This window comes from Psammomys obesus, unplaced genomic scaffold, assembly GCF_907164565.1.
Source record: "Psammomys obesus unplaced genomic scaffold, mPsaObe1.curated_primary_1811, whole genome shotgun sequence".
In the NCBI taxonomy this organism is placed as follows: domain Eukaryota; kingdom Metazoa; phylum Chordata; class Mammalia; order Rodentia; family Muridae; genus Psammomys; species Psammomys obesus.
In genome coordinates this window covers 42,717,351-42,789,439 of record NW_026592118.1, presented here as the reverse complement: position 1 = coordinate 42,789,439, position 72,089 = coordinate 42,717,351, and the positions used below count along the sequence as shown (strand labels likewise).

General features: G+C 40.7%; 2 protein-coding genes across 2 annotated transcripts in view; both read left to right on the top strand.

Moving 5' to 3' along the window:
* The window catches only part of Asz1 (ankyrin repeat, SAM and basic leucine zipper domain containing 1), a 48,230-nt gene extending 47,339 nt beyond the window's left edge, over window positions 1–891 (top strand). The window contains exon 13 of the mRNA XM_055612870.1: window positions 590–891. Within this exon, the coding sequence (XP_055468845.1) occupies window positions 590–742 (153 nt within the window). The 3' untranslated portion in view covers window positions 743–891. The remainder of the gene's footprint in view (window positions 1–589) is intronic.
* Window positions 892–18,855: 17,964 nt separating this feature from the next.
* On the top strand, window positions 18,856–59,033 carry Wnt2 (Wnt family member 2). Its single transcript, XM_055612806.1, has 5 exons — window positions 18,856–18,938; window positions 21,044–21,270; window positions 26,293–26,570; window positions 41,827–42,091; window positions 58,211–59,033. The coding sequence occupies exons 1-5, from the start codon at window positions 18,856–18,858 to the stop codon at window positions 58,438–58,440; spliced, it is 1,083 nt and encodes a 360-aa protein (XP_055468781.1). The 3' UTR covers window positions 58,441–59,033.
* The last annotated feature ends 13,056 nt before the right edge of the window (window positions 59,034–72,089 follow it).

Sequence of the window (72,089 nt, the reverse complement as noted above, 5' to 3'; positions counted from 1 at the left end):
CTCTCTCTTAATCCACTCCAACAGCTATCTCTCACCCCTTCCTCCCCACACCCACTCAGCACCCCCATCCGCGCCAGCACACACACTGAGGCTTCTTCCCTGTGGGAGTTGAGCAGAAGTGTAGGAGATTGCTGAGCTGCTGGATGTGGCGCTTACGCTCTGAGACACATTTGTTCCTGCAGTTACAATGCAGCGCCTTCTGACCTTTACTAAACTTTGCCACAGACTTGCTATAAGAATGGCTCAGCCCTTAATGGGATACTAATTGAATTTAATACAAAAGAAAATAAATTCCCCTTGTTATTCCCTATAGATAAAATAGAAGCTTTAAGTTGACATGAAAGAAACTTTCATAAAACACCATTTTTAAGTGAGATCATCTATAAAATTATGTATTATTAATGTAAAAGTAATAATCATCTATGAAAGATACTGGTAAATGATATATATGTTCACTTTAAACCTGTCATGAGGTATTCGGTTACCTCAATCTAAGTCCTGTGAATTAATAGGAACTTTTTTTGCAGAACAAATGTTTTCATTTTCAGTATGTTGCTTACTAACTCTTGTTTTCCTCACTAAACATTAGATGCAGAATGAACGGGAAAATGATCCAACTCATATCCCATTAGTTGAAGAAGTGTCGACATGGAAGAGTCGAATTTTGAAGAGGTCAGCAGTTACAGTATGTGGATTTGGGCTACTGTTTTTCATCTGCAAGCTAACTTTTCAGAGAAAATAATACTAGTATTTTTTTAAGTTATGTATGTACATGTTATTCAAGTGTACTAGCATTGCTTTCAATCATTTGTGATACAACATAGCTTTATTTCCTTGCCCATATGCCATAGGAAAATTATGATAACATAGAGTTTTTCTTTAGAAAGTGACTTCAGTTTGAATTATATAGTTTATTATATTTTTATGTTAATTTCAATCAAGAAATAAATTATGGATAATTCTTTCATTTAAATCTGACTAAATCACATGCAAAATAAATGTTTGCTATTCTTTACATTCAGAGAACGTGTGTTTATTTGTCATAAAAAAGCTTAGAGTATTTGTGAAGAGTTCGTAAGTTGATATTCCTTTTAGTCCTATTTCCTTCCTTTATTATATAATAAGGGTCATCTTGCTGATTTTTATTTATATGATTTTGATAGGAAATTGTTAATTAGCAGTTATGAAATTGTCAGAGAAAACAAAAGACAACAGTATAAAACATGAAAATCTTTATAAATACTTTGAAAAAGTTGGGGAATTTTTTGATTGGTTTGGTTTTTTTGTTTGTTTATTTTGTTTTGTTTCTTTTGGGTTTTGTTGTTTTGTTTTGTTTTGTTTTTTGTTTTTGTGGCAGGGATTGTCCATATGGCATTGACTCTCCTGGACTATCTTTGTAGATCAAGCTGGCCTCAAACTCATAGAGATGTGCCTGCCTTTGCCTCCTTGAGTGCTGGGATTACAGGCATCTGCCACAATGCCTGGCTTAAAAGGTATTTTAAATGCAGAATAAAAAGGAAAATTAAGAAATAGTATGTAAGACACAAAATATATTAGCATTTTATGTATTTTTGCTAAATATTCTATATACAACATTTTGGGGATATTTTGAAACTGAATGACATTTGGTAGGTTATTTCTCACCTCTAAGAACGTAAGATTTTATTTTTCAATTTGAAATATTGATATTCAAATTCTGAAAGTAAAATTAAAAGCAGGCAGATTACATTTATCAGATAATATGGTCTTCAAGTCTTGGTTCACTTAGTGCCATACTGAAATGGTGACGGTCTGTAGTTAAGAGCTAACAGCAAACAGAGGGGAAGAATTTTGGGATGAGAGACGAGCATGAGGACTGTTCTGCCTATTCATAATACCAAAGCTGCAAGACTTAAACCAGCATTCTGCACACGTGCTCAGTTGTGTACTGTTGGAAGGAATGACACAATGAAGGGTGTCTAACACATCAGCAGCTGTTACAGCAAGTTGTGATGTCTCCTGTTGAAGCAATTTCAAGACATAGATAAAAACATAGCGGTTTTGTTTTTGTTTTTTGTTTTTTTTTTTTTTTTTGCCCATGGTGTATCAGTCCCAGCGCATACGTGGACAACACTTAATACATGTTACTTTTATTTTCCTTGTAAAAAACAAACTGAAAACATGATAGGCATCCCACCTGATTAACTGCTTGGTGTGGTCTTTTACTTCAGTGCACTTTGAAAAGATGTTCGCTCTTATTCTAAATGGATGGCTTACTATTGTTTTAATGCATAGAGTTCTTTATAATACTGAAGTACTCTGCCCCAGTGTTCTCCAAGTATGAGGAAATTAATACTATACATTTACATAGCTATGTCTTCTGAAAGCATTATTCCTGCCTTGATACTGCCTTGCAGTGTGATTTACAGATTACAGATTAAAAATAATTAGGCATCATTTTGTATTTATTTAAATTATTTCTCTGGGTAAAGTATCAATAGAATTAATAAGGATTTCCTTATTATTTATAATCAGTTGATATGTAATTAGTTCACCTTATTATGGGCTTGAGGGAGTGGAAACCATTACTGCTCCAGGAATGGGTAACTCAGTGTTGCCTTCAGTATAGGGACAGATATTGTCATTGAAAGTTATTTTAATTAGTCTGAATCAGAAAGTACTCCTGTCTTTGGAACCAACTTTGGAATTATAGCCTCTTGCTGAAATCCAGAGTCTGAAAAGGAAGTATTCTTCCCTCAGTTTGGATTTCTGCTGTTGTGATAAAACACCATGACCAAAGCAACTTAAAAAACAAAGAGTTTGTGTCCAATTAAAACTCTCAGGCCTTGGGACCAGGAACTGAAGCAGAGGCCATGGAGGAGTGTTGCTTGCTGGCTTGCTCCCCATGGCTTTCTTGGCTGCTTTCTTATAGCACCCAGGACCACCAACCCTGGAGTTGTTCCACACAAGGTGAGCCGGGCCCTCCAACATCAATCAATCAAGAACAAACAAACAAAAAAATGCGCCAGAGGCTTGTCCACAGGCGGAATCTGATGGGGATGTTTTCGCAATTAAGGTTTCTTACAGAATGTCTCTGGCTGTGTCAAGTTGACATAAAACTAGCCAACATACTTGTTTCTACCATATTACTACCATCAGGAGGGATATTTTGTCCTCAGCACATTTGTTACTGTTTCTTTCTGCTCTCTGGCTGCCACAAATCAAGCAACTTCACTCTGCACTCTCAGCCTTGGTGCTTGAAGCCTTGGAGGCAGACCTCTGAAACTTTTGGCCAAAAATATGTTACCCTTTAATTGCTCTGCTCAATATTTTGTCATAGTCATGGGAAATTTAATGCAGGAGAAAAAAAAGTACTGGGTATTATACATATACTGTATCTGACTATGAAATTCAGAGGCATTGGAGGTGATTTAGGGAATTTTAGAGAAGACAGCTAAAGAACGCTTAGAGTGCTATATGCAGAGCCGAGCTGACAGTTGGGTGGTAGCCCTAAGGCCAGATGTGCCGGTAAACATGCAGACAGTAAAGGTTTTACCTCCAAGGCTTCACGTAGAATGAGACTGCTGTCGTGGACTTCCGTTTGCATTAATTTTGGCAAAGAACTTATATTTTACCCATATCCTCAAGGCTTTGTGTGAAGCTTAATGTAAACATGGACTAGTCAGTCTGCTTGAAGAAATTTCAAGGTCACAGTTTACAAGCTGTGGTATGGTACAGCTAGTTGCCTTTAAATAAGTTTACTATAAGAACTGTGAGCAGGAAGCAGAGGAGGAAGAGTATTAAAGTTGTAGGTTGGCCAGATAGGGGCCAAAGAAGGTATAGTTGCCAAGAGATTAATGTCACCACAGAGAAACCAGGACAACAGAAAAGTGGAAGCATTACAGGTTTCTCGGGAATTGTCCAGACCCACCCATCATAGACTCACGGGGGAGAGAGTATCTAAAACCTCATTTGAGTTTGCTTTGAGAATGCAGCACGTGGGTTCTGCTCACACACAACTGCCTAGGCAATTCTTTCCCTCAATTTCAGCCCTCTCCACCCTCAAAGACACCTGCAGAGATGGCCCAAGTGTGCCCAGCTCACATGGGTTGATAGGAGGCAGAGCTGGGTCTCATCCCCGTGAAGCTGGGTTTATCAGCATGAAGAATGCAGGAGCTATAGGAGCTGCCCTCAGATTTCAAGACAAAGTCACAAGAGGCTAAGCAGTGTGTTACAGGATCAGAGTGTCTGCAGGAAACATGAGGGAATTGTATGTGAAGTTATCTGTGAAGCCAAGCCTGCAAGGCAGACACCACAAAGTCAGAAACCCAAGCACAATCTGTCTACAGTATCTACCAAGAGAAACTGTAGACACTAAGCAGAGTTAGCCCAAGAGAGGTGCCATATGGGCTACGGTACACAAAGCAAAGTACAGCCTGGTCATTGGGAGCATGTGCGTTTTTTCAGAAGGTTGCCAAGGTTCTCATTGCCCCAAATTTTTCTTAGAGTTCCTCTTCAGAAAGCTGATAGACATCCTCTTTCCTTTCGGATCTTAACAGCAAGTTTTCTCCCTGTTCTGAGTATAACAGTATTTCTACTGTTAACGATTTCAAAGAGCCAACTTTGGGTCATTTCATTTTTTTTTTTCTCTTGTTCTTATATGTTTTCTCATCTCCTTGATTCTCCTTTTGCCCCCTTTTTTTAATTCTTTATTAATTATACATTATTCACTTTATATGCCCCCTGTGGTTCCTCCCTCCTCCCCTCCCAAACCCTTCCTTCCTCCACTCTCTGCATGCATGCCCCTCCCCAAGTCCACTGATAGGGGAGGTCTTCTTTTCCTTCCTTCTGATACTGTTCTGTTAGGTCTCATCAGGAGTGGCTGCATTGTCTTCCTCTGTGGCCTGGTAAGGCTGCTCCCCCCTCAGGGGGAGGTGATCAAAGAGCAGGCCCATCAGTTCATGTCAGAGACAGTCCCTGTTCCTATTACAATGGAGCCATTCTTCTGCTTGGTTTGGGTTTAATTTGCTCTTCTTTTTCCAATGTATTTCAGTGGAAACTTGATGTTGGTTTGGAGCAACCAGTATCATTTAACATTGGTGATTTTGGCTACAAGTCTCCAAGCACTTATTTAAATGCATGTTAGGTAGTCACATGATATAGCTTCATTTTTTATCATTGAAAGCACTTTCTAAATATCAGCTGAATATTCTTTTTTTAAAAAACATTTTCTATTTTATTCCATAGACTTGAACAACCAAAATGAAAACCGTAAGAAACTAACACAAGAGCCAATCAAAGAGCTTTCTAACCAGAACTGTTTACAATAAAATAAGGTCCCTGCCACTGGTATGTGTCAATTAGAAGATATGTACCCCTGCCACACTGCAGGAAATAATCACTGTACCCACATGTCATAGAAGTTTCACTCTCCTTGCAGCCTTTTAAGACATGCTAACTTTAATTCTCCCAGCTTGAGAAGCTAAGCCTTGTTAGAATGTGTACAGCTGGACATCTTTCCAACTCGGCATCCATATTCTAATACATCTGCCTCCTCGTTTTCAAATTTAAGCTAGGCTTATCGTTACCTGGACCCCACACAACAACACTGACCAGAAAACTCCACCTTCGAGATCCAGCTGGAACATAAACTGAACACATACACTTGTTTCTGCTCCTCTAAAACTTCACTTGAAAGACTAGAAATAGAAGAGTAGACACAAAATAAACAAAAACAAAGATAATATACACATGCTATTGGTGTGAGAGTCTATGGACAACAATGAGAGACAGATTTCTGCTGCTTCGCTCTGTTAGTAGCCTACAAGGAAGCAGGTGAGACTTCTAGCTGAATATTCTTCCCTAAGGTTGTGTCAATCTGATAAGACAGTGAATATTCTAAGACTGCCTACAAAAGAGTCAACCAGTTTTAGCATGTGTTTGTGTGTGGATGTGTGTGTTTAGCATATATGTGTTTAAAAATAATATATTAGGCTTAGATAAGTAATTGTCAAAGTAGAACTCAATTCTAAAAGCTTCCCTGTGGAAAACATTTCAACTAAATTCTGATTTAAATGAGTTAAATCAATTCAGTGTGATAAATAAGGCATTTAAAGTTGAAAAGGGTATTGCCTCAAAACAAAGCCAGCCACACATTCAAGTACCAAAATTAAAACTGAAGGGTTTTTTAATGGGAAATTTTATACTGCCAGAATTTATTTGATCTTAACAGTATGATGACAGTTAATCTTTAAGAACCTAGATAACCACAATGACTTCTGTTTTGCACTCCAACTTTCTCTGTCACTGCTTAATAAATAATAATTTGTGGCTCTGAGGGGGTGGAAATAGGGTGGGGATTTTCTTGTTGGCACATCCACTGGTGAGTAACGCATTCACTGCAAGTGCCAACAAAAATGTTATACTGGACTTATGTGACACATTTGTTAGTGATTAAAGAAACCAATTCCAAACTGTTTAAGCAATGCCCTTTTTTCTCTACCTGTAAATGCAGATTGACTTATCAGTATCCTAAACAAAATGAACCTGTTTTTGCCTCTGGGGGATATTTCTATGAAGAAATTTTAAAAGGGGCACCATCTCTGGGCTCAGCCCACTAGCTAATGTTTTCATCATTTTCTTTTAAATGGACCTTTCACGATTATTACGTGGATTTTCTTCAGGTTTTTTCTTTCTAACATTTTAGTCTTCTCTTTTTTTTTTTCAGCCCATGTCTGTTGGATGCTCTTCCACAAGCTCTAATGGGCTGCCAGCCTCTGTATTAAACAGGGAGACAATCAGAAGGATCCTAGGTCTCAACCCTGTTGCCACTACCTTATACATTTTCTGGACCTCGGATTCCTTGTCTTTAAGATAGATTACCTCTCAAATGAAATTATCCAAAGGAAGGTCATCCTAATAACCAGATTCAATTTGGAATTCTGAAATTAGAATAGACCCATTAGATTTAATGCGTCAGTTGAACCTTTGGCAACTGATTGTTGTTGTTGCTGCTGCTGCTGCTGCTGCTGTTCTTGCCTCGGAGATAATACACTGTGAGATTTATTGTTAACACTTGGTTGTTGCCAGTATTTTACAACCTATAATAGTATTTCAACTTGTTAAAACAATTACTGTTTAGTATATGTACTATAGCTACATACATCATGTACTTCACAAACTATCAGAAGATCTAACTACCATTGCTATTAAGAGAAACAGATTAAATGTTAAGAATATAAACTTAAGAAAACAATTTATAAGACTTATAAAAGAGAATTGTTCTATTTTTTTTTTGTCTTGTTGTACTAATTTTCCAATGTGGCAATAAATTTGCTTATCTTTCCTCCTGGCGTAGGGTTGAAGCTCAGCCTACAGCTCTCCTACAGAACTCTTCTACAAAAACAGCTTCAACAAAGGGGAAGTTGGCTAAGGTCCCTACGTGTGAATTTTTTTAGAAGAGATGTAGGCCAAAAGTAAAATTCTCATCACAGATTCAAGATTTATTCAATTAAACTAAGTTATTGAACTGTGTATGCACAACTTTCCCTACTGCCAATATAGGGATAATTAAGTTAAGAAAGCAAGATTTGTCAGTGGTAAGATACATTAATTGCCATGCAAAGAACAATGTTTACAATGAACTGCTACGCTAGTGCTAATAATACTCTTAACACTCATAGGCTTTTCTGTAGCAACCCTGAACATAAAACACAAACAGAAAAATTCAGAGTTATATAAAGACTTTAAATCACTTTCTAGAGAAAATAGAAATAATAGCATAGAAAAAAATAGAGTGCATTTGCTGTTCTTGTTAAAGCATGCTGAATTTTATTGGTAATGTGCCCTCCAAATCATCCTTGAGGAATAAAGGACAGTCCTTACCCATCAGCCAATACTCTGACAGTTTCCTCTGCTAAAGGGAGAAGGCATGTTTCCAAAGCATGTTATATTTTCAGGAATGACTAAACAACATAGAGATAGAAAATCTGTGTGAAGAGAATAAGGGCTAAGGACGTGGCTCAGAAGGCACATACTGGCCAAGCATGAATACTTGAGTCCACATGCCCAGGTGCAGTAGTATGTGCTTGCAATCCCAGTATTAGGGAAGCAAACACAAGAGGACTCGAGGGAATTACTTCGCCAGGTAAAATTGGAGAGCTCCAGATGCAGTAACAGACACTATCGCAGTGAATTAGATGGAGCCCCTACTTTCCAGCATTTATAGTGCTGGATGGTGCTATTATATGCTACCAGAGGAGAAAAGTAATCATCAATCTCTCCCAACTGTGAGCCCTGAGAGCTACAACAATGGTTTGCCCGCAACGTGCCAACTGGTGTAATATTGGTAAAAATGCTGTTGGAGTAACCAACCACTTTTTTAAATGGAGTATAAGGCCCTCTTCATGGGATGAAACCCTTATCTGACACTGTTAATTAGGCCAAGAACCTGAGACTAGAAAGACAATGGCCCTTGGAGAAGAACTACTATGATTATTTTCCTAACTGAACTTAGCAATAAGATGACTCGCCCAGCTTTCATCAGAGAAGCCTCTTGTAGTAGACTGCAGTTACCACACAAAACTGGGCAGTGTACAGAGAATGAGACCTTGAAGTTGTCAGCCTGGATAGGTTGTGTGCATTCTATCTCTTCCCTCAGTGACCAGGGATCTACACAGAACAGGGGAAAAAAAGGTTTTCAGAGCCAGAGTTGTTGAACAACTTCAGGGAAACGGCATTTTCCAAACACAAATGGAAATTTTTAAATTAAAAATAAGGTGGAGAAGCAGTTGAGGAAGACTTCTAATGTCAAACTTTGTTCTTCACATACAGACTTCTGCATCGCACACACAGACACACATGAAGAATATCAATCAATAAAAAAATAAAAAGCATTGCCTTTAATTGAGCAATTAGATTATATCAGTCCTTTATTTAATAAAGGACTATTATAAATAGTTTAATAACTATTATAAATAATTTAATAAAACCTACAATTAAAAAACACATTTAAGGAAACCAGTATGATTATAAGAATTTAATAGTTAAGAATGTTTTTGCAATACTTGCTATATGGCAATGTAATAAACTGAACAAATAAATGGCAAATAAATAGGTTTAATTTCTATCACTATTAATTATAATAAAACATATTACAATGCTTTATGTGAAAAAACTATATTCGACATGAGAAGCCAAAATTGTCAAATTGCCAGGACCAATATTTTCTATAACACAATGCTATATGATAAAAATAAAGACTCTTCTCCTTTTTCTCCCTCTGCCTCTTCTTTTTCTTTCTCCTCTCCCCCATCAAACCCAAGGCCAGTTATATGCCAGGTGGAATCTCTACCTCTGAGTTGCAAGCCTTAAAAATACCAAAATGCTCTAAAGTGACACAAATATATCAGAATCCACAAGACGGCATTCAAAGGTCAAGTGAAGACTGAATTATCTGATAAGGTGTTTTCTGTCCCTCCTCTCCCTTTCAGACAGTTGTGTGAACTCGGAGGCAGAGAACTGCCTTGAATTGCGGATCAGAAGCAGAAAACAAGTCTGCAAAATCTAAGCCGTCCGTGATTTCGGAGCCAGCAGGACGTACTTTTGGTCCTCACATATCCACCCGGTCCATCTCACCTGCCTCTTCCCCCTTAGTAAAACTGTGGTACATTTTCTCTAGTCATCTCAGCAGACCTGTACTCTACACCTTGCATATATCTGCACGACCACGTGACAGTTTCTTTTCTGTACAAATAACAAGCTTTTGTTACCAGGTGTCATACTGTTCCCTCCAAAGCCTTTGTCCACGCCCCTCCCTGAGGGGTCACACCCGTGGACTAGCCTTCACCTGTTGAACCCCAGCAAAGTAGCTGGTGGACATGTGATGTAGCCCTTTATTTGTTCGCCTGGCTTCCTCCCTAGAAGATTTTTGTGCTGTCTGTGTCCCTTCGCTGACAGGCACAGCTCTTCTCCTGACAGGGTCTGTAAGATTTGCTTCTTCTGGCTCCCAGGACCTTCCCTTTACCCCTTTGGGTCTGGGAGTGGTAACAGCTCCTTGGCTCACACCTTCTTAAAATGTCTTTGTAAATCAAACCTTGAATTATCCTGCCATCTGTTTCCAGGTGAGAGCTTGACAGCATCCCTGCTATGTGGCTCTTAGGGCGTTTCACAGTCATTTACAGGCTTACTTGCAGTATGTGTGTTCGTTACCCTCACAGCATGCCAACTGTTGATATCAATGGACTTAAATTCCATCCTGTCCTCTGTAGTCCATGAAGGTGGCTTTGTGTTTTTCTGCTTACTCGTGAGATGAAGCCTCTCTCTGTCCACATTTCCCCGTACACATTGCATATTTACTTTCTCCCACTTGGGCTTCTTCTGAACTGTCTTCCAGTATCTGAAGGGCGTATTCTTTAACGGTTACACTTAGAGAATCTTATCTACTGCCTGTGTGTGTGAGAAGACACCTCACTATAATCCCGAGCTGCTCTCAGACCTCTCAGACTTCTGCCTGGACCACCATAGCTGGCGCTCCGGTGTCTACCACACCCACTCACTGCTTTTCTTTTGTCTATGATAGCCTTTGTCGTCCACACCTTTAAAATATCTACCTATGTTGTTTCTAAGTTATACTTTCCATAGTTGTGTTCTTAATATGTTTTACTATTTTAATATGGCATGAAATGCTAACTTAAGTGCATTTATTTCCCCATCCTGAGCCACTTTTCACATCAGATATGCAATGCTTTTGTCTGTTAATACTTGAAGGTTTTCTATGTAGATGTTTGCTGTGGAAAATAAAAAGTTTTACCTCTTCCCCTTTCTTATACTTATTTTCTTAGTTTGTCAGCAAATTTTAGCATTTCTGTCCCATAGTTAGTAATAGTGGTGCTATTGATGTCCTTGTTTGATTTCTTTGAACGCTACATTTATATTTCATCGTTGACATGATGTTCTTTTTAACTAGTCAAAATAGTTTTTTTCTATTGGATGCATGTAAGGTATTTTATATTAATATACATGCGTAGTTTATATAAATGCTAAGTATAATGAAGTATTTATTCTGTTTATTTTGAAGTAATCAAATTTTCTTTTTCTTGTTTATATATCGAATTGCATTTACTTTTTTAGATATTGAGGTATTCTTGACTTTCTGATTAAGATTTATACATACTTTTAAATAATTTTTGCCTATTGTCTATTTGTAATAAAAGTTATTGCATATACTTTTCCAGTTTTATTGTTACAGTAACAGTACTTCAGAAAAATTAATTGGGTTTTCTAGTTTCTAAACCTTATAGAATCTGCAGTTATTTTCTCTTTTCCTAATCGTCAATGCTTTTGTCTTTTTAGTTGATTTTCTCTAGTTTTTTTCTTATAGAAACTTGTAAAACTTGCCAACATTTTAAAGAGCATTTGTTTTGTTGACCTTCCTAATGCAGCTATGGTTTCCATGAATATAATATTTCCAAAGAATATAAATTTTATTAATGTATATTCTTTTTTTGCTTTCTGGTGTCCTGGAGTTATTCTGTTATTCTTTTTCTAACTTGAGGGCAGGTTTACAACTCACTATTTAACAGTGATTTTTTTCCTAATGTAACAATTTAGAACTAACATTTTTATTTAAATATAACTATGTCATACTGTTTTTATTAGTGTTCCATTTAAAATGTTCCTATTATAGATTCCATTTTCACCAAGGATGTATTTAGAAACATTTTAAAGTCTTTCAGCATACTTTTCAAAAGGTTATCTTGCAAAAGAATTATCTTGCAACTCATTCCTGGTTTGATTGAGTTTTGAGATGAAAATGAGGTTTATAAAAGAACAATTCTAAATTCAGTACAACAGTGTATGTCTGTAATCCCAGCTCTCACTTGCAAAGCGAAAGCTAGGGCTGCCAGCGCAATTATACCTTTGCCTCTGAAAAACAAAGTTACTACATTTACTGAATATTGTCAGATACCTTTGTACATAAACAAAATTTTAAATATACATTTTATATTTAAATAATTTTAAACCTTTTATATCATTTAAATATAAGCAATTTTAAACCTGTAGTGTTTTTTTCATTGTGAAAACATGTCTTATGCGTACTAATTAAATGGGATTTCTTGTTCAAGTCCTTTTACAACCTTTCTAATATATTTTTCTTTTCATGCTTTCTCAATATGTAGACTATAAGAAATAACCACAAAATCTCCTTCTCCTGCTCCATGCCTTTGCAGTAAGATTACAGATCATGTCTTTAACTTTTGTATCAAGGTAGGCTAAGGTTATTTTTAAAATTTTTTTTGTCAATAGGAGATTAGCAAAAAAAGCTTTAAAATATTTGTGCCTTTCGGTTTACTCTCGTGCTAGTTTTCACATCTTTCATCATGTGAACAAGTTCCAATAACTTAATAGATAGTAAACAACTATCATCAAGCTATCTCTCATTCCAGAAAACTCAAAGGCATATCAGACCTTCAGACATTCATGTCACCAATTTACTCCAGAAAAAAAAAAAAAAATGCCACTTGGGCCTTGTTTGAATTTCTGACCCACAAAAACAATTTGTGCCAGCCTGTAAGAAGTCCATGGGATGTGGAGGGCCACAGAGTTACTAGATGTATAAACAGAAAGGCCATACGGCCCCTCTAGTTCAGTCCAAGTCAGGTGAATCTAACCCCAGCCGCAGCTATGTGGAAGACTCCGGCCATAAATCACCAAGCCAAGTCTAGTCCACAGAACTATGAAAGGTATGCTTACATCTTAAAACACCGAGCTTGGGAATGTTTTGTTATGAAGCAATAAGTAGCTGAAACAGCTATATATTTTGTTTTTTCATTGACTATCTAGGATGTTATAAGAATCTTTGGTTTATTAAAAATAAATAAATTTTGCTTCATAACAGTACATTTTTATTCAGTTTAAATATTTCCCAACCTTCCTTAAGACTTCTTCTTTAACCTAGCAATCTTTACCAGAATATTGTTTGGTTTTCAAGACCAAGAAGTCTTTCTTACTCTTTCTCTTGATGAGTTTTCATATAATTCCATCCATGAAAGACTGACTCTCTTAATCTGCTAATGTTTCAATCACCCACTCTATACTCTGTCAGTGAATTGTCCACATGTGGCTGAGAAGATGTGTTCATTGCTGGTATTGAATTCTCCATCCCTTGGTGTTTTTCTGTCTACAGGTACTATCAATTCCTGAAGGAGGAGTGTTGACATCCCCAATTATAACTGTGTATTATTATATTTTTTCTTCAGTTTTGTTAATTATGCTTTATATGTTTTGAAGATCTCTTATTTAGTGTATACACATTTAAGACTGTTTCTTTTTTGGAGGATAATCACTGTATTATATTCTCATTACTCTGGGTAACTTTCATATATACTGATCTACTTTGCTAGAGATAGGTCAGCTTAAGCTTTCCTTAAATTAGATTTGCGTCATTTCTCTTTTTCTAGCCTCGGTTTTCCTATCTATGTAATGCTTGAAAAGAATTTATTGTAGAGAAGATATAGATGGACATGTTGTGGGATTTTTTAACCATGTTCTCACAATGTTGCCTTTGAACTATATATTATTTAATTTAATTATAAACTAATATTATTTAACTATATATTAATTAATTCTTATGTTGAAAGTCAAATTACCATCCTATTACTTGATTCTTCCTTGTGCTATTAGTGTTTCAACCATCTTTCACCTTTCTCCCACCTTATGGATTTCAATTTTTGTCATATGTTAGGTGACTGTATTTGTGAAAATTTGTATAGTGTTGTAGTAGTTCCTGTGGGGAGGGTGTTTTGTATACTAACTTATTGCTGTACTTGGAATCAGCATTGTACCGTTTTTAAAGTAAAGTGAAGACAGCTGTCACCAAGTCCTTATTCTCCCTTTTTAAACTGTTCCTTTTTCTGTAATACCTCTGCACATAACATGAGCCCTATCTCACAGTTTCATAGTCTTTGCTTCCAACTATCAACATAATGATTGGCTGACTGACTGGCTGGTGTTGGAGTGCATGCATGTACTGCGACACGTGTGTAGAGGTCAGGGGACCGCTTCCCAGCATAGATTCTTGCCTCCAGCTTGCTTTTGAGGCGGGGTTTCTCTGGCCTACAAGTTTCTGATCAATTCTCCTGCCTCCTATCTCCCTGTTGGAGTGCTGAGATTACAAATGCGTGCCAGTGCCATGACATCAGGCCTTTATGTGGGTTCCAGGGGTCAGACTCAGGTCATCCATCTTACACAGCAAGGGCTTTTACTGGGTAAACGTCTCCCTGTTGCCATATATTAAAGACCTGGAGAAGCCTAGTGTAGTCCATGACATTTACGCAGCGCAGACATGTATCATTTCTCTTGCTTTTCCCTCATCCAAATCTCTTTTTATTCTCTCTCTCTCTCTCTCTCTCTCTCTCTCTCTGTGTGTGTGTGTGTGTGTGTGTGTGTTTTCATTCATAGGTCCTTGAGCACACACCTGCACGTACGAATTACATGTACACAAGAGTACAGGCATGTATAAAGGCCAGAAGTTTATGCCGAGGATGTCTTCATCAGTTACAGTCCGCCTTACTTTTTTGTATATGGCCTCTCCCTGAACATGGAGCTTACCAATTCAGGTAGGCTGGTGGACCAACAAGATCCAGGGATCTTCCATTGCCATAATTCCATGTCTGGCTACCTTTCCTGGGACATTAGATCGGTGTTGAGAATCTAAAGTCAAAGTTCTCATGTTTGCATAGCAAGCATTTTATTAACTGAACCATCTCCTCAGTTCACTTCAGGTTCTTTTTGTCATATTTCTCTTCTGTTTAAAGAATCACTTTTAGCAATTGTTCTCTCATGAGTTTCTAACAATGGATTATCTTTGTTTTTCTTTTCCTGAGTACATAATATATTTGACTTTTATTTGTGAAGACTATTTTTTACTAGATATAGAATTCTCAGCTAATGATTCATTATTTTATACAGTATTCTTCCTATTTCCCCTCACTTTGTAATTTATAAGAAATCTGAAGTCATTCACACTGTCGTTTTTATTTTCTCTTCATAATAATGAGTAATAATGAAATATTAGTCATTACCCTTTATAAGAATTTTTTTTTGCACTGTATTTTTATCAATTTATCTTCCAATTTCTTCTGTCTTTTTCAGTTTTGTGATTTGCCCTATGTGATAAAATTTGTCTGGCTCCTCATTACACTTTCAGATTCTTGCCTGATACCTTCTGCTGTTCATTTGTTGTAGGTACTCATCCCTGATCAACTCAAAAAGTCTCCCTTGTGAGTTTGGACTGTAGCGCAAACTCTTCTCTCCTTTAATGGAGAATCCTGGCTTTCTTGTGTTCTATTCTGCAGAGCTGCCACCCTCAAATGGTCTTCAGCAGAGAAAAGTGTACTATCCACGAGATAGTTGAGGGACATATTACGTATTTTCTTTCTCTGAAAGGTTCTCTGTGTGATGTTGACTGCCCAGAGTCTGGAGAGATAGGTGTCCCCATAACTTTGGCCGTCTGTGTACTTCTGTATGAAATGTCAGGTACCTGTTACACCCTTGGGCAAAACTCTTTGGCATTGATTTGTTGAAATACACACTGAGGGTCTAAATGCCTTTTTCTTTGGTTAATAAATGGTTACTGAGGACTAGAGACATGGTTCAGCGGTTACAAGCACTTGATGCTCTTCCAAAAGACCAGAGTTCTGTTCCCGGTACCAGTGGCTCACAATTGTAACTCCAGCTCCAGGGGATCCGAAAACTCTAGCCTCTGAGGGTTCCTACAGTCATGTGTGTGCTCACACACAGGCACACAGGCACACATACACACCTACACACACACTTTAAGATAATAAAATGTATCTTTTTAAAAAGAAATAGTTATATTGGGGTCACTGCCTCAAGAAGAAACTAACTCAGACGGAAAGACAAATGACCATGTAGTTGAAGAAGTAACTTCAATTTTAAAGGGTGGAGATAGTCTGGTAGTAAATTAGTTCTCTTCTCTGCCCTGGGAGATTAGACAAACAATGGATCTAACTAAGAAAATAGACTGACTCATTTGGCTAAAATGCCATACTGAATTTATAAGCAAACTAACATTAATCTTTTTTTAAAAAGTCGGGGGGCAGGACTGGGTTGTTCTGTATATTGTAGTGAATTTTATGGTCAATTCTTAGAGTTCTTACTGAAGAAATAAAAAACTCAAACATGAAGTTGATAGATATAAAGCACTCCAAATCCTGCCGTTTCTTACCTCACCCTCTGCTATAGCCAGGATGAAGTGTGAACTGTACCTGGCCATTTATTAACTTTTTACCATGCTTATTTCTAATAACACAAGAAAGGCTTGCCTTTCCTCCTACTTGCCTTGAGCATTTCCCATCTGCCTGCCCAAGGGCATTTAAGAGACTCCATGCATACAGGAAGAAAGGTGGGAGCTTCTGGGTCTGAGGAGAAGCTGTCTGGAACTATGTAATGGGTCATGAGTGGCTAGGGGTGGAGTAGGGAGAGAAGTGGAATCGCAGATCTGGAAGAGCCCAGTCATCTGGTCCAGACTGCCTCCAGACAGGTCAGAAAGGGTGTTTGGGTGGACCTTTTTTCACATCTGGGCTTAGCCTCTCTTGAACTTTTTTAGCCTTTTGCCTTTGACCAAAACTGATCTGCACTCTGCAAGGCATGTGGCACTTCCTCGTGTTCCTGCTGGGAAGCTCTTCTGGGAGGATTTCATTGGCTCTAAGGATGGCCCATCCTTTTCTAGGAGGCCTGTTTCAGGTTTAGGTCATTCCATTGGCCTCACCATCAACTGAAGGACAGGTCTCCTGGCCATACAATTCCCTGGGCGGAGAGGAAGGGATCCTGAATGATGGTCACACTCCATGTGTTTCCAACAGCCCTGGAGCCGTGAGGACAGGACTGCTGGGATGGGTGGGACTTGTGAACTGGAGTTTCAAAAGAAGTTAACGTTTTCATTGTCCGCAGTGGAAGCCCTGTAACCTGCCTGCCTTCCTCAAAACTCACATCTATCGCCTGGTTTCATTTACTGCTGGAAGTGAACCTTCGAGACTTCAACAAACTAAATGTGAGACAATGGCGAGTGGAGATAAATTTTAGCTTGTCCCTCTGCTTCCTTCAGGAAGAAAGCTGGTGACCATAAATTGAGGTACACGAGGTAATGCTGTTGGGAGCGATCCCGGCCCTCCCCCAGCAGCATGTGCTCCTCCTCAGAGCAGCAGCTCACCCCCTCCCTCGCCCAGCGAAGACGAAGCAGAACTTCCCTCTGGGTCTCAGCCCAGTGATATGGAGCAGCTCTGGCGCAGAGCCCTGCTCTTCCCGAGTCGTGGGTGGCGCGGTGCTTGTTTCCCTCTCCTCCCTTTCCGGACCCAAAAGGGGATGTATCTGGGTCAGCCTGGGAGGGGCCGGACCTGCCACGGACAGCGAGGGGGAAGGGGGTGGCGATGACAGCATCTTTCAGGTTTTTGGCATCTCCGGGCTGTGTGCCTCGTCCAGCCTCTCACCGCTCGGTGCTGGGCGATAGCGGACGTTCTGGCGGATCCTGGCCCAAGAGGTGGGCGCTGCGGGCGGGGAGTGCCGTTATCTTTCCTATACCCACGCCTGCTCTACACACTTTGACCCTACAACCCCTTTACACTCGCCATTCCCCGGGACACGCTCCTGGGTGGTGGTGGCGGGTCCTCCGCCCCAGGAAAAGAGCAATGGAACAGTTCAAGGTCTCTGTAAGTTCCTGGTCTTCCTTTCCGGTGATAAACCACGAGGCTACAAGCCAGTTGCTGTTCAAGATGCTCCACCCTCGGGCCCAAACCCCAACTCGACTCTGTGGAGACCCAGGTCTGAGATCCAGGGTCACTGAACTTCTGCCAGACGCACAGGTTGGACACCCTGGCTAAAGCCATGAAGTCCCAGCCCGGGCGCAGACACCTGGCTGCCTAGGAGCTCCTCTGCACTCTACTGCGCTCCCTCGACAGCGCTAGAAGGAGCTGGGTGTGCGTAAAAGCATAAAAGACGCACCTTCCCAGGGACTCCTAGTCTGAAACTGTTGCATGAGATTTCCTGGGTCCCAACCTCTCTCCCACTCTCCTCGTGTATAGAAGACAGGAATCAAGGCCAGAGGTCTTCATTTCCAAGGCCTAGGATGTCCTCAACTTGGCCCACTCAGATCCCAATTCCCAGGAGTACTATCTCCCAGTGTTGAAAATCATTTTTGGTTTTTTGTATCCTATGCGCAGTGTTCTCTTCACCCACCCACCCCACTGCTCCCCTCCCCCGCCGATGTTGCTTGATCAGGGACTTCAGTTTACCAGAAACGGCTACGTTCCGGGTGTCTGCGTTCCGGGGTGGCCCTAGCCCCCTGGGGCTCTTTGGCTAGGAACTTGCACAAAGGTGCCTTTGCCTTGATGATGCTCCTGGCCACTCCGAGGTCTACCAACTTCCTCTGCCCCTCCTCACCCGGAGGTATCTCTTGCCATCTTCCACTCCTCTATAAAACCCGGTGCCCCCCCCACGCCCCGCCCGGCGCAGCGCCCCCTTCTTTGGCTGCGCCTGGAGGGGAACCGAAAGGACAGGGTGCGCGGGAGGCACGCAGAGCTCGGGGCTGCCTGCGCTCTCAGCGCCTGGGGAATTGGCTGTGGGCGAGGCGGCCCCGGCTGCCCTTTATCGCTCGCTGGGCTCGTCTTTTGAAACTTTATCAGTGAGTCTCATCACTAGCCGCAGACGCGAGCGGCGGGGGGGGGGGGGGGGGGGGGGCGGGGGCGCAGAGGCGCCGGCAGCCGTGACGAGGCGCTCCCGGAGCTGAGCGCTTCTGCTCCGGGCACGCATGGCGCCCGCACACGGAGTCTGACCTGATGTAGACGCAAGGGGGTTAATATGAACGTCCCTCTCGGTGGAATCTGGCTCTGGCTCCCTCTGCTCATGACCTGGCTCACCCCTGAGGTCAGCTCTTCATGGTGGTAAGTCCACGCATATGGGCGCGGTGCTGATGGATTTTTGGAGATGGGAGTTCGGACCTACTGGTCACATAGACCCTCCCTGGCTGTTTCCTAGTCCTGGCAGTTGTGGATTCTGAAACAACCGTGTCTTATGGCAGCATTCTGAGCTGAAACCCTTCGCTTTTCTCAAAAACCCATTTTAGCTTTGGCAACTCCAAAAATTCACATGCCCCGCAATTGTGAGCTCTAACGCTTGGTTGTTTGGATCCAGCTAAGTGGCAGCAAAAGCAGCCAATTTCCTATTCCACTGAGAAATGTGCTAACCTGATCTCTACTTATAGTAGAGACCTCGTGTGTGTGTGTGTGTGTGTGTGTGTGTGTGTGTGTGTGTGTGTGTGTGAGAGAGAGAGAGAGAGAGAGAGAGAGAGAGAGAGAGAGAATTCATCTTGAAAACTACAACTGCCACCCCCAACCACACATCCTCGAAAAGTGCCTCAAGATAAATCAATCCAGGCAGCTGGAGTTGTAGAACCTGAAGCCTGTGATTTTGGATTATTTCCCGTCCTTCCACATTCCTGGTACTTCACCCCAGTGAGGCAGCCTCCAGGTAGGGACTATTGCCTTGAAGAAAAACTACCGGGACTGAGGTACCCAAGATGCTACCCTGCTCAAAACTGTCCTCCTAAATCTTAACTCTGCTGCTGTCTCTGTATACTGATGTATGGTTTATTCTGCGTATTCTCTGCCTATCTCGAAATCATCCCTATCTCTCAACTTTCTGACCTTGAAGAGAAATGGAGTTGAGAGCTCTGTAACTTCCTTGTACATAAAGTTCCAGAGCAGATGTTAAAGTATTCTGATACAAATGCAGAAAGATTGGCTATCTCCAATGCACCTTCCCCGTACCCCCACCGCGCACACACACACACACACACACACACACACACATACACACACACACATCCTTTCCTATGCAACAGCAGTGAGGATCTCAGCCAAACACAGGACAAAGTCAGTGGGCTAGTTAGACACCAGAGTGACTGAGAGAAACAGAGCAAAGCACTGATGGGGGGGTGGGGGGAGTGTTCAGCTCCTTCCTAAGCCCGTTGGACAGAAAGGCCTTTAGGCTGACATGGAATCAGAGGTTGATTTATCAGATTAACCATTTTTCAATAAAATGATTATTTCTGTTTCCAGGTGTATATAAACATAATTTATTGCTTGGGCATTTTGTCACGTTGTCTCTCAGCTGTCACTTAAATATATATTTTTGTAAGTCACAGCTGTAGTGATTTTATGATCATATAAAATAATGGCAGTACAAAAAAAAGATATTCACTTTGTTTGGTCGCTTCAGAAGACATCTATGGCAGTTTGGCCTGTATAAAAGGTACCTTTTTAAACATTTCACAAATAATGAAGAACATCTGCCTAGAGATAATGATGTAATTTTGCTGTTAAAGTTTCTTTTCAAAAGTACTTTATGGAGCTATAATGTTGGGCTTTTTTTTCTTTCAAATATTTAGTGTTTGTGATAACAATAGGAAGATTTTTTTTCCTCTAAAGAAGTTTCTAATAACGCCAAAAAGAGCTAGAAAATGAAACCATTTTAAAGATTCTTTAGAAATGCAATATCAGTTCCCAGCAGCTGCTAATAGGATGCATGCTGGCAGTTTTGAAGACATTTAGGTCAAACAAATGGGAGCGAGGAACTTCTAAAGGTCAGCTTCCTCCAAAGCCAAAGGCAGACATATGGCACCACTGAAAGCAGTCGTCTTTGAAATTCTGTGTTCTCCCAAAAACATTTGCCCCCACCCCCTTCAAGCCCCCATCTTCACAACGCTACTGCCTCTGCCTCTCTGTCTACAGTATCGTTTGGTGGCCTCAACCTCAGGAGGTAGTCATCCCTCTATCTGCTTCTATTGGAAGCAGCTTTGACCAGGTCATTTGGCCATGCTCCCTTTGCCTGCTTTTGCACTCAATGAAAGTTAAATGACTCCCTACCTTCAGCTGTTACCAGAGTATAAGTAACTCACACTCAAGGAGCGCTTTGAGTGCTTGTCTCCCGGGGAACGCCAAGCCGGGCCTGTCCACATCATTTTTGCCTTTCTATTGGTCTCTCACAGGTACATGAGAGCTACAGGTGGCTCCTCCAGGGTGATGTGTGACAATGTGCCAGGCCTGGTGAGCCGCCAGCGTCAGCTGTGCCACCGACACCCAGACGTGATGCGTGCCATAGGCCTGGGTGTGGCTGAGTGGACAGCAGAGTGCCAGCACCAGTTCCGCCAGCACCGCTGGAACTGCAACACCCTGGACAGAGATCACAGCCTCTTTGGCCGGGTCCTCCTCCGAAGTGAGTCTCCTGCCTTACCCCAGCTCCCTGCTCCTGGCCCTCCCTGCACCTGTGCTTAAAGTCCCTGTTCATCCTTAATGGCATCCTGTTTAGTGAGTTTGTGCTGTATGGTGCCAATATCGTCTTCCAGAGATGAGAGTTGTGGCGATCAAGGAACTAGCTCCTCCCTTTAATGCCTTTGGTAGAGCAGGTTGAGAAGCTACAGGATGAATGGTTCTACCTGGTGACTTTTCATTCTGTGCTTTGTCCATCACTTCAACACAGCATGACCTTTTGGGGTCAAACTTTGTCTTTGGAAAGAAAGAAGCAACCCCAGGACTCTTCTGACTTAAGAAAAAGAACGTTTTTCTGGGGCTTGAAACTTTCCGAAGAGTTTGATTTGAAGATCAAGATAGTATGCAGAAACCTTTCATCAGTCAAATGTTGCCATTATTATAGAAAATACACTAAGAAATGTTTGTAAGAAGTGGGGACAAACCTCACCTCACCACCTCTAACTACCTCCACAGGGCAGGGACTAGCCTGTGTTTTCTGCACTCTAACCAGTACCTGATCAACGCTGTAGGTCTCATTCATTCGTTACAATGAATGACTAGATAAACTTGTTGTGAGACCCTGTTGCTTTTCCAGCTACATTTTTGGCAGGAGGAATATTTTTGAAAGAGGACAAACAACGTTGAATACAGAGATTTCTTTTTCACTTAGAAAAAGACAAAATTTTTCTACTTAGATAAGAGCCGTTAAGTGTCTGAATATTGAAAGTAACGTAAAGCTAGTTATCTATGAGCATATAATCAGAGAAATAAGTTAAAATCAATTTTTACTTTCAAATAATACTCATCCATTAAGCTGGCAGGAGTCGCGTTCTCCGAGCAATAACTCTGCCCAGTTGTTAGTGGGACATTTGACTAGACGTACAACAGTTTGTGTGCAAAGACAGAGACAGAGAACTTTACACTTGGTTTTGCCCACCCCGCTCCCTCCCATTCCCAAGAAAATCATCCAGGCTATTCACTCAGTAATGCTTAACGGAGGGTGTTTCTATCATGTCATCATCACAGCCCTAGGGTTTTATGAGGCCAAATGCATAAATGAATGTCTCTAAAATCCCCCAAGGGTGTAGTACTCTCACTCTTAGAGTATCCTTAAAGTTAATTTACTGTGATATTCTGCAATTTTATTCTCTAGTTTAAGAACTATATTCTTATGCATTCCTTTTAGAGTTTCGGTATGACATCGCAAATTTTTGAAAGGATAATAGCAAATGTCAGCCTAGTGGAATTTTAAGACTTCTTCTAGGTTAGTTCACCAGTAAATCAATTAGTGCTGGACCTTGTCAAAGAGAATTTGCAAATGGCTATGGCAAGTCATTGTGGACTATATTGTTTTTTTTTCCTTATTAATATAGAAAGATTTTTCAATGATTTAAATTAGAGGAGCTTCCATTTATACAATGATAACGTGTAGATCCATTAAGTCCTTTGTTTATGGGTGGGGTGAAAAAACAGGCTTTAAATTACTAATTAGAGGAAGCAATTTAATTTTTTTTTTAAATGTATTATTATTACTGGGCAGGAGTGGGAGCCTGTGAAGATGAGAAGAGTTTCGAGATTTGGTTCTCTCTTATCACTGTAAGGTTCCAGAGACTCTACTCAGCCTCTTCTTGCTGAGTCATGTCGTTGACTTAAAAAGAAGCAGCTTCAACACATGATCCAAAACATGGCGTCTCTTCCAAAGCTGAGGAGTCATTCACAGAATACTTGCAGGGTCACTGAGAGAGAAGAGATGGTAAAGGGAGAAAACTAAAGTGCCTTAGTCTGAGGTCTCTGGTAAATAAGGGATTGGAGCCAGTTGGTCCTTCCTCCAGCTGAGGCTTAGCACTCTGCTGGAGTGCTCAGAACTTAAAACCCGCACATCACATGGTTTCTTTCCACTCTTCACAGAAGGCCAACTTCTTCCTAGACCTTTCTGCAGATCCCTGCAACTGTCAGTGGTGATTTTGTATCACTTTGCAGAGGGCTGAATTCTGCGTGCCAGCAGCTTATCCTGGAAATAATCATGAAATTTCAGTGAAGTTATCCAAAGACGTCTTACAGTTAATTACTTAGAGAGAAATTTCAATCTAGAGTTGTGAAGAACTCTCTGTTAGAAACCTAAATGTACCTTTAGATGACCATGGAAGATAAGCTGAAGGGTACATCACTGCTGGGTATAGCAGCCATGGGTATAGGGAAGTGGGGAACATTTGCCTCCTGTGCCCTAGACTTCCAGAGTGAAACAGCAACATTTTAAAACATTTGGAATTTACTCTTTCACAGGTAGAGGGAAAACCCAGACATAGTCTTTTAAGTAGATACCTCTGAAGTTTTAGAATAGGTATATTAAAAAAAACAAACAAACAAAAAAACAAGAAAGATTAGGGTTCATCGTTGTAAGTTTCAAGAGGAAAAGACAAAAGAAGACAAGCAAGTAAAATAGGAGAAAAAAGAAAGCGTTTTTGAAAAGACTTGGACAATCCATGACCCTCAAGAAACTCCAGCTCAGTGGTTTGCCTTCCCAGGTAAAATCTTCCCAAACGAAACAAAGCCTGCCTGTACACCCCGTTGACACGGCTCAATTCATGTCAATCCTAAAATGACAGTAGCTTCAGCAGGAGCAGACCCGGAGGCAACCACATCGCCATTTAGATTAGGGCTTGATTTCGATTGTTCTGATCTGAAAAAGAATCGGTTTTCCTAAGAAGTCCAAGATCAAATTTTGTTTTGTGATGAAGCCAGATCTTGAAATGTGCTACTATTTCACACATAACATTTTAGTGAATCATCTAAAAACCCTTAAGTGAAAACATCTTAAGTCCTTTTCTGTGTGACGCTGCAACATCTGGAGGCAAAACAAAGTCCATGGGCAACATCTTTATCTCAAGAAACATCTAGACATTAATTAACGTGTTCGACCAATAACAAACATTTAGAAAGACGATGTTTTTCTTCAGAAATTTGTTTTTAGAATTACAGAAAATTACTGTTTTGGGTTGAGCCAACAAGCCAATGTGATTGTTGCCTGAGGATGAAGTTTGTATCTCAAAAACCTCTCAAAATACTTTCAAAAATACTGTGTGTTCCTAACATGCTATGATCCACATCTTCCATGCTTTTTCTCACCTATAAAATTTCTTGCTCAAACTATATTAGTGGTAAATACATTAAGCATGCATGCTAATTACTCACATATATCTCATCTGATATCATGTATATTTTATGTATATATGTTAGCTTGATATCTGTAAATATGGATACTGGATTCTAAACCCCAAACTAGACTTTCAATGATAAAACAGACAACTATCAGCAAGGAATTTTTTAAAACTATAAAAATGAATATATAATGAAAGTGTTATTTATCTAAAAGCCAGTGGATAAAATTAAGCCATGTTAGTCACCACCTGTTGATTCCTTTTCATCTATGTGTGAGCCTTATAGCATTCGCTGGGACTGCTGAAACAGTTCCTATGGGCCTCCAGTCCTGTCTCAAGAGCATTGCTTGCTACTTATGGCAAACATTCATCTAAGTAATTGTCCTTCGAAATAACTGGTTCCCTTCTTGATGGCTAGAATTTTGTAGGAAGATATTCCTGAAAGGCTGGGATAAGCTTAGTACCATGTACATTCTTAATAATGGTTTTTAATAAGGAGACTAGCAAAGCAAATTCTGCAAGGGGTACACAGTAAGCTGTAGCAATGAGTGACACATAGAAACAAGCAAGGCTTCAATGTGAAAAAGTAGCCCTCCTCCCAGCTGTGTGGTTCAAAAAGTCACACTGGTCTTGACAGATTGAATCGGCTAACGGTTCTCTGCTTTCTGCCTTGCAGGGGCATTAGCTTGTCCAGCTTCTATTTTGATTGTTAATATATTTGCTGCAGCAACCATTAATAAAAAGCCATGCTAATAACAATGAAATACAGTTCCACTTGAAAAATGAGGTGCACACAGACCCTAAAGAGCCTTATATCTGTCACTCTACCACAACACCGTGTTATGAGTTACTACAGATTATTAAAATAATTTAATGTAGTTATTGCACTGAAATATGTACCTCTCAGCCTGTAAGTGAAAGTAGGCTGCGCTCTAATAAAGAACAAGTCTACGAAAGCCCCCAAAGGGTTCTTGCCCTAGTCTAATTATAGGCGGTAAATTTGTTTCCTTCCAGAGAAACCAAAGCAAAAGCTTTTCACTGTCTTTGACCCAATACCAATGATCAGTGCAGGTGTTCCAGAAGAAAGGAAAATCACCTTAGCAGTTAGACACAGTATGCAACCCAAGGATATTACATATCATTTTCAACAAACTTTCAATTCCTTGTGAAAACTGATGGCAAGCCAGCTCTCCAGTGTCAATGCCAGGGCCTGGTGGCTGAATGAACTCTCTTCCCATCCTAGCCCCAATATTTTCTTGATTTCAGTATTTCACTGTCCATAAGTAAAATTTTCTTAATGTCCTCAGTAATGTCTAGAGGTTTGGAAGTGTTTTTCTTTGTTCTGGCCTCCAACTCTTGGGTTCAAGCAGTCTTCTGTCCCAGCCAAGACTGTAATCGCATGCAACAGTGTCTATCTTGACAGCTTTTTTTCCAAACTGTGATATCATGACTTCTAAACCTTTCAATGGAATGAATGATAGAACTGTAGAATTCAGACTGTTTTATAGATGGTGAAACTAAGATGACTCATGCCCGCTCTTTTGGGATATCTAGGGTTAGGAGTGAATGTGATTTGATGAAACCAGGAGCAAGGCTATCTTTTATCTTTTCTACTCTGTATTTAAGAAGAATTGGCCAATAGACATTTAAATGGACCAAATCCTACGTTAAATGTAAGTGATTCATAGTAGAAAAATGACATGAGATCTAGAAAAGAATCCTAGAACACCATAGGAGATGAGACATCAAGAAGGTCACTATGTGAAAGCAATGCAGAACACTTGAGAGAAGCTCTCTGGCCACTTTTAAGAAAAGCATTTTTGTTTCAGGTAGTCGGGAATCTGCCTTTGTTTACGCCATCTCCTCAGCTGGAGTTGTATTTGCCATCACCAGGGCCTGTAGCCAAGGAGAATTAAAATCCTGTTCCTGTGATCCAAAGAAGAAAGGAAGTGCCAAGGACAGCAAAGGCACCTTCGACTGGGGAGGCTGCAGTGACAACATTGACTATGGGATCAAGTTCGCACGTGCATTTGTAGATGCCAAGGAACGGAAAGGGAAGGACGCAAGAGCCCTGATGAACCTTCACAACAACAGAGCTGGGAGGAAGGTATGGCCTGCGGTCCTGCTCATTCCAGGCCCTGTGGCCTTGCCGCTCACTGAGGCAGACCTTATCTTAAGATTTCCTAGTTGATTAAATGCTGCACAGTCACAGCTTCCCACCAACTCCCAGCCCAGGGCCACTTGTTCTAAAGAGTACCACCAACAGGGCTGAGACATCCCCCACCCATGCCCCACCTTCTTCTCCACAGTGAGCTCACGAAGTCCACTCATTGCTTTGAGCAGTGTGGTGAGTCAAGTGTTTTATGGTCCCTGCTGGATAGCGCAGAAGGTATCGTTTGCCAGATAGCTCTTTATCACACAAAGCAATAGTATGGAGCGTCAGTGCCCAGATATTCCATTAGAGCAATTCACCAGGCATGGTGAGTTGGCTTCTCCTAAATTCAAGGATACTCTCTTTTGGAGTCACACCCAGCACTACCTACACGTCCTTTTTTTTTGGGGGGGGGTGTTTTGTTTTGTCTTGTTTTGTTCTAGCTGAGTAAGAGAACTAAAAACCCTCATCCTTTTATCTTGATGTACCTGGTAGTCCACAGGAATCTAGTCTGAAATCACCTTCAAACACCCATTTGGTGGATGAGGAAACTGAAGTCCTGAGGTACTCACCAAAACGTCAGGACTAGAACTAGAACTCAGGTTTAACTCCTAGGCCAGGGTACTTGATCCTCGGATTAAACTGTTTCAATGCTTATGTTCTGATGGGCGAGGTTGGACTATTTAAGTGGCAGCTTGACCAGAATAACAAGAGAGCCAGAGTGTTGTTATCTGTGCCTTTGGGCAGAAAGCTGAAAACGGCTGAGATAAACAAACATTTGTTCTGAACTACTATAAGACTATCTAATTGCCAGAGGAAACAGACGTGATTTGTCTTTTGTCAGTAAAACATTAAATATGCCTGCTATTAATTTGTGAAGAGAGATCAGCATAAAATTGAGAAATATGGAGGAGGGAAAGACATAGAAACAGCATAGAAAAAGAATACAGATCTGTTTGGATGAAATCTTTTTACTGGGCTCTTGAGAAGAGCCAATCTAGTTTAAAAGAAGTTGGGGAAAAGGGACTCATAGCACATGAAATAGGATGAGTGGACCTGAGCTGTTTACAAATAGGACCTTTTCTGAACTTAAATATTAAGTTTATTTATTCTTTATTTGCATGAAATTGTAAACTTAATAGTTGCCACTGCCAAGAATCTAGACTGTGATTGTGCACTCCTATTATTGGTGAGTATCATTTGTGCAATGAGTTAGATGAAAGATCTATACTGACCTTTGTTTTGACATCAGTAGAGCACGTGTAAGTTATAAAGTGTGGCGTCTTTGACAAGACACATTGCTTAATTATTTGAATGGGAGTATTTAGATTCTTCTATCTGAAAGATAGGCTATATGTCACTACATTGTATCCAAAAGAATGTCAACTGATTCAAATATATGTTGAGTTTTTATAATAGGTCGTTAAACTGTGACCAGTTCTAATCTTCAGAATAACAGATCTTAACTATTATATGCTAGGTCCTGCAAGTGTTTTAATGTGAATCACATGAGTTCACGGAGGAGAGGTGAACAGCTGTTGGGCCTCGGATACTCCTCTGCCTACTCCACAAAACTTAGGAGGCTACTTTTGATTGGGATGAAAGTGCACACACGGACTTTTAAAAATGTGGCTTTAATTAATGGTGGGTGGGCAGGCTTTCCTCAAGGAGAGAGGTGTGATGTCAGCGAATATGAACTTTAATGAGAGCAAATGCACTGAGATAAACATGCGTCTCTAATTCTCTTCTTGCGGTCGTTAGTCCCCACTCCCCCTTCTTACCAGCGGAAGATCTGTGGAATGGAAACAGGCTGGGTCCTGTTTGAAGGCAGTCCTCCTGAGCAGTTTCCAACTCACCCAGCTCTAGAAAACCTCATTCTCCCAGGGCTGACAGCAACAGCAGCTCGGTGTTTTGGTTTTGTTTGTTTGTTTGTTTGTTTTTTCCTCTATTGCTTCTTAGTGTTTTCTAAATTGTCTGATATGAGCACCATCTACTTTCAAAAACTGAGAGCAATGGTGGGGGTGGGAGGATAGTATATTTTATTTGAACTAAAAGTCATCTGTACCAAGACATCCGTGTTTAGCCAGTGCTAAGGTCACAACCCAACACTGCTGTGCCATTTACCCCAACTCACGTCTCAATTTCCCCTAACAACTAAAACTAAATTAATTTATTATGACAGCTGAGTAGATCACCTTCATGTGTTTCTATTTGGTACTACTATCTAAATCTGCATTATCATATCATTCATTCTAACCATGTTTTTTAAAAGACTTTATCACTATTTTCCTTCTTTCATTGTTCACTTGAGATTGGCCTTTCATTGCATCTGGCTTTCTGGTTCTAAATAGAATAGGAAGGAAGCTCTTCTGGCCTAAGATGGTTCTTTCTCAGCTGAGTCTGAAGAGGCTCCACTAGGAAGACTTGCAATTTATATTAAGATGAGTTTTACTGAATGGCCAGCAGGGGATACCTGGGCCTGCTAGCCACCATTTGTTCTCTTTCATGAGCTTGCAGAGGGATTTTAAATTATTCTTTTCTTTTGTAAGAAGAAATAATCACACTTATTTATTAACTTTCCTAAGAGAATCAAAATCAGAATATCAATCTAATCAAAATACAGCTGTTCTTCAACAACTCTAGAAATTTCCATAACAGTTTGAATTTCCACAACAGAATTCTTTTAAAATATTTAAAATATTTCCAAAATGTGTCTCGAATGATACTGAAACATTAAAAAAAAAAAATCCATGGAATTCAATATCAGATTCACCTTTGTATTCATCTCGCAATAACTGTGACTTTGTTCACTGGTTTTGTCAGATGTAATGTTAAATGAAATATGCAAAGTGTAGGAATATAAATATAAGCAGATAGCTCAGGCTTCTCACATGTAGTAGGGCTCAGAAAATGTCTCTTTCCCATTAGTGGAGTCAAAGTTGTTTATAACTCAGGTAAGAGAAGCCAGGAACTGTTATTTAGAAAGTCTTTTGAAGTGTTTTATAGTGGGGGCTTCCCAAATCCTAATCAGAATAAAAGGTAGCATGAATATTTTTAACTTTCAGGTGAAAAGTTGCCCTCAAGGACATAAGGTGACTAACCCAGGGTCAAGTGATAATGAGAGGCCAGGCTTGGGCTTCAAGCACAGTTGTGCATGTTTATAGACACATGTTCAGATTTCCATACTGCCTCTATTTTTGAATTTGTAGAAAAATAAACAGTAATTCTTTATTAAAAAAAAAAAAAAAAACAACTAAAAAGCACAAAAAATGGCAACTGTTGGTTTTAGAAGGTGGCTTTGCTGACGACATTTTTCCTCTGGTAGCTTCACCTCAGACTTCCTACAAGGAGCATGTGCTTATTCGTTGCTTTAGCTTAATCTTTTTATTTTTAAAATTTTTCATGCAATCTATTTTGATCATAAATTCCACTCCTTCAATTCCTTCTCCACCCTACCCACCCAACTTTGTTCTTTTTTTTTCCTTTAAAAGAACAAAAACAAGTAAAAAAAAAAAAAAAAAAGCCAACAAGAACAAAAGAACAAAACATAGAGACCATTTTGTATCTGTCAACTACTCCTGAGTGTGAGGCTTGTCCTGGTGTGGGAATGCTATACCCAGTGTCACTACAAGGGGGGGTGGGGGAGTGATTTCCCTCGCCCAGCAGGCATTAATCGCAAATACCACCTTAGCTGGAGGTGAGACTTTGTGCTCACCCCTGTTGTATCTATCACCATCACAGTTGAACTACAAAGTTATAGTAATAAAAACAACATGGTATTGTAATAAAATATTACATTATGTATAGTGGTAAAAACAGAAATGTTGATGAATGAAATAGAATTGAAGACCAGGACATACATAACTCCACACACCTAAGGACACCTGATTTTTTACAATGAAGACTCCTTCATTGTAGGGAGCGATTATTTTTAACAAGAAAGTGTTGTCTTAAAGTGGAATTGCTCACCATGGGTCATTGTGAGCTCAGTTTAAGCAACTTGATCTCCTTTAAGAGAGTCACAGAATTTCAGTGAATTACACTGCAAGTCTGAAAGCAGTATGTGTTACTGGACTGGTCTTAGTTCAAAAGGGAACTTGTCAAAGCTCCCTGGGGAAACACGCTTGGGGGGTACTGAGCTAGATAAGAAAAAGAGTATGAAAAGAAGAGCATGACCACAGGAAACCAGGAAACTAACTTTTGGTCAGAAAGATGGTGGCGTTTAAGTACAAGAGAAGGCGCACCTAGTGGTATACCAGAGTAGGGTCTGTTAGCTGAGGAGATCACACACACACACACACACACACACACACACACACACACACACGCACACACGCACACACGCACACACGCACACACGCACGGACGCGCGCACACACACACACAAATCTACAAGCTAGAGATAAGAGATTTCCCCTAGAGAAAGCCCCTTTAGGGTTAATGGAATGTAAGATGTAAAGGTGAGAAATGACTAGAGTTCTGCAGAGGAGCCACTGACAGAGTTAATGGAGCAAAAGCTGCACACGTGTCTTTGTGACATACAGAGATCTTTAAATACTCTGCCGAGACATTTGGACGTTACTGGAAAGACTAAAGCAACACTTTAGTTCAATCATTATAAATGTGAGGATGGTTATAGTTCGCTTTCTGACTAAACAATTACAAAACAGCGTGTGGCAACTGTGCTGATATTGGTGTTTAATGATATCAATGTTGATAGCAAATATCAATATTTATAGAAATATATAAATATTTATAGTTATCAATACGTAATAGATAAATTAAATAAATAGGCATAAATAAATATCAAATATGTTGATAAAGGCTAACCTTGTCTATAGTAATCATGAGCAATTTCTAGCTAGAGATGTCACCTGACTGCAGCAATACAAAAAGCAAGATTCTCTAATACTTGAACAGGCTCCCTAACTAACATTGCAAAATGGGAAGCAAGAGTCTCTAATACTTGAACACAGCCTTCAGAAGGCTCCCTAACATAGAAAACAAGATACCCACCCACACGTACCAGGTTTCAAGAAAACCTAAAAGTTAGGTGTCTTTGTTACTACGTTTTATGTATGAGGAGACGTGGGTGTCATAGTGCAGTCAGAATCAGCACACAAACTGACTGTATTTACTTACTGAAGGGATTCGAAGATCTTACTTCAGTTTGTACCCAGCGTTTTGTAGGGCAGGACCTTCTTGAGTGAAGGCCTCCAGCATTCTGCTCAAGCAAGTACCAGGCAGAGACTGAGAAGGAAGAGCACCAAGGCCCTGCAGGTGGCCATCTGGAGAGATGGGACACAGCAAACAGGAAATGCCTCCAAAGTAAACATAAAATCAGTGTTGAGTAACTTGTAAGAAGAACCTTAAGGCAACAATCTAAGTTCTAATAAAGATATCAGAAAGTAGATCCCCTGATATCACTTGAAATAGGTAATAAACAAATAACGGATCTGACTTCAGAGAACTGGAATACGATAAAAAAGAAATACCACTCTTAAAAAGTAAGACATATCAACGGACAAGGGAGGAATAAAACCAAACTGTACTGCAGAGCCAAACTGTTCCCCTCCTCTTCATCCTGACCTTCCCTTTAACAACCTGCTGCATCTTTATAGGGCACAAAGTTCAGCTAGCAGATCTGTGTTTTCCAGTTCATCCCCCTAATGCAGAACATTAAAAACTCAGATTTCGAAAAACTCTGAGTAAACGCCAGCCTCTGTCTCATTAAATCCCAAATTGGTATGCTTTTGATACACTGTCTGTCTCCTTGTATCACAGGACTCTAAGCCTATATCATAAGACTCCAAGCCCAACCAAAATTAAAGTTCTCAAACAGAGGATAACTCTTAACAAAATTTTTCAGTCCCACGGAAGTTGTATTATTAGAAAATGTGTCTTAGACTTGTATCATTTGTCAACTGGAATTGTTGTGAATATGGCTGGTCAACAGTGATGCCAAGGCCCGAAAATACAGATGCCACACCTTGTATTTTCCAGCTAAGCAAGCCCACCGAGAGGCACCGCTTTTAATAGATGACCAAACTGAAGAAATCACAGTGCCTTACTGAACTTAATAAAACACTGGCCTGGCTAGCTAAGCGCACCTTTCTAATAAATATTCCTGGCTTCCCTAGCCCCAGCGCATGTACAGTTGAAGGATATAAATTGTTTCAGTGTTTAGTAACTCCTATCTTAGAGATGTCGGCCTGTCAAAAGGCTTTAATTGGTAATAAATGCGCTTGGCTCTAAGCCAATCTGGAAATTAAATAATGTGTTTTTAATGTGTGTTTCCCCAGGAAAACCGATAGGACCCAAAATATGTTAGCTGCTTTGTGGAACACAACTAACTAAAGGCTGTTAGCACTAACAACATCTTCAAATGCTTTCATTTGTGAGGTAACCACATGGAGACCTGAAACAAATCCTATATTCGACTGCTAAGGCAAGGCTGGTTGATCACTGGCAAATATTTTATATATTATAATATAGATGGCCTTATAATTAATAATTAATATGACACAATCCCAAGATTTGTGAGCTTGACGAAATGCATGCTAAGAAATACTGTTATGTTCCTTAAGAAAATCTGATGAGGCCACCCTCACAGTTCTCTCTGCTCTGTTTTCATAAAGGCTGATGTAGGAAACCTTCTCCTTGAGAGAAGTTTGTTCTTAGAACTGGCAAAATAATTCTTTTCAAAACATAATCAAATATTCAGACATTATATGTAGAAAAGTGTTTGACTCACTGAAACTGGGCAACAGGTGCCCAGGGCTTCCTAGATCCCAGGATGAGGAAGCTAGCGAGGGAGTGTGAAGCCCAGGGTATCATATATTGGCTGCCTACACATCTCACTTACTGCCTTCGGATCTCTGCCTGTAGGGGTTCAGCGTTCGTAAGTGAGGTGGGGGCGTGATGATATGCCTTAGATGCTTTTGTTGATTGAGTAAAATAGCTGCTTGAAAATGCTTAACATGGTCTGACATAACATAAGAACCTGATGAATATTGTGCCCTTTCATTATACTCTGATACCAGGCTGGGCAAAATAGACTTTTTTACATGATGTGTGCATGCATGTGTGTCCTTCTATGGTTCTTCCTCTTTTAACATTCAGAATTTTGTCTCTGTGGTATAGGTTGCTAACATCTAGAATTCCTTTCTGTAAAAGGGAGTTTAAAAAACTAAATTTTAAAAGTAGAAAACAGATAGATTCTAAGTTTAAAAGAAAACTAAAAATCCTCAAAATCAAATATTTAAGCGTTTCATGAAGGCATGCTAAAGAAGATTTTTTAACATCACTCCCTATTGGAGAATGTTAGAAAAAAGTTATATATTGAGCTAAAAATGTTCTTTGTGCTAGTGCTAAAGGAAAAAAGAAAAAAAAAAAAAGAGTGCTGCTGTCCTTTGAAATTTTCTACTTCATCTATCTTTCTTTTTTTTCTTTATTATTATTGTTTATTACAATTTGTATCCCAGCTGTGGCCCCCTCTCTCATCTCCTCCCAATCCCACCCTTCCTCCTTCTTCTCCCCCTGTGTCCCTCCCCTAGTCCACTGATATGGAGATCCTCCTCCCCTTCTATTTGACCTTAACCTATCAGGTCTCACCAGGACTGGTTACGTTGTCTTCCTCTGTGGCCTGGCAAGACTGCTCCCACTGGGGGAGTCAATCAGAGAGCCTGTCACTGAGTTCATGCCAGAGAAAGCCCCTGTTCCCCTTACTAGGGATCCCCCCACTTGGATACTGAGTCTATGAACTAAATCTGAACCAGGGTTTTAGGTCCTCTCAAAGCATTGTCCTTGGTTGGGTATCAGTCTCTAGCTGTAGCACCAGAGCAAGCTTGTGGTGACAGGGTACCAAAGAGTAAAAGTCAGATAGGATCTAGACATGTAGTGGCAGAGGGAGACATCAAGAATCATGCTGGCCAGTATGGTGATATAAAGATCCATATGACTGATTAGAGATGCCTCACACAGGATTATCCCAATGGCTTTCAGTGAGTAGTAAAGGATGGAAGAGAGCATGAGAGCTTTTAGGAGAGATTTCAAGAGACAACAGAGAAATGGGGGACCTAACAAAATGGCAGTATGGATCTGAGATTGTGAATGAAGCTGTCAGTCTCACACTGGAGAGGAAATAATTGCAATTGATTCTCCTACAAAAGAAAGAGAGCAAAAGTGGAAAACAGTGTTTATACATAGTTTAAAAAAATGACAAGCTGTGCAATGGAAGAGTGTGTAATAAAATGGGAAATGACTCCCAAATTAAACCAAGTAATTTAGCGATGAGAGGAGAAATTTTTACAAAGTCTGATGAGTCTTCTCAAAGAGACTGAAGAAAATAGTAGTGTCTGTAAATAAAAGTGAAAGCCTTGAAGTAATAATGACAAGAGAATAGGAAGTGGGAAGAGGAAGCCAAAAAAAAAAAAAAATCTCCCCAAAGCAAAGCAAAAACCCCAACTGATAGTGGAGTTTGAAAACATCCACAACAAGTCACAGGTTGGAAACCAGGAACCAAATGATCAGATAGATGAAGCAAACATTTCAGTTTCCCTGTTGGGAAAAGCCTACAGCAAGGGGCGGATCTTCATGCAGCATAGTGCCATGCAGACCCCAGAGTGTAGACTCTCCAGGCCTTTCAAAGGCAGCTCATGCAGGATTGCTGGCTGGTTTGTAGGGTTGGCCATACATAGCATGTTTTCTCAACAGGGTTTTTGCTTTGCTTTTGGGAGATTTTTTTTTTAAGCTTCCTGCCAAAGAAGGAAGGAAAAGCCTTTTGACCTTCCTTCAAATTCACCAGTTGGGCAAGTCAGTTTTCCCACTCTAGGGAGAAAAGACAAGTGGTTTAAAGAACCCAAAATGTTACTTTAACACATTTTAAGAAAAAAATTAAAATTAAAAAGACATAGAGGATGGCTTTACAAGGTCTGTGAACCAATTAGATTGTCATAAAGACTATGGAAAGTACAGAAAGTCAGATATTAGAAAGAATATTTCAGCATTGAAGTCTACCAGTTTGGTTGAAAGCATCTGATAACTGTCAGGGAGGATTAATGGGAAAAAAATTCCTGAGGTGTGATATTTCTGAAAACCAAGAACACGGGAAAGATTCTGTAAGTTTTCATGCAAGAAAAAAAAAAAAGTAGAACAAAAGCCAAAAAAAAAAAAAAAAACATATTAAAGCAATCAGTGAAATGTCACATTTCCCATCTGTACACTGGAGGCTAAAAGCTATATACCTTCAAACTTGGGAGAAAATTATTTCCAATCCAGAATTCTATACCCAGCCAAGCTATTAATCAAATCTGAAGGCTGAAGTAAGATCTCTTAGACATGTAAGAATTCAGAAAATGCATCCTATGTGCACCTTAAAGGAGTTAAGAATGTACTACAAGCAGAAAGAAAGAATGACCAGACAGAAAGAAAACATGGCATTTAGGAAACCGTGTGTGTGCAGGGTAGCAGGGCATGACCTAGGTCTCCACTATGGACTTAGTCTTCCATTCTAAGAGCATCCTTCATGCCAGAAAGGCTGTAGTATTGGATAGAAGATAATAAAATTCACCCAAGAACATTATTGCACTTAACTGTAGAGTTAACAGTTTTTAATAATACTACTGTCCCTTAGCTTCTGTGGCCCATTGATTTCTGTATCATCTGTGGATATTCAAATCTGAGATGTTTAAATCCCTTATGTAAGATAGTGTGACATTTTCCCATCTCACATATATGTATATTTCAATTAGCTTTGTTTTGTCACTTGACAATTTAGATGATCCATAGTTGTCTTGCTATATTGAATAATGATCAGAGAAAGTCTGTACATGTTCAGTTTAGACACGGGTATCATAGACCCAACTACATGCATGAACAAGATGAGCATGAACAACCATCAAACATCGAATGTGGAGAGAGTCTGAAGATGGATGAGCTGGCGGAGGCTGCAGCCCACCTACACATCTGGGTGGACTCAGCATAGTGCTCACCTATACACACTCGAGTTTTAATTTGGGGAATTATGTGAGGTTTGTTCCTGTTAATTTTTTTTTTTCTAAATCCAAACTAGGTTGAAGCCATAGATATAGAGGGCCAATAAGTTTTCAAATTTTAGAATAAGCATCTAGATATATTATGGAAGACTTAACTATAAAGTTTTAAGTATTGGTACTCTCTATTTTGGTTCTTCAATCTTGTGTCATCCAATTAAAATGTCAACAGTTCCTCCATCAGCAGCCCAGCATGAGAGTCCTCCAGCTCTTTCCTCAATGGGTCTGAAGACCTCAGGCTATCGACCAGTCATTCTCCTCATCTGTGTGGCCTACTAATCCAGGCAGCCATTGGGTTTGGGTCTCACACTACTGAGTGTCTTTCATTCTCCCCCGAGCACCCACAGCAGAGATTATTACTTGTGGATTTTTTTTTCCTGGTGATTGAGACACCCTAGAAACAACCCTAGAAACAGAGCGGGAAACAACTGCAATTAGATAACTAGATTTCCACAAAAATGCGATGCCTGCCCCTGCCATGGGCATTTCTTGCTGCTCTGCTCTCCACTGGTCCTCACACTCCTGAAATGGAGCAGGGGCTCCAAAAACTCTCTCCTCCAGTGCTGGGAGGCCATGCTCAGCACAGGCTGCGAAGTAGAATTACCTGAAGAACTGCAAGGCCTGTCCGGGCCTGGGTCTGCCCCACCCCCTCAAGGCTCCGATTTTCTCAGCCTGGGAAGGGGGCTGCAAATGATCCCCAGGTGATTTTAATGTGCAGCCAGAAGCAAGACGCCCTGCTCTGCTCTCCAGTTGCCAGGGAACAATCCTCAGATTCCTGTAACTTTACTACACAGTGTAGATGGAGTCTTCCCTTCTCTTGCCAGACTCTGCATTTCCTCAGACCACAGCCTGATTGTAAAAGAACATTTTCCCTTCCTCCTCTGTGTGGACACATATGCAGAGCTTTAACAAGTGGCACACGCCAGATATATCGTTCTGCATTTCGTTTTCATCACTGGGCTTTCTTTCATGCATAAGACACGGCTCTGCTGCATCATTCAAAGAACCACACAATACCAACAGGTACCATTAGGTACCAGAATTTACACAGCCGTTTTTCCACTGATGTCGCCTGGGTCTCTTCTTATAGTTTGCTATTGTTAATATTATGAAGTGAAGTTTTGATTGCTCTTAAGAAGCAGAGGTGTGTGCATAATTCAGTTTCGGGAAGATCCCAATGTGATTTAGGATTTTGTGCATCTGTTTAGAAAGATCACAGATCTAGCTGGTGACTGGAGATTTTATTGGCCTTACTGGGTCTGGATTTTCAGACTTATGGATTGGAAATACTAACTTCTTTTGCTTAATTGTAATGAATGTGTGATAGAAGGTGTGTGCAGAGCCTGGCTAAGACCAGTTAAGTTCTCAGCTATAGTTGCTGTGGTTAAGAATTTTATTGTAGGACCAAACAGAGTTCAGTTGGTAGACTGCTTGCACAAAGCTTGGAGTTCAGTTCCTAGGACCACATAAAGAATTGGGTGTGCTGGCATACACCTGTAACACTGTGGAAACAGGAGATCAGAAGTTCAAGGTCACCCTTGGCTACACAGTGAATTAGACTGGACTACATGAAACTCTGTCTGAAAAAAAAATGGCCTTATCACAGTGGGATACTGGAGATCAAATCCTCATGGTGTGGTCCCTTGCTTTGCTCTCACCTCAAGTGGAACTCAACAAAACTTCAGAGCATAGGTTTCCCTCCCTGTACTTGTCTACTTGAGCTGGGTTTTGCTGTTTACAAGGTTAAGGGTTTGACTTTAAATTCTATAAATCCTGCAAACAGAGTTAGAGGTAGCTAGCTCTTAAGTGTTTGTGTTGAACAAGCTGTATATTAACTGGAGTGGAGATGCGGTACAAAGCTAGAAGAGTGAGCTGTCAGCTAAGCTCTGTCATTAATCCACAACCAAGAACTAACTTTGGTGCTGTCAGCTATGAGGGGCAGCTCCCCTCCCCTGGGGTGGAGAGGGAGCAAAATTATAAGAACTTAGTGTCTTGGAACACAAGAACTGTGGGTGTTGGGCAAGTCCCAAATGGGCTCATTGAGACACTCCACAACCTTTTTCAGACCTCCATTTCCTCACGTCTTTAGGACTGTGTTCAGCTTCATGTGTCACCCTACTGCTGCTCTCACGGCCTTTGCGTTATAGTGTCGAAAAACATCATCTAGAGACAGAGGAAAAGGATTATATCTCTTTTTTTATTTTTATTTTATTTTATTTTTAATTACACTTTATTTACTTTGTATCCCCCCTCTAGTTCCCTCCCAATCACTTCCTTCCTCTCCCTTCTCCAAGCATGCCCCTCCCCAAGTCCACTGGTAGGGGAGGGTTTCTTTTCCTTCCTTCTGATCCTAGTCTATTAGGTCTCATCAGGAGTGGGTGCATTGTCTTCCTCTGTGACATGGTAAGGCTGCTACCCCCTCAGGGGGAAGTGATCAAAGAGCAGGCCAATCAGTTCATGTCAGATGCAGTTCCTGTTCCCATTACTATGGAACCCACTTGGACACTAAACTGCCATGGGCTACATCTGTGCAGGGGTTCTAGGTTATCTCCATGCATGGTACTTGGTCAAAAGAAGAAGAAAACAGGAAACAAGTTAGGAGCCTCCCACAGAGGGCCTCTGAAAGGCTCTGCCCTGCAGACTATCAAAGCAGATGTTGAGACTAATGGCCAAACTTTGGGCAGAATGCAGGTAATCTTATGAAAGAAGTGGGAAATAGTAAGATCTGGAGAGAACAGGAGGTCCACAAGGAGAACATCAAAACCAAAAAATTGAGCACAGGGGTCTTTCCTGAGACACATTGTATCTCTTATATCACTAGTAAAGTGTAAAGGAAACTTCCTTCTTGAATCCCATTGAGACAAACTGAATCACCATGATCCATGTCCTAAGAAAAGTCAGTGTGTTAACAGTGAAATGACCATTAAGGATTTAGGCCACTCCTGTCAGAGAGGGCCTGGCCAGGCCTGGAGCACACAGCTTCTCAGCACCTGATTAAAGTAGGTAGCCAATAAGGGAAGAGGTATGCATCTGGCCCCGCCACCTGATTTGTAAGGATTGCTTAGGTGTATTTTTAAGATCCGAACTTAACATGCAAATGTTCCCACTAAATATATAAAAATATCAGCTCTGAAGTTTGTCACCTGGAAACATAGCATAACAAAGGCAGGGCAATGATATTTCCTGTTATTTTTAGAACTAGGGGTGTGACTTAAAAGTGAAGAATCTGCCTACAGAAGGGATGCAGGAGGAGCATGAAGGGTGGAGTCAGCATGTGGCATGGAGCGTGCTCTTCATGAGGCTATCAGATCTTAGGAGGCAAACTTTTAGACAATGCTGGGGAGCCTAGAAGGGTATTCCTGGGGTTGTGTGTGGCAAAGTCTACAACACCTGGTCTATAAAGGGCATTGCAGAGAGGGTGGGTCCAGAGACAAAGTTCACATTACAATGTCCTTTACAGATGTTCAGGTCCCCATAATGTGGAGAATCAAGTTCTTTGTCTTAGCCTTCTTTTACTGGTTCATAAACAGAAGGGCTGACCCCAAGTATACAGGGACACAGTCTGCTGTGCCTGCCAAAGTGGGGAACACTATGTGGATACCAGTGCTCCAAACTTGAAGACAGCAATCAAGCCCCATAACTAAACAACCCAGGGTTACTGTGCTACCTTGCCTGTAATTGCTCTTCCCCTAGCGTTTGACTGCTTTTGACATATTTCCAGGCAGATGAATAAATTGAGGCTGACTCCTGGAATGAAAATCCTCTCTGAACGTCTGATTCTCCGATATCTTGGTCAGGTAGCAAGCCTGTGCAAGAAGCAGAGCCAGGTCAAACACTGGGGCAAAGGAACATGGTGAGGTCACTAGGGAGAGGCAGCAGAAAATGTGTCCATGTGAGGGGCACAGGGTGGTAGCTGAGACGTGAGCTCTGAGCAGCGTGGTCCAGCTACCTCTCTGTCAACTACTTCACACTTCACAGGGCACCAGCACACCCGAGTCTCAGAGACAGTGAGGAGCATGGTTGAAACCCCACCGTCTTAGAAAGAGAGAAGCGAAGAATTTTGTTCATATAGACCTTTGAAGAATATCATCAAGGGATTCACTGTCCAATTTTCCTATGCCATTCCTCCAGATACTCTCTAATGTGGCAATTCAAACTGATTGGCAGAGAAGCTCCACTGTTCTGTTTCTGAGTGAGGACTGAATGTAGGGACTGTTGAATCCCCAGAGCTTCTTGTCTCTTAAATGACCCTTCTTGGCATTTTTTTTTTAATGGCATGATGGTGTGAATGGAGAATTTTCTACCTGCCTATGTGAGACAAGTTGTAGTCAAAACATGAGCAACCCAAGATACAGTATAAAATTACCTTCTGGTTATGTATCCAAATGTACATGTAAATGAATTTCCAATTTACACTAGGATTCCATCTCAAAGACATCTTGTGTTATATATGCAAATATCCCCAAATTTCAAAACTCCAAGCTTCAAAAGACTTCTGGCTTTAATCCTGTCAGATAAAGGATGCTAAACATTATAGTGGTTTACATTTTTAAAATAAAGATGTTATCAAGTAGTAGGAAATATTCCATTTCCTCTGCCCTTAAACTTTTTAAGACAGAGAGAGAGAGAAGGAGAGAGACAGAAAGAGAACATGAAGGGACAGTCTCTGGGAGGAATTGGGAGAGTAGAAAGAATATTATCAAAATATACTGTATGAAAAGTACTTTAAAAATAAACAAGCTGCCTACGTACCCTATAAAATAGTGAGAGTTGGTTACACGGATATTAGATAGGGTACAGGGTTGGAGTCTCCCATAATTTTTCTGCTCATCCCCCAATGGCTGCATTTACCACAGTGTAGTCTAAGTGATGAGCAAGTGACAAGTGATACTTGCTTCTTTAATATGAGCTTAAAAGTAGAGACAAAAGATGTTTGACAATTATAACCATTCTGAAAAGAGCAAGAGATTGTGGAGTAGAGCCGACTTCAGAAGAGGCTAAACTCCCAAGCCTCAGGGCCATTTCAGAGTCCAGAATCCAGAATGCCAGAATCCAGACTTTCCACAGCTACTTCTCTGTAGCTCTGAGCTAGTGAAGCTCATGGCTGGGTCCCATACTCAGTCCTGCCCCACTGAGCTTGCCTCTGTCTTTTCCTGCAGGCAGTAAAGCGCTTCTTGAAGCAAGAATGTAAGTGTCACGGTGTGAGCGGCTCCTGTACGCTGAGGACATGCTGGCTGGCCATGGCTGACTTCAGGAAAACAGGCGACTATCTCTGGAGGAAGTACAATGGGGCCATCCAGGTTGTCATGAACCAGGATGGCACAGGCTTCACGGTAGCCAATAAGAGATTTAAGAAGCCAACGAAAAACGACCTCGTGTATTTTGAGAATTCTCCAGACTACTGTATCAGGGACCGAGAGGCTGGTAAGTTAAGAGACTTCCTTCAGAGAGCAATGCTCTACAACCTAATTGGATGCCCATCTTTTTAAGCAGGCCGTTTGTGTAATTGCAGATGCCTGCCCTCAGGTTCCAGGCTTGTGTTCTTCCTAATTCATATTGAGACTGCACAGAAAATTCTCCTAAACAGTTAGGGAAACAGGTTGATAGTGTGCAGATTCTGAAGAAATATGAACTAACAAGAATGTATATGGCACAGAGTCAAAATACTCAGATCTGCAGAATTCTTGCCTGCACAGAATTCTAGTTAGGGGGACAGATAAGCATTATGTGCAATTGCCCGGAATCCTTCTTGTGATCCTGTGCTGAGCAGGGACAGTTTTGTAACAATTGTCTCCCATGACAAATCCCTTCACCATGACTCTGAAATGGCCCTGAGGCTTGGGAGTTTAGCCTCTTCTGAAGTCGGCTCTACTCCACAATCTCTTGCTCTTTTCAGTATGGTTACAATTGGTCAAACATCTTTTGTCTCTACTTTTAAGCTCATATTAAAGAAGCAAGAATTTACCCCCACTCTTTTGGTCATAGGTGGGTTGTGTATAAGGAATGACTGTAAGATGCACCTCATTTGTTAAAGCCACACTCTTGCCTCCTAAACAACATTTTCTCCATTTGTATCCCAAGAGTTCCTCTTCCAACTTGGACATGGTAGCTGTCCCCACCTGTCTGCTTTTTATAGATATGTGCTCTCCACCTCTTACCCTTAAGGTCACTATTAGGCTGCAAAGACACTAGAGCAAAATAAGAATAAATGAAAGGGTCTCAGTGGGGAAAAGGTAATGCCCGCCACAGCCCACTTTGGTTCCTATCATTTGCTTACTGGGGAGCAATGAAATTTAGTATCAGACAAAATATCCTTCAATTTACATTCTGAGCTTGTTCTCCATCCTGAAATAACTGCAAGAGAGCCAGTAAAGCAGCGCAGATGCGGCCAGCTGCTACAGCTAGATTAACTGATAGGCAAGATTGCCAGGAAGCATCATTAGGGAGCCAGGAGCCCTTTTCTTGCCCTCGAGTTGTTTGATGAGTTAGCTGGCTGCAGCCTGTGAGCATGTTTGCACATGCAGCATACGAACTCAAGACTGGTGAGCACTGGGACCTGACACTGTGCCCCACTGCATTCCTGTCATGCTGTGGGGCTGCTACCAAGTCATCCTACCTGTCAGACGACAGGCTCAGTGAAACCTGTTGCTTTGACATAAATCAACCCAGGGGGTTGTGTCCCCTCCTGTCCTTATTATTTGACTCTAACCAGGGCATGGGGATGAAATCACCTTAATCATTTTGGGCCCGAGAATAGACACTTGTGTGCTGAGCATTGCCCTAAGACCATTGTGTACCCACCCAGTCTTGTTGAGTCTATGAAGCAGCCCAAAGACATCAGTGCATTGTAAAATTTTACTTGTGGAAAAGGGGACAAAATAACGGATACCCTTTAATGACTGACACCAACCAAACTCTCTCCTTAGCTTACCGAGTCAGATGAACAGCCCTGGATATCACGCTCCATACTGAACAGTTAAGAAAATTAAATGCCTTGTCCACATATCATGTATGGATGGAGATGTATGTCTGGCCCTGTGCTTGGCCTGAGCTTTGAACCTAAGGGGAAACATTTGCTTCACCTATTTCCTAAGCACGATGGTGAAAAGACCTTAAGACCAAAACCTCGTATCAGATCTAGAAAACTTGCTACCCAGCAGGGTTTTCTGGTTTTTTGATTCGAAATGGTTTACGTAGTGAAGAAAACAGTCTTACCTGATGAGTTTTTTTTTTTTTTTTCATCATTTAACTCTGCCTCTAGAAGCTCTATACACAAAGGCACACAGTTAGAGGACTGGCTTTCATAAAGAGATATAATTTGATCTTTAATTTGAAACTAGGTCAATATTTTGGTTAGGTGTTATTGATTAAATAGAAGCCTTCCTGATCTTTTAAGTATCTAGTTCCAATATAATAGATCACATTTCCAATAAGTTTACCAGATTATTTGTAATTTTCTAAAATAGATAGAAATTTTGCCCAACCAGGCATGGTGGCACATACCTACAATCCCAACACTCAGGAGGCAGAGGCAGGTGGATCTTTTTAAATTCAAGGCCAGCCTGGTCTACAAAGTGAGTCCAAAACAGCCAACACCTCAGAGAAAAACCTCTTTCAAAACAAACAAACAAACAAACAAAAAAAAAGAAATGATGCCCTTTGTAGTTGTGCTCAAGAACATGCACAAGTTATTCACGTGACCTGCAACATTTCATTTGTAGCTTCGGTAACTACATGTGAATGTTTTCATAAAAACACCATTTAGAATGTTTTATGTCATATAGACAAAAGCTCAGCTTGTTAAAAGACTATCTTAGATTATTAACATTTGGAGTATTACAATAGTCCCAGGTTCGGGATGTGGAGACCTTTGCTTCAAGCGCACGCTGGCTGGGTAATGCCCTTTGGCTTGGGACTGATGGCTGTCTTCAGATGGGGGCCTCCCTGACTGGGATAACCTTGTGTGGAGTGTGCTCTCCGAAGCTGGGCCACACCACACTGACCGCATGTGGGTGTGGCCTCTAGCCTCTGTTTGTGGAGCTAGAGAGATAAGAAAGATAATTCTGAGACCCATGGGAATGGAGACTTTCTGCATCTGACCCTTTGTGAAACAAAGGCGTTAGGTCTTACAGACTACGTGCCATTGTGAGTCTGTAACAGAATGAACACTGTGATGGAATAATCTTACGGGTTAGACAAAGCTTCAAGGTAGACCAAAACTTCATAGTAACATTTAAATCAACACACACACACATTCCTCTTCTTTCTTGTTTTTTTTTTTTTTCTCTATTCAAATTAATAGTCTCTCTCCCCTATATCTCGTCTTCTCTTCCTAAATGGTTGGATTTAAGTAATGGACTCTTGAATGTTCACTTCACTGGGCGCCTTCTCCTTGAGAGCTTTAGAAGAGCAGGAGCTGCGATCAGGCAGGGCTCTGGTGGGTGAGTGGTGCTTGAACTGGTTGGCTACACTCTTCTGTCCCCTATTGCATCCTGTTCAGAATAACGGTGCACAGGATTGAGCTGGAGTGTTTTCCAGTCACGTCTGTGCAGTAGATGCATGCGCAGGTCCACTTCATCGTTTTCCACAGCCAAGGCTTCCTCAGAGACCTGGCAGAGCAGAACCAGGACATCCCATACTTGTCAAACTTAACAATAGAGTCTGGAAAATCAAGGACTTGGTGGTCTGTGGTCTCAGCTTACCCCTAGTATCAGAGAAGAGGAAATCTAAGGAGACTTTGTTCTCCCAGTCTCTGATCCTTAGAAAGGGTGAAGAGTGTTCTTATTTGTAGAGCTCTCAATAGACATAACTCAGGAAATGGTCTCTGGCTTATGTGGCATAGAATTCTCTTTTTTTTTCCTCTTGCTGCTTTTCAGACATGTAAATCCAACATCTCCAGAAAAATATACTGCAGGTATCTTATTTAAATGATTTCAGCCATTAAGACATCTGCCGGAATTAGCTTGACATATTGGTTATCAAGTCGCTCCTCTTGGGGAAACCCCGACACAGTGATACCAGGATGAGTGAATTTTAAAGAGGAGAGTCACAGAAAGAATAACTTGAGTGTTTCTGGTGAGGACAGATCTCTCAGCATGGCTGCTGGGAGCACGGGTCGAGCTCCTGACAGGTCAGGTCTGGTCTACATCCCTTACGTGTAGATTGGCAGCAATCCCCTTTGTTTTCAGATCAAGAAAATGGAATCCCAAAGTTCTGTAATTTGTCCAAGATTTCACGACCTGGAACTAGTTAACAAAATGAATAGATAGAAATCAAAACAAAAATCCATACTTGTCTCATTTTACCATTTCCCTCGTATTTGGATTCTGTGAAAAGTAGGGGAGGGTCTTCTGTGAAAAAGGTACAGGATGTAGATCTGGGAATTTAATTGGGGGTGCCCACAAAGCCAAGAGTTCAAAACTGATCAGAATTAAACAGCCGCATTTAGATTAGGTTGAAGCCCTTTTTGACTGGAAGTTTTCCAAGATTTTCTTTCTTTCTTTTCTTTCTTTCTTTCTTTCTTTCTTTCTTTTTTTTTTTTTTTTTTTTTTTTTTTTTTTTTTTTTTTTTTTTTTTTGCTTTTTTATAATGTGAGTGTGTGAATGTGACGTTCCTGTGCAGGCATGTGTGGAAGACAGAGAGAATGTCGTCCTCTATCATTCTCTGCCTTATTCCCATTAGTCAGGATCTCTTATTGAACCTAAAGCTTGCTGTTTGAGCTAGACTGGCTGGTCAGGAAGCTTCGAGGATCCACCCATCTCTGCCTCCCAACGCTGTGATTACAGGTATGCACAAGCCATACCTGGCTTTTATCTCAGTGCTGGGGATTTGAACTCAGTTTCTTAGGCTTGCACTCTTATGTACCGAGCCATCTCCCTAGCTCACCACTTCATATTTTTAAGAGAATCTCCTTAATCATTCCTAGCAAATGGTAAGGAAAAAAAAATCAAAGAAGCAGTGGAAACAATAACCAAACACATCTCCTTATTCTTCAGCTGAGGAAGGCAAGTGTTTTCTGACGACCAACTATAAATACCCCATCTGCAGCACAGATTTGCCGAGTACTAGCAACTGTGAGAGGTTGGGCATGTGATATTTTGCAGGCCAAACTGCAGGCCACATCTTAAGAGGGGGACTATGTGAGATGAGCACTCTGGTGGCTCTGGAGTTATCTAGTCTGGTGATTGCCCCCAGGCATCTGTAAATCAAAGCACCCCTTCAGTTAGAGATAGGTACATCTGTAATGAAGGAATGCTGCTCTCCCCTGCAGGGGCCGCGTCTGCACCTAATCACAGAGCACTTTCACTGGGAATGATGTAAAACCCTGACCTGGGCCAGAAGTCATTCTAAGGTCTCCTCTCTAACCAGAGGAAACAAGCAAGCCTCCACCTCTTCCCCAGTCAAGTTCAAAAACAAATGGAGCTCTTGGGTAAGATGCTGCCCAGTGGAAACCCAAAGCGTGACAGGCAGCTGTTCCTGGTGTCAGTGTTCATGTCTTCCTTTATGAACTGTATTTGGCAAAGCATCCCTTAAAGCCCATGACAACCCAGTTCCTAAAATCAGAGTGTTCAGAGATTGGTATTCTAGATAAGTCTTGTGTTGTGGCCTGGCTGTGGACACTCATGAAAGCTAACTATATCCTGGGGTGAGATTACAAACAAGGAAATAAGATTTTAAACAACTAATATGTGCAGCTCATACCAGGACACTTTAAGCCCCTCATTTCTTTAATGAACAATTGTTAGTGGAGATTGTTCTATGTGCTGGAAACATAAACCCTGGCAGAGCAAAGTCAAGGAAGGCAGAGTTGGTTGGTCTTTGCCCTCAAGGCTTCATCCATGCGATCTTCATTGGTAATCCAGTGGATATAAATATAAATTACAATATTGTGAACTGTCTTTTAAATTTTGTAAGTGGTATGTATATAATATGCACATTAACCTTTCCAGCGTTAACACTCGATTGTCTTTTATACTCAATTGACTTTTGTACTGCTGGCACTCCTGATTCCTGTCCAGTCCTATGAACTCATCTTAACCCAGGGGCTACTCTATTCCATTCTCCTTGGCAGTTTTGTAGATTTTTTTTCAGTGTGCCCTCAGGACCCACATTTCTCTTTCCATACTTCATGACTTCATGGTTTGATCTTCGTTATTACAGCTTTAAAAATCAATAGCCACACTTTTGTTCTCTCGCCTCATCCTGTATTTGATTCCCCACCTAATAGATCCAGTTAGACTTCTCTAATATATTGTCTGGCTTCATACAACGTTGCTCTGATTTGTCCCACTCTCAAAGCTTGTTTTTCTCTCAAGAACATGGGACCAGCATCTGCTGTGATAGCCAGGCCATCAACATGCAAGCCAATTTTCATACTCCCTTTTCTTTTGCCTGTGTCACCCACATCAGGACTGTGAAATGTCTACAGGACTTCTCTGCTCTTCCATATTTATTGCCATACCAGTTGTCCAACGAGAGCTCATTTTCTTCATCAATAGAATATGTCAGTGTTTAACTATCAGTTACCTCTCTAGCCCACCAGGCTCCCCTGGGAATCCTGTGTTGGTAGGAACTGTCTTTCTATCTTATTATATACCCAATACCCAGCATATTAGTGTAATAAATTGAGCTGAATGTTAACCACTATTCTATATGGTTTAGAACTACTAGCTGAATTACATAGAGTTACAGCTCAATCATACCTTGGTTTTCTTGCAGAGAATTACAAAGCATATTTTTGTTTTCTTTTTTTCATCACTAGTTATAGTGAGCAACCTGTAAAAAAGACGCCATTTAATTTTGAGTGTTAAATCAAACTTTTGCATTAGTAGGCATTTACCAAGGGTTATGATCATGTTATGTTGCTTGTTGGCCCTTTTCTTGGATGAGATAAGATGACAAATAAACACAGCAGCATACTGCTTTCCACTGCCTAGGGTACTCAGTTCACTTCCTACTTTTACTGTGAGTGCTGCTCACTTCCATCTGATTTCACTGTTAATGAAGGCAAAGTGTTGCTTTTTTTTTAATATCCAATGTAGTTTATTAAACATACATCAATCTACAAATATGCTATCTTTCAAAATATAAATATAGGATTTATTAAAATGCTAGAATGAATGTAAAACTTGGTAAACAAATTTTAAAAGTCATTTTGTACATCCAATTCTTTGACATCTTTTGAACCATTAACAACAAATTAATTATCAAATAGGTGAGTTGGGAATGGGGAAGAAATGGGAGGAATAGCAAAGTTCATTTCGAATTTATATATTAATTTTTACAGACAAAGTGATTTTCTAAAGCATGTTAAAACAATAAATTTAATTATTTATTTTTTGCCTTCTCAGTGAAATCTCCTTTGTAATAGTAAATCCCTCCTTTCAATTTATGGAAATTTCACATTATCAGGGAGCTATCAAGCCCTGTATTGTGGAAGAGGCATGTCAGAGCTACAAACTGTTATCTAGCACTGTTTTTACTGATTAGGAAACCATGGAGAGGTTTACTTCTCTGTTTCTCTTAATGTATACTTCTCCTTGTAATTTCTAAGGTTCTGTGTCTTGACAACTTGCTAAACTGTTCATTTCACTCTGTTTGTGGCACAGAACCACAACCTGGTGCCATGGGCCCACTTAAGTTATCGATACGAATTTTCACTATTTCAATAAAGGCTGTGCTCCAATATGTTAGAACCCATACATGATCTCAACTCTATCAGGGGTTCGAAGTCAGCCTGGGCCACCTATAAAGCCACACCATCCGAGAGAGAGAGAGAGAGAGAGAGAGAGAGAGAGAGAGAGAGAGAGAAACTAGCTAAATGTATACAGTTTAAAAAATAAGAATGTGAGAAAAAATAAGAATGTGCCACATTTCTTGCATGTGCTCTCTGTGCACGAAGTGAAAACATTTGAAGAGGGTCAGGCTTGACCGCCATGCTCCCACTGTATAACTGCAAACAGGAGAACACTTCTCCAAAAAGTGTGCCCTCCCACACAGTGGGGAGGCTGTTCTTAGTTTTGAAGAAATTTCTCTTAATTTAGTATTTAATTAGCAAGAAAATATGAATTGGCACCTGCAGTGTATGGAAGAAGGGCTAAGACCCAACCTCTGTTCCAAAGAAAGCGGGATCAGACATTATGAAGTCTGGGCCCAGTTTCTGGAAGTGTATTATTATAGACCCTTGGTAGGTCAGCAGAACTTGTACAGACCAGGTGTGCTCCATGGAGGGCATTCATGCAGGCCAGAATCTTTGCTTGGAATGAAGGGAAAGGACAGCCTACAGATGGGAGTGAATCTTAAAGACAACAGTCTACATGACTTCAAGTAATGCCAGAAAGTCACTGGGCTCAGTAGGGAGGAGATGGCCTATGTGGAGAGTATGGGGGTTGGGAGGAGTTGAGGGAACAAGCCATGAGGTGGATGGGGGAGTGTGGAGAGGGGGGACAGGAAATAACTTTGACCACACTAGATGGACCAGGTATGGAAAGTCTCTCAAAGTCTGGCCATAACAATGTTAATTCCATTGGAGGATTTGCTAGCTTAACAGGACATGGCTTCCCTGTGCCAGTCAAACTTTCAGGCTAGAAAAATGAATAAAAATGAGCAAAAATCATCTGTACTAAGTACAGATATTGCCTTTCCTAAGTAGCATTAGATTTGCAATCCTTCACGTGAGGAAGGGGGAAGGCCTGCAAGTAGATGGATGTGCGGTCTCTAACATTTGCTCTGTAACATTCTTTTGTTCCCTCAATAAATCTGTGTCATTAATGACAACGTGTAAGTCAAGCAGAGGAGAAACAGCCTATTGGATGACAGGCTTAAGTGAATCTTGCTTTATGCCCTAATGGTCAACATATGGGCCTCTGTTGGCCTGAGTGGCAGGAATTTCTGAAGATATAGGCAGAGAGGGAGAGGGAGACAGAGGGAGGGAAGAATGGAGGGAGGGATAGAGGGACAGAAAAGAGAGAGAGAGAGACGCCCTTCCTCCAGGTTCCAGAGGTATGGGTCTGGGAACTATTAGGCAAAGCCCCCTGTTCCTCCTCTGCTGTCAGGAAGATGCATGTTGGTGGAGACAGAAATGTTTTTACACTGGGAACCCTGACTCCATTATTAATTTTATAGCTCTGGGGATGGGATGCTTGATTCTGTAAGTTCCCTTGATATTGCCCCACCAACTATGATATGTGGTCCCAAACACATGCAATTTAGAAACTTCCCTTCTTCGCCTCTTTTTCCATGCATATGTGAGCTCTTTTGTGAGCTGGGAAGGAGACATGACCTAGGGGGAGAAAAAGGGTGCATGTAGCCGGAAGCAGCATCCTCCACTTTCCCATGACATAGGCCCTCCCGGGCCGCAGAGACTGCCTGCTTACTGAGGAACATAGATGCCATCTGAACGACTATTTGGGCTAAAGATGACAGGAAGGCTGGAGTCTGAGCCCACAGCACTCTATGTCAGGGGCTAGTGCTCTGTCGCCAGGCTGGAAACACAACTGGGCACCCTTTATAGCCAAAGCAAAGGAGCATGCAGACTATATACATGAAAGTATAACAAGAGGACGCTATCAAGCAGCGTGACATTTAAAAATGAGAGTGTTAGCTTAAAAACGCCCAAATACATGTCCATCCTTAAAAAAGGACAATTTGGGAGGCCTGACTCAGAAGACCACTAGCTGAGGCTATTTTTCAGGGTATTTTTAAACTACCAACTATGCTGACTGACAGCCTGAGTTTGGATCTACAGAACTCACATAAAAACCAGACAGTGACTGCATATGTCATCCCACTGGAAGCTCATGGGCCAGCTAGCCTTGTGTGGTCAAGAAGTCCACAAATGAGGCCCTGTTTCAAACAAGGTAGAAGGTGAGGCCCAAATATCCAAGGTTGCCCTCTAAGCTCTACACATGCTCACTCCACTTGCACTCCCACACAGATACACATATAACATACATTTGTAAAACAAAAGAAATCATATCAATCCACAGGAAAGGCAGCATAAAGTAGCATGTTAACCAGACCTTTTTATTTTCTCACAAAGCCTTAAGTGGCTAAATTCCCTACAACACGTCTTGGGTTGCAGAAGAAGAACCCTCCTCCCAATCCCCCAAAAAGCTATAAACCAAGCCTTTTGTAAGTTTTCTGGAGGAGGGTGGGGATGGGAGGTGTTAGCACCAAGCTATACCCCTGCACCTGGATGTGGGATATAGCCTCACTATTAGCCCAGGTTGCCCTAGATTCATGATCTTCCTGTATCAGCCTCCCCAGTGTCGGGATTTTAGATGTCTTCAGTTTCTTGCAGCTTGTATGTTAATTTAATAAAGAAAATTGAGAGACATATTTTCAGAGACACTGAAGCGCCATTCATGCTACATCCTAAGGGTACCCACTGCTTGCTAGCGCTGTAATTCCGAGCAAGTTACTGCACTTCTGTGACCTCATGACCTCTGTTTCCTCATTTACAGATCGGTGATGGTCACAGTGTCTGTCTTATAAGCTTGAGGGGATTAAATGAGATAACAGCAGCACAATGCTTATCACAGGGTTTCAACTATATAAATGTTCTCTAAGTTATGTATATATGGCAATGAACAAAAATGCAGGAGGGGTATAAAAAAGAAATTAGAAGAGGGAAAAGAGAACTGGATGGAAGGGGAAGAAAAGAAAGTGTAAATAATTTTCCCCTCTGATCATTTTTGCCTTAAAGGGGAAAGGTTTACCTGAGTCTTTGTTGCTTATGATCCTACAGTGAATCAAGCAGATATGAGTGACTCATTAATTACCTTTATGGGTGCTATGTCACAGATATGTAGCACTAAAAAGGCACACAGATGATAGACGCCAGCAAGCCTTTGGAGTGGACACGTAGCGCACACACATGGATATGTAAGCTTCATTCTTGTCTTTAATTCTAAGCATCATGGTGTCAGTGCTTTAGAAAATCGGTGGGGGTCATTATAATGGCACAGGTTCATTGCTATGACTCTTAGAAAGCTTTCTGTGATTCCATTAAAGGGAGCGACACTGGCCAGGCAAAGATAGAGCCTGTAATCAGCTGTGAGGGAATAGCTCCACACGCTGCTCTAATGGTACAGGTGCCTAAACTGCCCTTCTGCCCTCCAGGCTGGAATTACATCTAATTAGACTTCATCCCAAAGATGGACCAATTTGTAGACCTTCTCTAGGCATCCTCATACTCCCCTGCTTCGTAGACTGCCCTGTGCCTCCCCATTGGCTCATTCCCTGCACCCCAATATCTCAGGGGGGTGCATTACAGCTCTAGGCTACGACCCCACTGATGTTCTCATATCAGTAACTCTCAGCCTTCAAAAGTTCTCTTTTATCTTCCTCCTTCTTGGCCTCATTAAACCCCATTTCAGAAGCAGCGGGAAGTAGCATGTTCACATTACTTCTGTTTTGAGCATTATATAGTGAAATGTGAACTAGTACATTTCACGCCTCTTTTTGTTTCACATACCAAAGCCAAAGGCCACCTTGTGTCTTTCTTTCTTTCTTTCTTTTTTTTTTTTTTTTTTTTTTTTTTTTTTTGGCAGTAGGGATTAAAGTCAGGGTCTTGAACATGCTGGGCAAGCATTCTATCAGCCTTCTCTTTTCACAGTTTACCAAATTGCTCAGGGTGGCCTTGAACTCACTCTGTGGTCCAGGTGTACCTAAATTCACTACTATTCTATCCCAATCTCTGAAGTACCTGGGATTATAGGCCAGGACCACCAGGGCTGACTGTGAAACCACTTTTAGGTAAAGTTTTTCCAATGGCTATTGCCTTGTCTTGCCATGCTTCCCTGAACTTGGATGGTGTTGAATTCAATTAGAGAAAAAAATCCTTGGGTTCACAGGGAGATCAGTTCAGGCTTCTGTATTTGAGAAACAAGATGATCTATCATGACAATTCCTTGGGATTAAATGACACTACTGCCTTGTACTTATGCTTCGGGTCACTGAGGAAAGACCATCAAGTTAGAAATCACTAAGGGACCCACAGCTTGATTTAGGAACAAGACATGTCACCTACTCATTCCACAATCCAGGGGGAGGACAAAGAATTCAGATATGTCATACTATTGTCACAGTTTGACAACTACAGCTTGTGACATGAAAGAATGCTTATCGGTATGCAAGGCTTAGGAACAAAACACAAAAGATTGTAAATTGAGTGGCCAGTGGAGTGCCAGGATCTCACACACAGACTTTTAGCCTCAATCCTGGCCTCCTGAAAAAGATGACCAAGCCTATGAACCCCATCCCAACCTGTATCCTGAGCCCCAGGTGTCTTTAACAAATATGTCTATCTTTATTATCCCCAGTCAGAGCAAAATCACTATGTTAACAATTAAACTCATCTTTCCTTAGTATCCCCCCCATGGGTATTTCTCACCATGGGGAATCACTAGTACTGACATAACTGCTTAGACCCAAACCTGAAATCCCCTCTGGACTCTTCTTATCCCCTTCCCATCATCCACCACTCAACGTATCTACTTTTCCTGCCTCTTCAACTAACTTCTCTCTTTCTCACCATCAGTGCCTTAATCCAAACCATCTTGTATCTGGGTCACAGTTTTGTATGGGTCTCTAACTTATTTCCTTGCCCTTATTTTGGCTTGTTTAAATATATTTAATATTCAATATATTCACTATATTTTTGAACATTGTATTCCTTTCATAAACACAAATTAAACCACGTTGATCTCTGCATGAAGACCTTCAATGGCATTGACACTGCAGCCTTACACACATCTTCAGCCTCAGCTCTTTTACTCTTCCCTTGAACACTGACTCACAGCCATGTGGAATGCCTTTCTTGCTCCTCACATACCGCTCTTGGCCCGGGTGGCCTCTTCTTCATTTCCCCCTCACATTCTTCATACTAACATCCATAACACATGTGTGAGAGTTCAAAATAACACTAGCTGCATTCACTATAACCATAGTATACTGAATTTTCTCAATTAAACACATCCATATAATTAGAGCCCAGATCATGACTTGAAAGAGGCCCAGTACCTAGAGCATTCCTCATGTTCTTTGTCCCCACCTGTAAGAAAAATTACTACACCAACTTCAAATATCCATGACTAGTTTATCACAGTTCTACACTTTGTCTAAATTAAAACTAGTTTGAAATGAAAGCCTGTGTGGTTATCTGTTGATGTGTAATGATTCACCCAAACACTTATGTCCTGAAATGACCCTGAAAGCCCAGCTTTAGTCATCTCAGTCCTCACAAGCCCCTTCACCATCGTGCTCCTTGAGGACTTGGACTATCTCCTCACAGCTTTCCTCACAGTCTCCCTTCAACACATAGCATCATCCCAATTATTCATGAACATGTTCTGATCATTTCCTATTTGACCCCTCCATCGTCAGCCCACGCTTCAATCAGTTGCCAAATGCCAGTGGCTCACTCTCTGAGACCTCTAGTGAAGTGTTCTTCTTTCTTCCCTCGTGGCCTCTTGCCTGGACTCTTCCTCCCCACACTTCACATTTGGCCTTCTTGCTCTCAGTCATTCTAAAAAACTTAGATATATTTTTCTTGGATTAAAATCCACACTGGTTTTATACCCACTGTAGACTAAGATCAAAGCACTGCCAAGGCAGAGGGCTCTTTAACTGTTGTTCCAGTCTTTCTTCCAATGATTTCTGTAGAATACACACCCCATTCTTCAGCCATACTGAATCTTCACTCCTGGAGACTTGTCTGAAGCATTTCTGCTAGGAGCTTCTTGTGCCTGGAAATGCCCTTCGTCCCATTCTTTTCCTAAACATCAATTCATCCTTTACATCCTCTGTGTAATGCCACCTTCCTGTTAAAACCGTGTAAGTGGAACTCTTTACATGGTCCTGATCCCTACTATTAAAACCTTTACAAAGAAATATGATTGTGACGATGATATAAGTGACTCCGGACAACATCATTACTTTGCTCACATATAAACCCCAGAGCCTATCCCATAGTAGGTCTCAAAAACAAAAACAAAAACAACAAAGAACACTATTCTAAGTAAAGGAGTAGATGCTTAGCATTTGCTGAGCACTTATTCTGACAGGCACCTACACATACAACTTTATTCCATCCTCACTGAAGCCCTATGAAGAAGGAGCTGGTTTTATGCCAACTTTGCAAAGAGAGAAAAAGGAAACATATTTAAGTAACTTACCACAACCATAGAGTTGACCCATGGCAATTATATGAGCAAACCCCTAACTGCCCACACCCTAAAGACCTCGGCTTCACAGTCTAAGCGTTGTCTGCCCTGCATGTGCTTCTACTGTGCTCTTCAGTAGGTCAGTTGTTAATGGACGAAATGATCTGGGGGTAGTGTTAGTATCTCTATGCATATTTATCTCTCCACTACATTTCAAGTCTGTTGAGGAATAGAAGCTGGGTCCTATTCATTTTATTTTTTTCCCTGCCTCCCCAAACCCAAGCAGCCAACCCAGCATCTTATACATGTTTGTGTCTGCTAAATATTTATCAAATAAAATAATGGGTGTGATATTAAAAGGCAGCACTTGGCAGTGAGTCCTTTTTGCACAATCAGTGATTTTTGAGGAGACTGTCATGATGGTCGCCTTGAATCTAGGCGCAGCTGTTGCCTCTTCTAACTCTGTGCTTCTTCAGCATGATGTAGGCTCAGGGCCATCCCTGGCTGACCCAACGTCCACCCTGACCCGGCCCTCTGCCATCCTTCCTGTCCTCAGGAAGCTCCTCTGTCTGTCTTCCTGCTCTAGGCAGCTGATCACGCATAGCAATTCTGGCTCACCCTCTGCTTTTCTTGCCCTCATACCCTGCCTGAACCTTCCATTTCCCTGCACAGGCACAGCAACATGACACTCATGCAGATAATTTTCACTCAGAGAAGATAGTGATAAACAGAGCCATGGGGTATAAGTGTGTGTGTGTGGGGGGGGAATCCAATTAAGTCATTATCTTTTTTACCCTGTATTTATTTTTCTTCTGTATGTTTGCCAGTTATTTAGCATTGTTGATTATAATAGAAATAGGAGGCAGTTGAGCTAAAGGGGGCAGTTAGTAGAAGGATGAAGACATTTAGGCCGAGGTTTTAGGTCAGTGGCAGAGTGCTTGCCCTGTATGCCTCAGATGCTATGTTCAAACCATCTGATAGGAGAAATCCCAGCATCCCTAGGACACCAAGGTTAGTGTATGCCAGGCCTCCAGAAGAGATGGAAGCAGAACCAAACAATAGTCTAGCTTGACAGGACTCCTTTTCCTGGTCTGGCCTTCACCCTCCATATACACTTGCTTTATTTGTGTCTTTCTGTGGCTCTCTGCCTACCCACAGAGCTCAGCATGAGCACAGGGGTCAGGGCTATTGAATTTATGTATGGCAACAATCTTCTGGGAACACTACCATATTGTCCCAGGATAAATTAGGTGCCCACCTGTGGTCCATTGAAGAGGGTGATACTATAAAACATGGCTGCCATTGGCTCATCCCCATAGGAAAGATAAAATAGAAAGGGCCATTGCAACCTGAGAAAACTTTCCAGAATTGTCTGCTAGTCTTGATTCTGCATCTGGTAAAGTTGTTAAGAGCTACACTGTCCCAGGGACAGAGTAAATTTAAAAGGCTCTATATCGTTGAAACTCTTATTTCTTTCTTTGATATAAGGGATGACTATATGACCGTGGAACTCAATATGTAGACCAGCTTGGTGATAAACTTTGCAGTGATTGCTGGTATTAGAGCTGTTGGCCACCACACCCAGCTCTGTCTTTGAGATCCCTTTGTAAGAAACAGATTTACATAAATATAAACTGCCATTTTGCAAATATAACATTGATTAACTAATATGACATTAATATAGTGCCACACTTATTTTTCGAAGTACCAGACTTCTAACCTCAAACAGGTACTTCACACACCTACCGTGTTCTGCTAAGCTGCAAGAGGGGTGAACAATGCCAGGCTGTGCCCTCCCTCCTTAGTGCCTCACACAAATGAGACCCACTCTCCCTGCCAGCTACATTTCTCCTTCTACTAAGCCAGTGGAAGCAGGTCTAGAGAAATGGACTCCTCTCCTTTCCAAGGTTCAACACCTCCTACAATTGGAGAAAGGAGACCTTGGCCACAGCTTCCTTTTTGCAATTTGAAGTTGGAAGAGGAAGAACTGGGATAACTCTCTTTTTCTTTCTTATCTAGCCCCCATACCCAATGGCCGTTCAGTCTAAGGCTAGGTAAGGGTAAGGTGGAAAGTCAATCCAATTAAAAGTAGGAGCTCTAAATTCAGGTTACCAGAAGAGAGGCTACAGTTTGTGGTCCACTTTTTCTGTGCAGCTGAGAGATGTCTAGAGGGCATAAGCTAGAAAAAGTAAACCACAAACTTTAGATTCTCTGTTGGTAACCTGACAGCACAGAGACCTATAGAATACAGATTCAGTAAACTGTGAGGAGGTTGGGCTAGGCTCTGTTCTCAAAGATGGGCCTCATGACTGTCTATCAAGGCCTCTTGTATTCTGCCCAGACGTTCTCAGTGACATCTGTCTGGCTTGTCTTCCAGGCTCCCCGGGCACAGCAGGCCGTGTGTGCAACTTGACTTCCCGAGGCATGGACAGCTGTGAAGTTATGTGTTGTGGCAGAGGCTACGACACATCCCACGTCACCCGGATGACCAAGTGTGAGTGTAAATTCCACTGGTGCTGTGCCGTGCGCTGTCAGGACTGCCTGGAGGCCCTGGACGTGCACACGTGCAAGGCTCCCAAGAGTGCCGACTGGACAACCCCTACATGACCTCAGCAGAGGTCATCATCTTTCTTCCTTTCCTCAAGGACTCTAATTGCATCTGCAAGGACACTGGACTCCTGGGTTGTCCCCAGGGGCTATTTCTCAAGACATGTGGCCTTCATCTCAATAGAAACCCCTTTTCCCTCTCTGGGTCCCCCAGAACAAGGCACCACAGGCTGCCACATAACTGTACCCTATTCTATCTATCTTGGGCATTCTGAGGTCACCTCTCTTCCTGCTGATTTCTTTTTGGAAATGGCATGACAGGCTGTTAGAGGAGGAGGGTCCTGGGCCCCCACCACTGTCACCTAGACATTTCCTCTTCCCTCGTTGGCCATTCGGAGAAACATCACATAATAGATGAACTCTCTCTGTGTCTTCCCACAGATTCTAACAGTTCAGAAAACCCGGTGCTTCCCTCTTGTGGGGGGGGGGAGGGAGTAAGGGTGCATATAGAGGGCAGAATCAACTGACACCAACTTTATTTGTATTTTTTTAAAAAGACTAAAACAAGGGCTTTAACTAAGTGATAACTGTTGCTACATCCTTAGTGATTACCTGGAGAAGGATGGCTTTTAATAAACATCAGGTTTAAAACATATGTTTTCAAAAATTTTATTGGATATTATGCTCTGATATGTGTATATATACACATATATATACATATATATGTATATATATATATACATACACACACATATATATGTATATGTATTCTAGAGTGTTCTTTGAGCCAGTGTTATTTTGAACTTTCCTGTCAGCCAACACCACAGAAAAGGATCTTTGTTCCTCACTGTCCCATCAATTTAGGGACTTGGAGGAGATGAGACTTCTCCCTGTGCTCTGCAGAGCATTTGAAGGGGGTGGATGATTTGGTAGCATTCTTTCACTACCAGGTAAATATGGTAAAAAAAAAATACTAATAACTTAGTGGAATATCAGAAGTGTTCTTGTATGGCTAACGAAAAAGAAAGCAGCAAAACCTCAATGAGGCAGTATGCCCATGACCAGTGGGGTTTTTGACTAAGACTACTTTGTACATGCAAACTCTAAGGAAAGTAAGACCAGTGTGGTGCTGACAGAGAGGTCTGAAGAGCCCAGGACCCCCTCCCTTACTCAGATGCCTAAGAGAGCTATCCTTGTGTGTTGAAGAACATTGGCTAGGACCCACCAACCTTAAGGCCTGACACTTTTATGTTTGTTTAATGCTTACAAGATGATGTGCAGCCTAGAGAAAATAGCACATAGTTTCGCCTTTAAAGTTGGCAACATTACATTGCGAGCAGTCTGCAACTTGGAGACTATATTTAAATAACCCAGCTGTAGTTATGGGAATATCAATGTGGAAATGGGGATTGACTTCTGCCAGGAAAGGACATTCAGAGAAAAATGGAGTGGCTGCCTGCCCCATGATTTTAGTGTTAGATGAAAGAAAGTGAACTTGATAAGTCTACTTCTCAACATGCTATGCAATCTGGTTCTTATTCTACATATAATTTCCTCACAGAGCTATATGAACCAACAGGACATCTCATGGTATACAATCCAGTATCAAATTGATACTTTCTCACTGTTGCACACTTGGGCCTTCATTTTTCCAACCTTGTCTAGATCACTCAGCCTGAGGCACATGGGAAGCAAATAGCTGGAGTTCTTTGTCAGACCTTAAAAATGACTTAACTCTAGTACTATCCTCCCCTCCTCCCTTTCTTTCCTCCCCTTGTAGTGACAGGGGTCAAACTAGGGTCTTGTCCTTGCTAGGCAAGTGCTCTACCCCTGAACCACATCTACAGCCTTCCTCTTTTTATTTCATGGATTCAGTAAGTAGGAACAATGAATCAGGAAAGCAGCAACTCAGGCCTTAGCATGGAGAAGGCCAGACTGGGTCCCAGCTCCCAGAATCCAGGATAGTGGGAAAGGTTTCATGAGGGTCCCAAAGCCACCATCACTTCTCACTACTAAATGCATGGTGAAATCTTAAATCCATGGATATATGTAGGGTAGGGAAGATTCCTAGAGGCTATCAGCGCTTTCCAGTTCAGGAAAACTAAAACCAAGAGGAGTGAAGGGACCCCTATGAACATCATCTGGAACCCCAATTCCCCATATAAGGAGGACCACAGAGAATGTGAAAGAGTCATTTGTCTATTCAAAAGAACATGCTTCTCTCACGTGAACGGAGTAGAGACCTCCTTTGGCCTCCAGTGGCCATTCATCTTTTTTATTATTGCTTAGATGTTAAATATATCTGAGTGTCTTTTCATGCTGGTATGTGTCCCCCTGATAAGCATCAAGGAAGCAAGGCCTATCCATATGAAGCCTGGAGAAAGTGCGCTGGTTTGGGAGAACATAGTAGCAGTCCCTGCAGAGGGCAGTGGGTCTTCACTGAGGGGAACAGAAGCAAAGGTAATGTTCTCATCGGTTTTTTATTCTAAAAGAACACATTTATATTTGAAAAAACAAAAAAACAGGTAAAGGTCATTTCAAACTCACTTTCCTTAGTAGAGGACTGATATTCTAGAAGTCTGAAATACACTAAGTCTTTGATTATCTTGAGCTTTTAAGGAAAGTATATCACATTAATTATCCAAACAAAACAAGGAGGAAGTCCATTCAGGTCAAATCCCCTGCAAGCAAAAGTCTTACTATAAATTGATTCCTTAAGCCTTGGTTAATTTTAACTAATTAATTTTCTGTACTATTTAAATACATTTCCACAATATATCTCGATTAACTTACTAAGGTTTTCTACAGAATAATCTTAACATGACCCTAAGATTTAGCTTGTATGTGGCTTTTTTTCCAACAGATTTTTTTCTAAATTTGTTTGGGTTGCTGACTGACGGTTGGCTATTGTTTTGACACATGTGTTGTCCACTAATCCTCCAATTATAAAGTACCCTCCCACACCATCTTCTAGGCTGAAATCAGTGTCCTAATTCAAGGGGTCAGTTCTCCCAGAAAAGGTCTTTAGCCTAAGCAGGAAAGACACAGAGCCATAACCATGCTGGGTTCCCAGTTGACACCTTCACTACCTGGTGGACTCCTGAGGGAGGGGCAGAGAGCTCTCCAGAACACTTCCTTATTGGGAGATACCAGGTTGGAACACAGACCTGGGAGGAGAACCTTCCGAAAAGCTGTTCATCTTAAGTGAGGCCAGATGATAGAATTAGGCATGAAGAAAAGAACCTGCTAGCTTTGGCCAAGTGATTGGCCCAGCTCTGTAATCATGGACAGTGGCATTTTCCATTCTTGTTGGTCATGCCTGCCCTTTCTACTGTTGTAGCTTCCCAGTCCCTACCACCAAGCACCTTCTTCCTGAGAGGCTGGGCTCTGGCTGGAACTCAAGTTCCTTACCCATTGGATAGCTCTTTGTACTTGAAATAGTCAACATTCATTATAAGATGATTTTTAAATTGTCACTACAATTATCTTTGGATTATTACTATTAAAAAAAAAACTCAGGTGTTGAATTGTTTTTTTCCAAAGAAGGTATCTTTAAAGTCAGAAAAGCAAGCTTCCCAATGACTGGCCCGGGCTCTGTTAATTTAGAGAGGATCTTTGCCATCTTTATGAGATCTACAGCAGGCTGTCTCAGAGCCCCTGAATGATGGTCCTTGTACATCCCTGACCATCTTCTCAGCTCCTAGGGGCTAGCCTGGGGCTCATGTCTCACACAGCTGAAATACATTCACCACACAACTACCACTTCTTACACACTCTCAGTACAAAGGTTCGGAGGCAGAACCCTCTTTTGTGCTTGATTACTGAATTTCAATCTGGCTTCCTTATCTTAAGAGTGTGGATTGTGCTCAACAAGCAGACCTTGGTAATTCTACAACTGGCAAATAGCCTTTGGGGGCATGTGTTGAGCTTCTCGAAAGACATGCTTGGCTGTGAGCTGACTGGTGAGGCAAAGCTGGCTCGACCTTCTTCTCCCAAGGCAAAGAAAAGTATATCCACTCATGAGGATATATATCCCTTACATTTTTCTAGGGATCAGCAAAGTGACAAGCAGTTTACCAAATCCAGAATGATCATTATTTTTCTAAATCATAGTTATTCAGGCCCTGGTTGTTTTTTTTTTTTTTTTTTTTTTCTTTCTCCTCATATTCCCATGGCTTCTTGTTTAACCAAACCTCCCACTTTCATAAGCTAATAAAAGTGTCACGTAGGTTGTTATAAAGAACTATTGTTATTTACAAATCGGCATTTTCTGTGAAGTCAAAACATAATAAAGTGACATTTTGGTGTTAGTTTTGTTATTTTAGACTCTTGCCAAACCTCTGCTATGAAATATGTTCAGGTTGCATAAACTATTCTCTCATCTTTTCTCAAGATCAGCCTTCCAACAACCCCATCAAGAGACATCCTTCATGTTTATAAAGAGTATCAGAACAAACAACAGACTCGATTCACTGATGCCTGTGCATGTGGTTGAATAGGTAAAAGTTACATTCAGGATTGCAGTATTATTCCATCTTTGTTCTGTGTTTCACTATGGCTGCTATGTATAATGCTTTGCTACTCTGGGTGCTAGCATGCTGTAACCCTAGTTATAAATTCAATGTCTATTTGTAGTATCTAATGCACTCCCATCAACCTTTCCAAATTGTTGCTTTTCCTGTAGAATGAAATGCCATTTTCTCAGCTTGATTAGAAAGATGAGATCACAAGGCCTTTCATTGAAATTTGTACATACTGACTATTTAGGCTAATTATTTCAAGCTCATGAAATGGGCACAAACCCTCCCCCAGCAAAGGAAATCTATTCTTCCCTGCTAGTCAATGTTCTAAGAATGATGGGATTCATCAAGGCTATCCCTAAACTTTAGGCATCTAGTGAGTAGATACGCTCACTAGCTTTCTCGAACTCAGTTGACTCTTCCAGAAATTCCTACAGCTACTTAGATTATCTGAAAAGGGGTGATTTTTTTCATTAGGGCATTTCAGAAAAATACTTTAAGCCAGAAATTATCAAGAGAAATTCCCTGTTTTTAAACCCTGTGGGCAAGGGAGCTGACCTGTACAGGGTAGAAGATACACAAGATAATCTGGCTTATAGCTAGTAGATGCTAGAAGCACATTTCTTCTCTTCTAATTGTGACAACATTTAGACATTATCAAAATATCCCCTGGTGAAAGAGGATGGGATGAGATGAAATGGTCCTTAGTTAAGAGCCAGTGGTCTAATATTTTCAACTAGTTCTCTTAAAATTTCAGTTAAGAACACTTTCCTCCCTTTCCCTATCCCATGATTCTCAGCATTGGTATATCAGATAGTCTGGAAAAACGTCTTTGTGAAAAGTACAGTCAGAGCCCTCAGCCTGTCACAGCACATAGAAAAGGAGATAAATATTAAAACCTATGCTACATATCCCAGGGGCCTGGGAAAGCATGAAGCATTTTGGTTTTAGAGGCTGGAAGCAAAATTCTTAGGATTTCCTCAATTACACAACACTTAATTTGTTGGGTTTTTGTTCTGCTTTGTTCTGTTTTGTTTAGCACAAAACAAAATTTACAATATATGGGCTGAAAGTCAGGAGAGTAAGAACATTACAACTCAGCATCAACAAAGTTGAGTAATTTTGAGTTCTCGGTACAATCATAGAGGAAGATAAGAACAATGGAGAGACTGCAAAATACAAAAGGTCTGTGTCTTAAATAAAGAAAAGCTAAGTTCCAAGTTAAAGTCACAAGGCCCATTGCTCCTACTACATACATGGCCGGGAGCCCAGCACACGGGGGCAGAAGCTACCCATGATTAAAGCCCTTGTGTCCGTTTATCTTTACTGCGACCAAAATGCCTGACATAAACACAACTTAGGGGGAAATAATTTATTGTAGTTTATGGTTTCAGAAGATTTAATCCATGGTGACTTGGCTTCAGAAGTTTGGTTAGAACATGGAAGTGTGAGCATGTGACATAGAAGCTGTTTACTTTCTAGCAGCTAGAAAGTAGAGAGAGTAAAAAAAAAAATGTTGTAGAAAATGGCCAAGACAAGATACAGCCCCAAGATGCACACCCAGTAATACACTTATTTCAACAAGGCTCTACCTCTTATCCTTTGCCACCTCCTTCCAAAAAATGGCAGGACGTCATGATTCCACGTGACGGGTTTTATCACTTATTATCATGATCCACTTACCTGTGGAAGAACTATCCCAGAGCTCTCTAGAGATGGGCTTCACTCATCACTGATGTTGTTCATCCTCTTGGGCTGACAACCAAATTAAACCATTGTAGCACTGTAAAATACAGTTAAATTACTGTTAATGTTAATGAGAAGCCTTTTTTTTTTTTTCATAAGTAGTCCATGGATTGTTTCCTTAAATGAAGTAAGATGTTGGGGGCTCAGGCTACTCGACTCTCTGACAGCTCTTAGACCATTCCTTGGTGCCTTAGCTGTACTGATAGAACTATTAGCCAGCTAGACTACTGTGTGCCAGCACTGCGTATCTTGAGCATGCTGCAGATGCCTTGAAAAAGCTACTTGGCAGCCACAGCTGCCTGCTACTGAAACACAGCTCCAGCTCCTAAAGGTACCACCCCAGACATGACTATTTCAAACAGTGTACACTGGACTTTTGTCATCACAAGTGAAAGTGTATTAAATGGCTCTGCAGACAATTTCTCCCAGGCTGGGGCAGGGGATACTTCCAAGACAAGGTCTGTGATTGGTACAAGAACAGTCCTTCCTATCCATGGTGGGCTGCCATGATTGGTGCAGATAAGTTTGTCCATCCTCTTTGACTACATAAAAACGATGACTCGTTTGTAAGCCAGTTGGGAGACAGCCTCTTGAGTGGTCTTTTCTTGTCTGCTTCTTACTTTCGTCGTTCCTAGATCAAGCTAAATTGATGATACAGGGATGAAAATGACAGAACAACAGTGACAATGAAGCAGTAGTAGCAGCAGCAATGACAAGAGAGGTACCTGGAAAGTTCCAGTGAACTGCTGGGGCTGAAGGCAGATACAACAAAGACAATGAAAGCCATGAAGAGCTGAAGAGGAGAGACAGTAGACCAAGTCTTAAATGTCAAAGAACTCATCCATAGCAACCCCTAATGACATCTATAACACTATGTGATGTGTGATAACATTAGACGATGCAAAGGGCCAGGGGTTCTAAAGATGCTGGGCCTGAGAGCTATAACACTTGGTCTGTTGATAGTTCTAGCACTGAAAGACCACAGAAGAGCCATAACAATAGAATATACCACCTGTTGACCCATCTACTGCTGCTGTAAGCTGAGAATTTCATTAGCTGCCAAGTGCTGTGGCCCACTGGGTTTTTAAAGCCCCGAACAAGAACCCTCTAGCCTGAGTTGTTTGAGCCTTAAGTCTCAGGCTTCTAAGGCCTAGAGCAATAGGACCTGAGCTCTCAGGGTTTGCAGTTAAACATTTTCCTTAGGTCCGAGGCACTCTAAGACCCAGGATTTCCAGCTTCGCTTCTCCTACCCACACTTTCTATTCAACGTGTGCAAAAGGCCTTAAATAGATAGCAAATAATTGTTGACCCTAGCCTAGTTCATGATATTAAGCAGTGAAGATAAAAATAGTGTAAATTATTAAGCAGTGTAAATCAATGGCACCAGGAGGATGAGGTATGGTGAGGAAGAAAGAGCTTGGCTGATGATTGATAAAATGGCTGCCCCATGAACTAGAGATCGTGGGGCTGACAGCAACTGGTTTATGGGAAGAATCTGAAGGCCTGTCTTTTGACTTGATATTTTTTTCATGGACCAAATTAAATATTTAATGCTGCCCAAAGAAGTAATGAAGAGTGAGAACCACTTCTATCAACAAATAGTTCACAGGCCATTCCCTCACACTATTATTTAGTTTTAGATAATAGCATAATTAAAATCTTATCAACATATGTAACAACAAGTAAAGAAAAAGTGCATCAATGTGAAGGAAAGTAAGGCAGAGGGATTGTAGGGAAGGAACAAAAGGGAGAAAACGATGCAATTATGTTTTAATTTCAAAAAAATATTTAAAGGATTTAACCATCTGATCAGTGTGATCAATTTAACATTTGGACTACATTTGGACTCAACTTGATTTTGTACTTTTGAATACCAGTTGGCCATGTGAAAGCCCCTGTAATTGAATTACATTCTGTAAATCTCCCCAGTCTACCCATTCCTATTTTAATAGCATCATGGGCTCTCGTAGGCTCTCAGAGGACTCACATTCCTGTCTGTAAACCCAGCTCGCGTAACCGAACAACAAGGATGCCTCAGCCAGTATCTACTCAGCCAGTTGCTCACAACAGCCACTGTAGCAGAGCCTCACAAACCCATCTGTAAAGATTTGGGGGCCGGGGGGTCACAGGTGGAGGTCACCCACCTACCAAATCACTATCAGGCAAAACAGACAAATCTGAACTGCAGTCTCCAAAAGTCTACCCACCCACCTCAGCTTTGGCATCTGTCCCTTGTTCATTATTATCTGACAGTAATGAAGGTCTTAGGCTCTGAGTTGTTATTTTGGAACCATGATTAATCAAGACAATATTTCTGGCCAAAGAGTAGGACTAAGTGAATAAGGGAGTGTGGGTTTCATTTTCCTATACATTGCTGTAACTATAAACAAAGCCTTATCTTCTCAACAGCCCGCATGAAATAATAAGCACTGCTGTTTTTCAACAACAATTTACACCAGCCCTTGGAGGTTTCAGAATCATGATTCACAAACGAGAAATTTTCCTCTTCTACAGGGTTGAGTAATTGGCACAAGAATTACTCGGTAGACCGTCTATGCAGATGGATTTGGATGGTCCTTAGGTTCACTCTTCATTAACAAATGTCTTAAGTTTTCTCAAATGAACTGATCTCTACTTAGCATATTGTAGCCTGATAATTCAGTGTTTTCTGAAAATTCAGTTGTTCAATTATGTAGATGACATTCATTGACGCAGTGAGATCAGGTGGTGTTTTTAAGATCCTGAGAGAATGAGGATTCCTGGGACCACAGAATGTCACATTTGTGAAAAACTTTGCAGGCCATTTATTCCAACCTTTACATCTTATTAATGTGAAAACAAAAGGAACCCCATGGTTTGAGCTATGATGTTAGCAAGAGACTCTGAATCATATTTAGAAAAGAACATTTATTAATCACTCAGTGAGTCCGCATTGAGCGTCCCCTATGAGTCAGCCAATGTGTTACATTCTAAAGACACAGCGGGGAGTGACACAGATTTGCACTTGCTCATATGCAGAAAAGACAATTTATTATTCAGTCAGTGATTCTGTATTGAGAATCTCCTGTGAGTCAGCCTGTGTACAACCTACTAGAGATCCAGCAGACACTGAGGCAGACACAGCCAGGCGTGGAGTGTCTGGAGGTACTGACACCTAGAACTTCTCACTGTGAGAGTTTGTTCAAGGCCGTGACTGGATTTAGTATTTAGTTCTGGATATGATTATGCTCCTTTTTGAGTGGAGACAAATTTCAGAAGGATTTAGTAATTGGCCTAAGGGCATAAAGGACTCATAAGAGCTTGGAAACAAGTAGATAACCAAAAAATCACTACAAATTTTTATTTAATGTATATGGCAACAAAATCCTCTGCATAGCCACACTTAACAAAGATCTTCCAGGAAGGTGGTGACTTTTCATTACAGTTAAAAAGTGCTTTTAAACAAACTCAAATAGTGTTGTGTACCCCTAGAAAAACCTGACACTACAGCCATGAGAACCTACTTTGAAATGGAGATTCAATCTGCAGATGAAGATGTTTCTAGAATATCACTTATCAGAATAAAAATAGAGTCTTATGATTTTATATAAAATTTTCCTAAATTCCTTCCTAATGCTTGATGGGTTAGGTGAAATGAACATGTTAATATATATAATCCTTGATAATAGTCTTGCTTTTCATAAAAAGGAAGAGGGACAAAATTTTCTTAGCAGCAATGCCCAAGAAATACTTTTTCAAATTGTTTTCATATGTAATAAGATATTTTGAAATATTTAAAGGCTTAGAGTGCATATAAACATAATTTGGCATTCGTTTGCAATAACATTTTTACTTTGCTTGACATAAAGTGTGGGTGCTCCTTCTCTCCGCATAATGAAAACTTAGAGGATGCTTATAATAAGAGCTCTAGGAACAGCAGGCTTCCCTGCCCCCTTTTCATCTGGAGAGTCTAGCAAGGTTGAAGGGATAATGCAGGTTTCCAGTAGTGACCTATAATTGACCCCTGGTTGACTGTTCTCTCTAACCTGGGATTATTCTGATGGTGGCCAAATTCCTCAGAACTAAGTCCCTTCAGAAAGTGAGGAGCCTGGGGCAAGTCCTGACATGAATATTTGAGGAGCACAGTGAGAGCCAGAGAAAGAATCCTGTCTAAGTGGAATCTTAAGTAAGGGGTCAAGGGAGAGGGTGGAGAACTTTTATTACAGTTTTTCCAAAGTGTATGGAACAGATTGACACTCATGTTTATTTATAATGTAGAAAAACTTCCCACAGACAGTTTTGCCTTTTGGTTCATGAAAAAAAAAGTGTGATAACATGAAGTAGGTAATAATATAGGCAGACAGATTAGATAAATAGATACATAAATAGATAGATGATAGATGATTGATGATTGATAGACAGACAGATAGACTATAAGGAATTTAATCCTGCTTAGAACATTATTCATTGCTTTGGAGCAATAAACACAGTGAAACGATATCCAAAAGCATTTTTTTCCACTTGGACACATGAGCAATTTTCCTTACAACTGTATCAGACTCAGATTCTTTCATAGATTATACTGACACCCATAAGAGGCAACTCTCCCCAAGTGTCATTTTATTTATTTATTCACTCATTTATTTTTAATATACTTTTTATTAAAACAGAATTGCATCACTTTCCCCTTCCCTTTCCTTACTCACCCCCCCCCCAGGTACCCTCTCTTTAACCCCCTCAACCACCCCTGGCTCCCACTCTTTTTCTTTGATTATGATTAGTATGTATGTATATCTATGCACAAATATATAGGCATAACCTGCCATTTCTATTTTGTTGTTTGTGTGTATGTGCTTTCAGAGCTGACCGTCTACACCCCATCTCCTGCAAGCAAGGTTCAGGAAACATCTCAGAAAAGAGGGAGAAAAGCTTGTAAGAGCCAGTTTGCTGGAAGTCTTCTGTGAAACTCTCTTCCAGAGATGGGAACACTGGCAATATCAACAGACAAACTAAAGTGAAAAGGGGACAGTTCATGGCGTCACCCCTACTCAAAGAACTATAGGCAACTAATCACCACTGGGAGGGACAAAGTTAGCCTTCCCCAGGCCTGAGTCCTCTATGGTTCTTCTTTTTATTGCTTTCAGTAGGGCTTAAAAATCTCACCCTTTATAGTAACCACATTCAAGGGTAGACCTCATGTCCAGTAAAAGACAGCCAGCACAAAATGAACTCCATGGTACTTTTGTATATTTTTTTGTTTAGGCATTTAAATTTTTTCTTATCGGTCTTTCGCTTGCATATGATGGTTTCTGATTAGTAGTTTTTATGGGTTTTCTTTTTGTGTGTTTACATATGTGTGTTCTTTGTGTTGTTTTTTTTTTTCTTCACTGTGGTTTGTTCCTGTCTTTAGGTTTTTGTTTGTTTGTTTGTTTGCCTGTTTGTTTGTTACAGAAAGAGAAGGAATAGACCTGAAATTGGGTAGATGGGAAGGATCTGGGAGGAGTTGGGGGAGGGGAAATTGTGATCATAAGACATTGTATGAAGAAACAGTTTCCAATTAAAAAAAGAATCTCACTCTTAACAAAACTGCCTGTTATTAAGATGCTTTTTTTCTAAAATTCCTTTTGAAAATTCATGAATTTTATTGTAATATATATTCATGAATTTTATTGTATATATAAAATTATATATATTGTATATATAAAATTCATGAATTTTATTGTTTTATACACACACACACACACACACACACATATATATAGCCATATATATAGTATATATATATATATATAGCCATATATATAGTATGGCTATATACTATATAGTATATATAGTATATATATATACTATATATATATAGCCATATATATAGTAATAAATGCAAGGCTATGAAACAAAACAACCCCAAACCTACCTAAGATTCCTTAATAATTGCTTAGTCAACAATCCACAGCTTCCTGTTTGGCCACCATTTTTCTCTAGCATTTGGAATATATCTTTGAATAAGATAAATAATTTCTACAATATTGCAAACCAAATGTTTCTTCCCTGCCCCGTGGAAATCTTCTTGCTACAAAATGTCCACGATTCAGGTAAAAATTTTCAGAATTGTGTGGGAACTCTACCAACACCCACAATCAAACACAAAGATATTTCTCAGGTCAGAAAAAAGAGAAGGAAACTGAAAACTCAATATTGGGAGTTTGAGTGGTAGCTCACTAATTTTTCTACCCAGAATTTGAGGTTTTGAAGACCGTGCTGGTGCAGGAAATAAAGTCATAGTTTTACATGATGTAGAAGAATTGAAATTAGGAGGCAGGGTACATACAGTCAGCACCTTCAAAAAGCTGTTCATTTAGTAAAGGGAAATTCCAGGCAGCAACATAAGGAATCAGTAAGGAAGATAATTCTTCCTGAGAAATGCATCACTGGCAACTTTGTCATTGTGCCAACATCACATACCATAAGTAACATAAGCTAAGATGGCTACAATGCCATTGAGTCATATAATTTTATGAGATCATTGCCCTTCATGTGATTCATCATCTATCGAAATATCGTACAGCATATGAGTAGTTTGTTGTGAAGTGGGATTGTGGTAAAGAAATTTGTCTGCTGATCATTTACAAACTGCCTCTTCTTACTTTAGTTTAATGTTGGAAGTTTTACGATTTGTAGGTATCAGGAATTATCTACACAAAAAAAATTAACTTTAAGGAAACGTTTTAGAGTGAGGTGCAAAGCCTCTTTGAAGGTAACATGCTCAATCAAGCAGAAGACACTTCTCACATATCAAACTGCACCAAAACGAAGTTCATAATCCAGGATTGCAAAACACAGCACAAAGTAAGCTGCCATTATCACAAAACAAAAACACACTATATAACTATACACTACTCTATATTAAAATTTTGAACAAAAGGTTCAAGAACCAAACAATCCAGGCCTTGAGTTTGTTTCATATTCCACCATGACATATCAGATTCATCGAAAATAAAAGGATGTGCAAAGTAGAAGAATAGTGATGTGAAAAAGGATCTTGAAAAAGATACTCAGCAGGTATCTTTTAGCAGATACTCACAAGTGGTTATATTTTTAAATTAATACAGACATTTTGGGAAACTGTGGTACTCCTTTAAAAAATTTAAAATCATTATTTCTGTATGATACAGCAGTTCTACTTCTGCATATCTACCTAAAGAAATCAAATCAGCATGTTGAAGATATGTCTGCATTCCTGCATTCTTTGCAACATTTTTCATAATCACCAAAATATAGAATATAACTAGGCATCCATCAACAGATGAATGGATTTTAGAAATAGTGGTCTATTTACTGACAAGGCCCTACAATTTACAATGGTGTCATTATAGCGTAAAAGTAATAAAAATTCAATAGAAACCAGACTACAGGGTCTTCTTTTGATATCTTCCTGGCTTAGCGATAGAAAGAAGAATTCTCTTT

Bases quoted from the DNA above. Each gene is read 5' to 3' on its own strand.
- Wnt2 (XM_055612806.1), top strand. From the start codon at position 18,856: ATGAACGTCCCTCTCGGTGGAATCTGGCTCTGGCTCCCTCTGCTCATG. The intron at 18,939-21,043 runs GTAAGTCCACGC...GGTCTCTCACAG, and splicing joins GAGGTCAGCTCTTCATGGTG to GTACATGAGAGCTACAGGTG. The intron at 26,571-41,826 runs GTATGGCCTGCG...CTTTTCCTGCAG, and splicing joins ACAACAGAGCTGGGAGGAAG to GCAGTAAAGCGCTTCTTGAA.